The sequence below is a fragment of the Bubalus kerabau genome, chromosome 22 (genome assembly GCF_029407905.1).
Source record: "Bubalus kerabau isolate K-KA32 ecotype Philippines breed swamp buffalo chromosome 22, PCC_UOA_SB_1v2, whole genome shotgun sequence".
Classification (NCBI taxonomy): Eukaryota; Metazoa; Chordata; class Mammalia; order Artiodactyla; family Bovidae; genus Bubalus; species Bubalus kerabau.
Window position 1 is genome coordinate 13,660,793 of NC_073645.1, and position 60,948 is coordinate 13,721,740.

General features: G+C 43.4%; 2 protein-coding genes across 4 annotated transcripts; both read right to left on the reverse strand.

Annotated features, from left to right (window-relative positions):
• Positions 1 to 2,040: 2,040 nt before the first annotated feature.
• On the reverse strand, positions 2,041 to 4,249 carry CH25H (cholesterol 25-hydroxylase). 2 transcript variants are annotated; one of them, XM_055560021.1, is made up of 2 exons: positions 3,989 to 4,249; positions 2,041 to 3,516 (listed from the first exon to the last, which is right to left on the reverse strand). In XM_055560021.1, the coding sequence occupies exon 2, from the start codon at positions 3,402 to 3,404 to the stop codon at positions 2,592 to 2,594; it is 813 nt and encodes a 270-aa protein (XP_055415996.1). In that variant the 5' UTR covers positions 3,405 to 3,516; positions 3,989 to 4,249; the 3' UTR covers positions 2,041 to 2,591. The 2 variants fall into 2 exon arrangements, with proteins under 2 accessions (XP_055415996.1, XP_055415994.1); XM_055560019.1 differs by having other exon boundaries at positions 3,916 to 4,249.
• A 9,583-nt stretch (positions 4,250 to 13,832) lies between these two features.
• Positions 13,833 to 54,949, reverse strand: LIPA (lipase A, lysosomal acid type). 2 transcript variants are annotated; one of them, XM_055560260.1, is made up of 10 exons: positions 54,726 to 54,945; positions 50,983 to 51,094; positions 47,788 to 47,905; positions 31,728 to 31,926; positions 30,475 to 30,584; positions 27,940 to 28,076; positions 25,680 to 25,826; positions 24,749 to 24,820; positions 16,192 to 16,263; positions 13,833 to 15,318 (listed from the first exon to the last, which is right to left on the reverse strand). In XM_055560260.1, exons 2-10 carry the CDS (start codon positions 51,091 to 51,093, stop codon positions 15,085 to 15,087), a joined length of 1,200 nt encoding a protein of 399 aa, XP_055416235.1. In that variant the 5' UTR covers position 51,094; positions 54,726 to 54,945; the 3' UTR covers positions 13,833 to 15,084. The 2 variants fall into 2 exon arrangements, with proteins under 2 accessions (XP_055416235.1, XP_055416236.1); XM_055560261.1 differs by lacking the exons at positions 13,833 to 15,318; positions 16,192 to 16,263 and adding an exon at positions 24,016 to 24,498 and having other exon boundaries at positions 54,726 to 54,949.
• Positions 54,950 to 60,948: the final 5,999 nt, after the last annotated feature.

Consider the following 60,948-nt stretch of genomic DNA (forward strand, 5'->3'; position numbering starts at 1 on the left):
GCAGAAGGAGCCCATTTATTGGTGTTGCAGAGTTTGCAGCTCATTTGCCAGTTGTGAATATTATCATAAGCATCATCCAAAGACAGTTACAGTACACACTATGAGACCTAAGTTCAAGAACTGCCTCCAACTCCAAGTATTTATAATCTAGAGCAAGTCACTTAACTGGTGCAGGCACCAATTTTCCATTCATAACATGGAAAAATAATAATAAATTATTCTACATCCCTTAGAGTGCAGTTGTGAGGAGCAAGTGAAAAGATGTGAGAAAGTTCAAGCAAATGTGCACTATTTCATTATTATTATTATTCTCTCAAAACTGAGAAATTGCTCATTCTCTCCACTTCCCCATTCCACTTCCAGAGGTATTAAAAACTGGTAAGACATCCAACTCTGGGAAAGTGTTTCTAAACCTAAGTAATTTCCATGTGTACAATTTGTCCTAAGTGGGAAATTCCCTTACACAGTGAGACAGGATGACCCATTTCAAAATTTCTCTGGAAGCGAGCTTTAATTAACTGTCATTATCTAAGATTTGCAGGCTGTTTTTGGATGCTTAAAGCTGCTCAAAGCAACTAATATATATATTCTACACCAGTCTGTTCATCCTCCTTTTCTTTTTCCACTCACCATGTGGATCATGATATTAATACACTAACTCCAGTGCAGCATTTTCCCCTCACTACCTGCTTCTGTGAATTTCACTTTTATTCATCGATATAGTCTTTAAGTCCCAGCATGGTCCTGCTGCAGATGATCAAGGAGGTGACTTCAGCAGAAGCCAACAAGGTACAGGCATTGGAAGGGAACATTGGAAAATCAGCCAAGCAGCCAGGCAATCTGATTGTATTTTGCCAAATGTTTGGAGCACCGGTACAGAGTGTGGCTATCAAGTCTTCAGATGGATTTTTTCATTTTTAAACAAGACAGTTTGGTGCATATATAATGAGCCTAGAATTCCATGCAAAGCAGCTGTCCTTCAGATTTTTAAATTGTCTTGATTCTTTTTAAAAACTTTACCCTTTCTATCTAAACTATGTCCCAAAGATAAAATTAAAACAATTAGGCAGCAGTAGAATGGGGTATATGAACGGGTGACTGGTGTGTTGTTGGTTGTAGGCACATTACTGTAATCTGTGAAAATATCTGGGCCACAATCAATCTCCTTTGCAGGTGAGAAACTAGGGATCCAGGGCCAAATTTCACTTTGTCTTTCTTTGAGAAAGGAGTATGCAGTTTGCATGTATGGCTTCATAAAGAAAAGTGAACATACAAAAATCTCAAATTGCAGAGACAACCTGTGTGATGGTCACTTGTATTAGACAGCTTTATGAAAGGTTGTTGGGGTGAGGGGTGCTCATTCATAATCCCTTCCCTATCTGCATGCAAGCTCAGTTGTGTCTGACTCTTTGCTATCCCATGGACTGCAGCCCGCCAGTCTCCTCTGTCCATGAAATTTTCCAGGCAAGAATACTGGAGTGGCTTCTCATTTCCTACTTGAAGCCATCTTCCTTACCCAGGGATAGAACCTGCAAGTCCTGCCTTGGCAAGAGGATTTTTTTTTTACCACTGCGCCACCTGGAGCCCCTTTAAAGCAGACACTTAACAGTTTTGCAAAGCAAAGGACTTTACTAATTCTATTTATCCCCCAAGACAGCCCTTCTCCCCAAATAATGACATGGTGACCCAGTGTTAATCTCGCTGTAAAATTTTACAGACAGCAAAAACTTTTTAAATTTACTCTCTGTAAAATTTTATAGAGTAAGTCGCATTAGTTCCCTGTTATGCAGAAATCAGCTGAAACACACCCACAACAACGGTGTTTTCCCCTCTGTGAAATCTCTAGACCAAGACCAACACACAGATCCCTTCTCCTACGGCCATCTTTCCTTCAAGTTCCATCACCACCGGACTCCTCTCTTTCCACAGCTGGGCTGATGCAGACTCGTGAGCCTCTACCATCCCACTGCTCTCTTCCATTCCAGTTTTTATCAGCCAAACTACTAGTGAAAATGACAGAAGCCAGTACTTGTTGAAGTTAGGTGCTTTACTCTTTTTCAAGCACAAATAACATTTATTTCAATATAAATATACAAGTCTACAAAAATATTTTTTTTTAAGTACAATAATCTGAGTCACTGCCCAGCAGGACCACACTTCATTTTTACAGAGATCAGATGCTCCATAAAAATATATTCTTTTAGCCTAGTTCTAGGACACCTTCAAACATAGTAAAATTCCTCGTTCTACAAACAAATCTTTTTAGAGATTATTTACATATGCCAGTGATTTTGGGTACTTTATACCCAGAAATCAAGGCTATTGAAGTGAGTTAGAATTCCACATCAAGAATACAACCGTTGATATACAAACATTACAATAAATTACCTTATTAGATTGAGAAAAACACATCAGATTTTCTCTGTAAGTTTCTAGCAGATAATAAGTTACCCATGGGAAAAAGAAACAATAAAACCACCTCAAGTCCACCTCAAGTGTGTCTCTCCTGATTCAAGTGTGAAATGTCCCGGGTCTGAGGTGCACCCACACCTCACCGCAGCACACTCTATGCCGGGAGGGGTGCGTGCACATTACTTGGCGTGAGCAGACCTCAGAGTTCCCAATATTTTGTCCCAGTGTGTGAAGTAAGGCGCAAAGTTGCAGTTAAACTGGGAGTGATGCAGGTCGTGGTGCGCCACACCCCCAAACCACCCGAAAGGTACCAGTCTGTGCGTGGACCAGGGGAAGTCGTAGCCGGAGTGGTCCTCCACCGACAGCCAGATGTTGACCACGTGGAAGGTCAGGGCGGTGAGAGGGTGGCACTGGAGCAGCAAGACGTTCACCGTGTCAAAGAAACCCAAGGAAAAGAGCTCCCCGACGCTCATGTACTGCGTGGCCAGCGCGAACGGGGACGAATTCTGATGGTGCATCTTGTGGAAGGTCCGGTACAGCCAGGGCACCTTGTGATGCAGCAGATGCCACACGAAGAACTCGGTGTCAAAGAGCAGCAGGCAGAGCACCACGTGGCTCACCAGCTGGAACAGTTCGGGGGCTTCGGCGGGCAGGAGAGCTGGGCTGACAGCCCAGTGCAGCAGCGTCATGGGGAACACGAACACCACGTGCTGGTAGAGCGTCTGCCCCAGGCAGGGCAGCAGCTGCCGCGCAGTGGGCGAGAAGTCCGGGTGGATCTTGTAGCGCCGCAGCGTGGGCACCCAGGGGCACAGCACGTCCAGCACCACGAAGGGCAGGCAGAAGCTCACGTAGGTGGTGATGGAGAAGAAGACAGGAAAGAAGGGCGACTGAATGAGAGCGTCCCAGGTCCTCAGGCGGTCCCAGAGGGGTTGCAGGAACAGCTGGCCAGAGCTGCAGAGGACGTGGAGCTCGGAGCGGTTGTGGCTGTTCATGGTGAGGCTGTGGCGGCGCGGCTGCTCCGGTCCTAAGGCTTTTCTTAGGGCTTTCGACCCGCCCCCCGTGATGTCAGCCGCCGTTTTTCCTCCCTTTCCCGTCTTCGCGGAGCTTGCAAAGATAAAAAATCCAACAGAATTGCGCTTAGTTGCTAAAAATACTCAAGTACAGCTGCGTTCAACGGCATTCAGATATGCAATTACGCAATGACACGTAGTAATTTCTATGCCTACAGGATTACGTTCTGATGTTTTAAGGGACGTACAATTTATATACGATACAATGCACAGAGCTTCAGTGCAGAGTTTCTACGAGTTTTGACAACTCAGTTTATGGGTTATCACCATCCCCAAACAAGAGAGATTATTTCCATCATCACCAGAAACAGCTCCTTTGCAATCAAGTCAGAAGTACTTGTGTTTTTAATACATACATTAAATTGCGTCTGTGTGTTTTAATAAAGACACAAATGTGGCTGCATTTTAAAAAAATCTTTAAAAAGCGACATACCTTTCCTATTTCGGAACTTTTCTATCTGCTGGCGCGCTCTATTGATCTAACTAGCAGCGATCCGCAAACTAACCTTTCTTAAATGGAACCGCGCAGGTCGCTGGCCGCGAGCCGTGGCGATCTGAGCAGGAAATCAGCCGGGAAGGGTAACGGGTCGGGAACCTCCTCCAGTTCCCGTATCTTTCCCGGGTGGGCTCGCGGAAAGCTCCAGACCCTACCGCACGCAGACTCCCTCGGAGGAGCCCCCCAAAACCTGGCCGGAGGGTCTTCCCTTCGCGGTGCGCCCGAGTCGCCCAAAGCAGCGACGGGAACCGGGAGATACTGCGGCGAGAGAGGGGACAGCGACTTTTAGCCTTCGCGTTACCGAGAAAAAAAAAAAAGTCAAGGGCTGGATTTAATATCCAGAGCCTGCCCATCCAAATTTGGCTAAAAGCCGCTGCATCTCATTTGGGATGAAAGCAGTACAATCAGTAAACCACCCACTTTGAGGGGAAAAGGGAATATTTTTGCGTTCCCTGAAGCCTACGGGGAGGCTGTTGATTGAACAGATGATATCGCGCCCTCCTAGCCCTTCCCTTTGCTGGCTCCGCGACGCCAACTTGCCCCCACGTCCTTGACCCCGCCATCCCTCAAACCATCCCTGGTGCTGCGAGCCCAGCGGCGAGGCCACCCCCACCTCTGCGTTTCTCCGCCATCAGCAGTGGTCAACTGGCCGGGATTGAGCCTGAGAAAGTCGGTATTAGGAGAGCTCAGATGGGTCATGGCTGGGCCGGGAGCGGGGTGGGGTGTGTATGACCCCAGGCCTTGCAAGAAGAGCAACCTCCGCGTTTGACCCGGGGGCCTGACGAAAGAGACGTCTAGAGGGTAGAAGTTTGAGATGGAAACTGAAGCCAGGGGTCACTCCTAATCCTAGCTTTGTCCCTTCTTGTGTCTATGAGGTTGGGACCAGCGCCTCGCTCCAGGTAGTTCTGCTTTATCTTAACCCCCCTTTCCAAAGGGAAATAACAATCATACCCATCTCATGAGGCTACTGCAAGCATTAAGTGAGAAAATAGTAATAATGATGTTGTTAAAGTTACCCTGTAATGTCTGCTAGACATTAAATGAGAAAATAGTAATAATAATATTATTAAAATTACTGTGTAATGTCTGCTAGACATTAAATGAGAAAATAGTAATACTATTGTTAAAGTTACCGTGTACTGTATGCTAGACATTAGCTAAGTGTTTTACTTGAAGTGATTAAATGCAGTCCTTGGAAGAGCTGGGTTTGCCAGCTGCCAAGATTATTTTTGCCATAATCTTAACAGAAGTGAAAATATAGTGCCTGGAGCCCAGTTACAGAATGAAACACCTATTATTTTAAATGCGTACTCTACGTTTTACCTAAGGAGCAAGTGAGGAAGCTTGCAATTAAAATCAAAGTCATATAACAAGAAATAAAAGATATAAAGCCATATGTTATACTACAAGGAAATAATAAGTACAACAAAAATACAGACCAATATATGGGCCTAGAAATGAATGATATATAATAGTTCAAATCATAATATATAATAATATATCAATATGTAAGTCTCAGACTTACAAATGAGTTCTGCTCAGAAGCAAAATATCACTCACATTTGCCATCTACAATAATTAAGTCAACCTTCAACTTTCAGTTTAGCACATGCTGTTCTTTTGTGGTTTCAGCTTTATGCTAGAATGCTTTGGATTCTCTCACAGATTTTTTTAAGTGGGTGGCTTAATTTGGACTTCACTATTAGATTGCTATCAGGACTGCCTCCTTTGAGCCCCCAGCCTTGACCAACCTGTTCTTTTCCTTACTCGGTTTTTCTGTCCCTCTATCCCTAAACCTGTTAGAATATGCTTTGTAAAATGCTGAGCAGCAAGACCTGGAAGCCACAGCTTCAGCCTGCTTGGCCCAGGCTCTCCCCTCTAACTTGCAGCACTTTGAAGAACAGCTACCAGCTTCTCTGCCTTTCCAGCCCACAAAGCGGCCCAAGTCCTCCTGTAAACAAATGTAGTTGTCTCAGGGAAAGCGGTCAGTTAAATTCTCATCAGTTGTCCACTCTGTGTCATGGAGGATGCTGAAAAGGTATGCACAACATTTTGACTAGTATCATTCAACTGACGCAAATAAAATTGAGCCCTATTTACTCTTAAGTAGTGCCATTTCCTAAACTGGCATATACCTTTCCTAAACATGTACCTTTAAACACTTCTAATTTACACAAAATGTCTTTAATTACCTGCTAGATGAATAAGTCTTTTTAGGGCACAGAGTCCATCTCCTAGGATGTTTTTTCAGCGATGTCAAGCATTATACCTTGCACGTAATGAGGTTCAAAAGATATTTGTGGGCTCAATGCTCATTTTAGAATATATTGGCTTTAAGTGTTAAAAAGGAATCATTTTTTTCTGGGGCACTGGTTGGTGTCATTTAGGTCTATTTACTTACTGGGATGGTTTTCCATAGAAAGAGGTATTTCCTGAAGTCTGATAGTATTAATCATAAGGGATTTGATTTAGGTCATTCCTGAGTGGTCTAGTGGTTTTCCCTGCTTTCTTCAATTTAAGTCTGAATTTGGCAATAAGGAGCTCATGATCTGAGTCACAGTCAGCTCCCGGTCTTGTTTTTGCTGACTGTATAGAGCTTCTCCATCTTTGGCTGCAAAGAATATAATCAATCTGATTTCGGTGTTGACCATCTGGTGATGCCCATGTGTAGAGTCTTCTCTTGTGTTGTTGGAAGAGGGTATTTTCTATCACCAGAGCGTTCTCTTGGCAAAACTCTATTAGCCTTTGCCCTGCTTCATTCCGTGTTCCAAGGCCAAATTTGCCTGTTACTGCAGGTATTTCTTGACATCCTACTTTTGCATTCCAGTCCCCTATAATGAAAAGGACATCTTTTTTGGGTGTTAGTTCTAAAAGATCTTGTAGGTCTTCATAGAACCGTTCAACTTCAGCTTCTTCAGTGTTACTGGTCGGGGCATAGACTTGGATTACTGTGATATTGAATGGCTTGCCTTGGAAATGAACAGAGATCATTATGTCGTTTTTGATATTGCATCAAAGTACTGCATTTCGGACTCTTTTGTTGACCATGATGGTTACTCCATTTCTTCTGAGGGATTCCTGCCCACAGGGTGATATAATGGTCATCTGAGTTAAATTCACCCATTCCAGTCCATTTTAGTTTGCTAATTCCTATAATGTCAACGTTCACTCTTGCCATCTCCTTTTTGACCACTTCCAATTTGCCTTGATTCATGGACCTGACATTCCAAGTCCCTATGCAATATTGCTCTTTACAGCATCAGACCTTGCTTCTATCACCAGTCACATCCACAACTCGGTATTGATTTTGCTTTGGCTCCATCCCTTCATTCTTTCTGGAGTTATTTCTCCACTGATCTCCAGTAGCATATTGGGCACCTACTGACCTGGGGAGTTCCTCTTTCAGTATCCTATCATTTTGCCTTTTCATACTGTTCCTGGGGTTCTCAAGGCAAGAATACTGAAGTGGTTTGCCATTCCCTTCTCCAGTGGACCACATTCTGTCAGACCTCTCCACCATGACCTGCCCATCCTGGGTGGCCCCACATGGCATGGCTTAGTTTCATTGAGTTAGACAAGGCTGTGGTCCATGTGATCAGATTGACTAGTTTTCTGTGATTAGGGTTTCAGTGTGTCTGCCTTCTGATGGCCTCTTGCAACACCTACCATCTTACTTAGGTTGTTCTTACTTTGGACATGGGGTATCTCTTCACGGTTGCTCCAGCAAACCACAGCTGCTGCTCCTTACCTTGGATACAGTGCCTGAGGAACTATGGACTGAGGTTCGTGACATTGTACAGGAGACAGGGATCAAGACCATCCCCAGGGAAAAGAAATGCAAAAAAGCAAAATGGCTGTCTGGGGAGGCCTTACAAATAACTGTGAAAAGAAGGAAGCAAAAAGCAAAGGAGAAAAGGAAAGATATAAGCATCTGAATGTAGAGTTCCAAAGAATAGCAAGAAGAGATAAGAAAGCCTTCTTCAGTGATCAATGCAAAGAAATAGAGGAAAACAACAGAATGGGAAAGACTAGGGACCTCTTCAATAAAATTACAGATACCAAAGGAACATATCATGCAAAGATGGGCTCAATAAAGGACAGAAATGATATGGACCTAACAGAAGCAGAAGATATTAACAAGAGATGGCAAGAATACACAGAAGAACTGTACAAAAAAGATCTTCATGACCAAGATAATCACGATGGTGTGATCACTGACCTAGAGCCAGACATCCTGGAATGTGAAGTAAGTGGGCCTTAGAAAACATCACTATGAATAAAGCTAGTGGAGGTGATGGAATTCCATTGAGCTCTTTCAAATCCTGAAAGATGATGCTGTGAAAGTGCTGCACTCAATATGCCAGCAAATTTGGAAAACTTAGCAGTGGCCACAGGACTGGAAAAGGTCAGTTTTCATTCCAATCCCAAAGAAAGGCAATGCCAAAGAATGCTCAAACTACCACACAATTGCACTCATCTCACACGCTAGTAAAGGAATGCTCAAAATTCTCCAAGCCAGGCTTCAGCAATACATGAACCGTGAACTTCCAGATGTTCAAGCAGGATTTAGAAAAGGCAGAGGAACCAGAGATCAAATTGCCAACATCTGCTGGGTCATCGATAAAGCAAGAGAGTTGTAGAAAACATCTCTTTCTGCTTTATTGTCTATGCCAAAGCCTTTGACTGTGTGGATCACAATAAACTGTGGAAAATTCTGAGAGAGATGGGAATACCAGACCAGCTGACCTGCCTCTTGAGAAACCTATATGCAGGTCAGGAAGCAACAATTAGAACTGGACATGGAACAACAGACTGGTTCCAAATAGGAAAAGGAGTACGTCAAGGCTGTATATTGTCACCCTGCTTATTTAATTTATATGTAGAGTACATCATGAGAAATGCTGGGCTGGAAGAAGCACAAGCTGGAATCAAGATTGCCGGGAGAAATATCAATAACCTCAGATATGCAGATGACACCACCCTTATGGCAGAAAGTGAAGAGGAACTCAAAAGCCTCTTGATGAAAGTGAAAGAGGAGAGTGAAAAAGTTGGCTTAAAGCTCAACATTCAGAAAACGAATATCATGGCATCTGGTCCCATCATTTCATGGAAAATAGATGGGGAAACAGTGGAAACAGTGTCAGACTATTTTTTGGGGCTCCAAAATCACTGCAGATGGTGACTGCAGCCATGAAATTAAAAGACGCTTACTCCTTGGAAGGAAAGTTATAACCAACCTAGATAGCATATTCAAAAGCAGAGACATTACTTTGCCAACAAAGGTCTGTCTAGTCAAGGTTATGGTTTTTCCAGTGGTCATGTGGATGTGAGAGTTGGACTGTGAAGAAAGCTGAGCGCCGAAGAATTGCTGCTTTTGAACTGTGGTGTTGGAGAAGACTCTTAACAGTCCCTTGGACTGCAAGGAGATCCAACCAGTCCAGTCTAAAGGAGATCAGTCCTGGATGTTCTTTGGAAGGAGTGATGCTAAAGCTGAAACTCCAGTACTTTGGGCACCTCATGCGAAGAGTTGACTCATTGAAAAAGACTCTGATGCTGGAAGGGATTGCGGGCAGGAGGAGAAGGGGACGACAGAGGATGAGATGGCTGGATGGCATCACTGACTCGATGGACGTGAGTTTGAGTGAACTCCGGGAGTTGGTGATGGACAGGGAGGCCTGGCGTGCTGCAATTCATGGGGTCACAAAGAGTCGGACATGACTGAGCAACTGAACTGAACTGAACTGATGGTATTACGATTTTGGCCACATTATTTCTTCTGCTTCCCTACTTAGTTTTGATTTCCTGTGTATTTTTATCTTGGCATGGTCTTTGTGACAGGACTGGAGGATAGGAATTCTTTCTTCCCTAGCTATCCTAGAGATCATATCACTTTGCTGAGCATACACCCACTAGGTGTGTACATATTTAACACAATCTTAAAGCTGATTGGTACCAACTCACCACAAGACTGTATAAAGCACCATCTCACAGAAAATATAGAACATGTAATTGGAAAAACCTTTTACCAATGACACAGTTTCTTTTTATGAGTGACCTTTATGATTTTTTTTCTTTCCAAAATTAGGTAAGACTGTCTTGGCAACTATGAAACTGAAATGATTATTCTTAGATATCAGAAATGAGACATGTTGTAACATCTTACAGTGGTAATCCATAAAATTTATAGAAGGGGAAGATAAAGATCACAATCTAACCCCTCATTGTGGAGAAGGCAATGGCACCCCACTCTAGTACTCTTGCCTGGAAAATCCCATGGATGGAGGAGCCTGGTGGGCTGCAGTCCATGGGGCCGCGAAGAGTTGGACACGACTGAGCAACTTCACTTTCCCTTTTCACTTTCATGCATTGGAGAAGGAAATGGCAACCCACTCCAGTGTTCTTGCCTGGAGAATCCCAGGGACGGGGGAGCCTGGTGGGCTGCCGTCTGTGGGGTCGCACAGAGTCGGACACGACTGAAGTGACTTAGCAGCAGCAGCAGCATTGTAAAAATGAAGACTCAGTCTCAGAAAAGTGAAGACCAGCCAGGGTTCAATAGGAGGTTACAGCCAAACTGAGAGCAGAACCCTATCAGTGTCAGTTGCAAGATTGACACCTCTACAGGAGGAGTTTAGTTGTGGAGTGGGACATGGACGATGCATTTATAGGGCAGTTTACAAAAGACTCCAAAAACCAAACAGTTTAATTACCAGCACCCAAACAGTAGGGTATGCCAATGATGGACACGGCAGGGGGTGGGCAGTGTTAACTCCCCCAAGAGATTCCTTGACACCCTATTCGACATAGATGCTAATGTGTATTTAGTTTTAAACACTTTATATTTCAATCCATCTGTGTCATGTGTACATGAGTGCTTCTACTGAGATTGCTGGAATTCTCATCAACCTGCTTGAAATATAAAAGCATATAAAACCATCTCCTTTAAGAGGCATACCACTGTCCCTCCCCCATCAAATGGGTTGTTGTAAAGATCAAAGCCTTAGGCTGCTGCTGCTGCTGCTGCTAAGTCGCTTCAGTCGTGTCCAACTCTGTGCGACCCCATGGACTGCAGCCCACCAGGCCCTCTGTCCATGGGATTTTCCAGGCAAGAGTACTGGAGTGGGGTGCCATTGCCTTCTCCGAAAGCCTTATGAGAAGGCTTCAAAACCCAGGAAGGCACAGGGTAAAATACAAAGAATTTGTTGTAATACTATTAAAACAAGTTGACAGAGAAAAACTTTTACTTGCTTAGTTTGAAACAGGCCTTGAAACTTGCACAGTAGAATAAATACTCAATAAATACTCTTGAAAGAATTAGGAAGAAACTTCTTAAAAATCAGTATTATTATAACCTGATTTCTTTCAGGGGTCACATTTTGAAAATCTCTCCATATATTAAAAAAAAATGAGTTACAATTATAGGGTATTTTAAATGTTTACATTTAACAAGTTAACACCTTTCATACCCACAAACACAAAATAATCATTGCTTGAAGATAATGTCAACAGTCTTATTAAGTGTAGCGCCTCCATTCAAACCTTCCCCACTTCCTCCCTCCTATCTGAGTCTCTGACCACTCTTAACTATTAGGCAGATTTTCATTTTTATGTCCCATCTGGGACTCAGTTATTCTTTGAGAACATTTTTCATATATTATGCTTTAGGCAAGAATTAGTTGTAATCTTGGATAGAAATGACCACAGACATGGTTGGTTTAACCAGTCCTCAAATTAACAACTGGCTCCTAAATCCACAAAGTTCTCAGTCTAGTCCAGAAAAGGTGAGGAAGCAAAGCCAAGAGTGCCCCCTTATGGCGAATGAAAAAAAAAATGACTTGATTCTCAATTGTGACTTCACGCACATGCTCATGGGCTTTGCCCAAGCACACACAAGATCTTGGAGTTCCAAGCTGACAGAATACTAACTAGTCTTCTCCTTGCCCTAGAGGTCTCTGGAGATCTTTGTGTTCTGCTCAAAAAAACATGTATCAAACACAGTGGAAAACAACAGAGTCAGAACTCCTCCCAACCTATTACAGGACTTCTCAAGGCACAAGGTCCAACATTGTTCTGTACTGTCAGCCAACGGTGAAACAAGCTACATGAATACAGTAGGGCTGTAAGGATACAAGAGCCTACACGACCACATCAGGAGGAAGAGGCCGACAACAAAGGCAAATGCCCTGTGGCCCCCAACCTTTCTGGCACTGCGGACTGGTTTTCTGGAAGATCATTTTTTCCATAGACTGGGGGTGGGGGGGTGGTTTCAGGATGATTCAAACGCCTTTCATTTATTGTGCGTTTTATTTCTAGTATTATTACATTGTGATACATAATCAAAGATACAACTCACCATAACACAGAGTCAGTGGGAGCCCTGAACTTGTTTTCCTGCGACTAGACAGTCCAATCTGGGGGTGATGGGAGATAGTGGCAGCCGCCCCCTCCAGCATTAGCATCACCGCCCCGGCTCCACCTCAGATCAGCAGCAGGCATTAGATTCTCACAGGAGTGACGCAACCTAGATCGCTCGCATGCACGGTTCATAGTCCCATTGGAGCTTTGACAGGAGATTTGACAGGAGGTGGAGCTCAGCCGGTAATGCGAGTGGTGGGAAACAGCTATAATTACAGATGAGGTTTCGGCTCCCTCACCAATGCTCACCTCTGCTGTGTGGCCAGGTTCCTAACAGGCCACAGGTAGTACTGGTCTGTGGCCTGGGGGGTTAGCGACCCTGGTAAACTCAGCTGTAATAAGAACCACCGTGCAACATCTCCACCTCTGGCTTGGCCCATGTACTGATGAAAAATCCCCAAAGAAAACTTTGGCAAGGAGGTGAAGAGCAAAATGATAAAAGGTGGATTCTATAGAACTTAGGCCCTGTTCCTTCACTCCCATGTTCTGGGGAGTAGCAGAGTTACTCCCCACGAGTTCACCAGGGCATCTGAGGGAGACTCCATGATAGCAACCAAAGAAGGGAAACCAAGTCACCTAAAACCCGGAAGCCATTCTCTGGCCAGCTCTCTCTCACTACTGGTGGGAAACAACAAAAACAGTCATGCTATTTCTGGCCCTATACTTAAGGATCTTCTACCTGGTTGGCAAACCAGTTTGCCTTGGTCAAAGGAGAAAGAAGTGTTCTTTCTTTAGGGGAACATAAGACCAGCAGGAAGAGTGTCATCCTCCTGGGGTCATATATCCTTCCCATCTAGCACAATTTTACTCTTTTCTGTACAATTTTACTTTAGTTGCCATGAAAAATCAGATTCCACTTCAGACTCTCCCAGGAGTTACTTGTGCATCTAATTTCATTCAGCTCAATGACAAAGTCTGCCACTTTTCACACATTCTGTCAGTCCACATATATTTATTGACTCACAAATATTCCAGGCTTTGTGTTAGGTCCTAGGTATACAAAGGTGAGTAAGATAGATCTTAAAGCTCACAGAGTAGTGGGAGAGATCACATTAGACCCCCAAATCTATGTTTTGGGAGCCCTGTGACCTTGCCTCTACTAGCTTCGGTTGCTTCATTTGTTTAAGGAGAGCGGTTGATGGACAGAGCTTGAATCTAGGGTCCCGTCTGCAGCCACTACCTGCAGACGGGGTTAATCAGGGTTTAGTCTCCGCTCACAGCCTCGCTCAGCAGACCCTGAAGATTCCCAAACCATCCCCCCACTCCTTAGGTTTAAGACCACTCTCCTCCCTATGGGAAAGGACCAAAGGTCCACGGGCAGTATCAATGAGGTTTACAAGGAGTAAGGAGGAGCGGGGAGAAAGACAAGAAAGAAAACATAAATCCTGCTGAAAGAAGGAAGTCCAGAATGACTATCAAATAAAGGCGAACTCACACCTGCACACAATGCTTCAGGCCTGGGAGGCTGAGTTTTATTGACAAGTTTAAATAAGATCACTTGAATGTTATAAAGCAGTCTTACGTTGTCTGCACAGATTAACCAATACCAAGTATTGTTTATTATCGCAAAGCAACTCTATCAGAAAACCAGAGCAATTGCCACTGTTCATCTGAGAGCAGTGCAAGGAAACGGGGCTGCGAGAAAAGCAGGTGAATGCGGGTGTCCCGACTAGGGATGCGAATCAGGAGTATGCAAAATCTGGACACATACAAAAGAAAAAAACAACCCCTGAGCTTTACTGAAAACAACCAAGTTCACATTCACACTTCTTCTGTGTGAAAATGAAGTAGGGCACTCCACCTGAGTGGCATCAGGGCTTCTGCTCTACACATGCCATCGCCAGGCTCCAGCAGCTAGTGAAGTGAACACTGCAATTTCAGGAAAAATAGTGCTATCGTGTCTTCATAGGACTCTTCTTCTGAAACAAGTGGCTTTATGGCCTGCCACACAATGAAAAGTTCATGCATATCGGTGGTTAGCTCTACCAGTCAAGTTACTTAAAGTATAGTGGTTGTTGTTGTTGATGAATGTATTTTTTTTATGAATGTAATTTATTTTTGAAGACTCCAGGAAATTATTTCCCTCAGTCTGAGCAATTTAAATATTTGCTAAATAGCAGCTCTCACAATTAGGCTTGATAAAATTCATCATAGGATCATTATAACCAGCACTGCTGAGGTGTCACTGAAGTTGATTTCCTACCTACTACATGAGAACATGAGGAGGTGTCATTTAGGTCTCTAAATACAAGGCCATTCGACCGAGAGCCCTTTAAGGCAAGCAGGTAAGAACTGGGTACTTATTTACTGAGCTTCTTTCAAGTCTGTGTCAGATTATTTACTGATGAACAAGGCATCTTGAAAATTCCAACATGTGTCAATGTGTCCTGTGTTGAGAGTAAAAAGGCAATATAGTACATTCTAAATAGTAAGGATAAATGGAATGGTCATGATCATTTATGAATCAGTGTCATTTTTAGGACTGGTTGAGGCACCAGCTTTGTATTCGGCCATGATTAAATGAAAAAAGCAAATGCATTTCTGATCCTAACTGGAGAGAATCAGGCATCTTCAACAGCATAATTTCCTTGGTTATAAAAATATAAAAGGCCTGGGAAAGGAAAACGAGTATTTTAGAGAAATTAAGCAAACACACTTAACACGACTTGACAGTAAATGTCTCCAGTCTGACGCTCACTGGTACTTCCTCATTAGATTTATAATTTCATTATAGAGTTTCCAAGGGGCATCCAAGCCCCAGATGAAGTCAAGATGCTCCCACTCAGGGATGCGCTTGTGGTACACCAGGTTGGAGATCTGCATCTGTAAGAGGACGACGTCCTTGTCGTCTGCGAGCCAGTCCCGACCTCCGCTCCAGACAGCAGTCCGCACCAGCATGTCTTTCACATTGTAAAGGGGAGGGATACTCTGTAATGAAAACCCACAGGAGGCTCTGTCTCTGTTGTTTTCATTGACAAAAATGCAATCCCCTGAAAACACTGCCTAGAAAATCTGATCCAAGAATAAAAGACCAAATTTTGAAAACTGCTCTCAGGTTACTTTTTAACTACTGCCAGAACAAACAAGAAGACTAACCCAGAAAAAAAGAATACTATAATGACTGCTGGCTATCGAATTGTTACCCTGTGCTGGTAACATCCCTGAGAGGAAGGCATCGTTCTCCCAGGTGGTTGATGCCAAGCTGCAAAACCAAACCAAGTGGTTGGGAAGGGGTTTTGGAGTCATACCCCAAACCTCTCCTCCCTCTGGGGTGTGACACAGTCACAGAAATTCTCTAAGTCTCAGTTTCTTCCGCTTTAATAATAATAATGACATCTATGTCACACGGATATTCTGAGAATTAAATAAGGAAAACATGGGCATAGGGCCTCACACTTTAGACTCCTTAGCACTCAAAAAAAAAGGTCAATTTATTTGTATATGGAAGAAAAGGTTTAGGCAATGTAATGTGGCCAAATACCCACCCCCACCACCCCCACCCCCACCCCCACCAGCTACCAATCCTAGGTTTGTCTGACTCTAATATCTGTGCCTGATCACTACCCATGACATATGAGAAAGAGTTGCACATACAGAGCCAGAGAGAGGACAATGTCCAAAGAATGAACCAGGAAGCTTAGGCTGTTCCAGAATTGACCAGGGCAAAACAAAGGCTACCTAGTCAACCCTCCTGGACATTTCCCCAGCACCTGAGCCCAGCCAGAATTCTCATAACTCAGGCTGGCTTCTCTGATGAGTTTTCAGGGCCCATTTAAATTCTAAAAACTTTGAAGACTTTACCTGGTTGTAATGAAAATAATTTTTGGCACTGCTTCCCCAGTCAAAGGCTTGAAACTTGTGCAATTTAACAACCTAGATAGAAGACAATTGGGGGCAGGGGAGAGTTATCTAACACATAAATTTGATTTAACATCATAGGTTGCAAGAGTTAGCCACCTTCCCAGATACCAAATTTATTAGTTCAGTTCAGTCGCTCAGTCGTGTCCGACTCTGCGACCCCATGGACTACAGCATGCCAGGCTTCCCTGTCCATCACCAACTCCCAAGTTTATACTGAAACCCAGTTCACTCTTCATTTCCAAAGTGATTTAAAATAAAATGGCATTATTTTTTTCTCCATTCCTAAATGACTCAGTTTCGCACTGTATGATTGGAAAGTAGCTATTACATGACACAATAAAGCAGCTACTCCTATGTGCTGTAAACGATACTGGATCAACAGTGCATCCACTGGATAAACTTTATGATGATGTTCTTACTGAAATTTGAATCTTAAACTTTTCTAAAGTGTTAACTATCTTACTTGGGAAAGGAATACATATTACAAATAATATATAGATTAATATACATTTATACATGATTAATGTATATTTATATGGGTAATCGCAGAAGGCAATGGCACCCCACTCTAGTACTCTTGCCTGGAAAGTCCCATGGACGGGAGAGCCTGGTGGGCTGCAGTCCATGGGGTCGCTGAAGGTCAGACATGACTGAGTGACTTCATTTTCACTTTTCACTTTCCACTTTCATGCACTGGAGAAGGAAACGGCAAACCACTCCAGTGTTTTTGCCTGGAGAGTCCCAGGGAAGGCGGAGCCTGGTGGACTGCCGTCTATGGGGTTGCACAGAGTCGGACACGACTGAAGCAACTTAGCAATATATGGGTAAATATATTTATATTAGTATGTAAATATATTAATTGTATTAGCAAACATATATAGCCTAATATTAACACGATATACTTATATTAATATGTTAATATATTTATATATAATTACATACAATTTCCATCATATTTCCTATATCCATTCTATTTGATTAGTCATATTACTTAACATTTTAATAATTTTATTTAATATTTTTCTTGAGTACCAGTACCAGTATAATCACCAAACTGTACTGCACACCAGAACATTTCTAACCACTTGAGGATACTGGAGCCATGAAATGATGCTGTATATGAAATTTAAATGTATGCTTATTTTGAAGAGCATGATATAAAAATATTAATAAAAAGTCACTTATTCATAAATTTTGAAATAATGCAAATTCATACTTCCTCTAGATCCCCCAATTAAAAACATGTGGAGAAACAAATTCGAAATGGGTGAACTAAATGAATTGGAAACTGTTCACGTTTTGGCCAGAGGGTGGCGCCTGCTGCGGCTGCTGCTAAGTCGCTTCAGTCGTGTCTGACTCTGTGCGACCCCATAGACGGCAGCCCGCTGGGCTCCGCCGTCCCTGGGATTCTCCAGGCAAGAACACTGGAGTGGGTTGCCATTTCCTTCTCCAAATAGTAAATGGAAAAAATCTAGATATTTTTGCCAAACTGCTTTTGATTTATGAGAATACTGGAATGGGTAGCCATTCCCTTCTGCAAGGGATCTTCCTGACCCAGGAATTGAACCTGGGTCTCCTGCATTACACGCAGGTTCTTCACCATCTGAGCCACCAGGGAAACCCCAGGAGAAGTTTTCAGCTCTTATCAACTGCATAAAATTCTACTGTTTCACGCAACAGAAAACAATGTGAGATGAGGTACTACAGGGGAAACATTTAGCATCTGCTTTTGTCATCACAAATGACAGATATTAATATCTGAAGCACATTTAACAAGCAGAATAAGACATGAATTTACAGCACTCGTTAGTACATCTGTTCCCCAATCTAATTGTCAGTGAAAATATACGAATGCAAGTTGTTCTGCCCCTGGAGACAGACATCAGTCTGTCCCTTCCTCACATACGTCTTGAAAGGGCATTTCAGAAGATGGGAAATGTGAAGATTATTTATAGCAACAAAAATCTATTAATAAGCTAACATTCAATGACAGATACTTAGTTAAATATATCATATTGCAATATACACATAGTATGCCACTGTTGTGAATGGATATATAATAAAATAGAAAGAGAAAACTGTTTATAAACAATATTAAGTGGAGAAAGATCAGAAAATAAAACTGAACAGCACTATGGTTATACTCAGGGTCAACCTTTCTAAAGTACCATGCTGCTGCTAAGTCACTTCAGTCGTGTCCGACTCTGTGCGACCCCAGAGATGGCAGCCCACCAGGCTCCCCCGTCCCTGGGATTCTCCAGGCAAGAGTGGGTTGCCATTTCCTTCTCCAATGCATGAAAGTGAAAAGTGAAAGTGAAGTCACTCAGTCGTATCCGACTCCTAGCGACCCCATGGACTGCAGCCTACCAGGCTCCTCCGTCCATGGGATTTTCCAGGCAAGAGTACTGGAGTGGGGTGCCATTGTAATATCTACAAGTCTTAAAGATATACTTATCCTCTGATCATTAAGTCTGCCAAGACCATATCCTAAGAAACTCATCTCCCTAAGGTATAAGAACAGATCTCTAATTCAAGAATACTTATTCTAGGATGTTTTATTGCCCAAAAAACACTATCATTGTAATAATAAAAATAATAATAAATTCAAGCAATAAAAAGCTGTTCTCAGTTACAAATATTTCTAAGTGTAGTTACTGACCTGGAAAAGTATTTTTGACTATGGCACAGACTGTTGTTTGTGCCCCCAGGACCCAATCTTGCCTTCTTCCTTTCAGTAATAAAATTTCTAGGTTTTTTGCTAAGCACCTAGCTGCCAGAGTAGGAACGACATCCCTCCTGGGCTTCCTTCCTGTGGGCTGAAACTGCCATGAATGTGACCCAGTTTCAACCAGATGAAGAGGCCAGTGCCCTGGAGATGGTGAGCTACACTGCAGGGGGCACCGGGTCCCTGCAGGACTTCCTGGAGCAGTCATTCCTCCCACTCCACAATCATGGGCCACTGATGTCTGGACTGGATTCTGAGGAAGAAAACTATTTAGCTGCTATATTTTAGAGTCTCTGATACAGCAACTTAGCCTGTACCTAAAGAAATACAATGCTACTTAATTCAATAAAAATAAAATAATTAAAAAGTGCACATAGCATCATTCTTCTTTTGTAATGGAAACAACTATACCAAAAAATTATAAGATTACATTGAAAGAGTTCAGGACATGCCAACTCAAAACATGTCGCTTTGGCATAATGATCATTTGGAGTTAAAGGCACTTGAAAAACAGCAGATGCAAGGAGGACACTGACCTTCCTTTTTCTTTCTAAAAGGAGACAACAAAACCGGCATGTGAATGAAGCCCTCCCTACATCAGGGGGAAGAAGCGTGCACAACAGCAGAGCCTGAGAGAGGAGGCTGTGGGAATCGACACAAACAGACCTTGTAAAAATCACTCTCATATCCTGTAAGTCTCCTCAGATATTTTATTTTTCCACAACTGCTACTCTTTGTTCAACCTAGTATATTAGCACTTCAGCAGAGTTACTTCTTTGGGTCTTCATTTTTCTTGTGAGGGCTCCCATGAACACAGAAAAAAATCCATATGCTTTACTCCCGTTAATCTGTCCCACAGCAGTCCCAGTCAGAAACCCTAAGAGGGTAAAGGAAAAATTATACCTCCCCTATAATACCCAAATACTAGTAGTAGTTATCATTGGTGGTAGACATAAGGGGGATGTATTTTCTTCTGTGTACTCACGTATTTTTGAAAATTTCATAATGAACATATATATGTAATAAAGAATTACTAAATGTATCTTACAGTGTTTTGAAGAGCCTAACTAATGTATATTTCTTAAGCAGCAGGTTTCAAACAATAGAGAACATCAGATCTTACAAGGTACTTATTAAAAAGCAGATCCCAGGGCCATACCCTCAGGAATTCTGATTCCCAACAAGTCTTGGATAGACCCAAGTTATCTTAGAGTGCCCTAAGTAATTCTGAGGGCTTCCAGGGTGGCTCAGATGGTAAAGAATCTGCCTGCAATGCAGAAGACCTGGGTTCAATCCCTAGGTCAGAAAGATCCCTTGGAGAAGGGAAAGGCTACCCACTCCAGTATTCTGGCCTGGATAATGCCATGGACAGAGGAGCCTGGTGGGCTACAGCCCACTGGGTTGCGAAGAGTCGGACACGACTTAGCAACTAATACACACACTTCTGAATAGCACTGAAAAGATATGTTAGGACCTGCCTTTTTCAAACAGGAGCAAGGACCTGGGCTCTGGGCACAGCCACCAAGGAGATTAGAGATTCTGGAAGAAATCTGCAACACGTGAGGCTTATACTAGAGGATAAGATTTTAAGCTAAATAGTAAAATCCAGTAAAGAACTACGTTTAGAATTATTGAGCAGCAAATGCTAATTACTTAAACAAAAGATTCATTTCAAAAGGTACTATGAATACAATGGCCTTTAAGGGCCAAAAAAAGCAACTATCTTCTTGACAAAGGGATGACACAGGGAGCAGAAGAGCAAAAGGGTAGGGCCACCTTCTGCAGGGAATCTGGACTTCAGAAAGACTCTTGGGGCACATTCCAATGCACTTAGGACCTAAAACCACATGGTCACCCCCCAGGTGACCTGAGAGTGCTGCTCGTATCCACAGCCAGCAGCTTCTGACTCCCACCAGCTGTTTGAGAAAAGGGCTAGACAAAAGCAGGAGCCTGGCTTACAGCCCGTCCAAGAGCTCCAGGCAAACCCAGAGGACGGGGAGGCGTGCAGCAGGAAAGGCTGAAGGAATGCCAACCTGGGGGGGAAATGGGGGAATCTGACAGCCCTGGCCGCCCCACTCCCAGGGGCTCTGAGAAGCCAGGGCTGGGGGTCCCTGTGCTGTGCTGAGTAAGACACAAGGGTGCAGAGCCTGGACGGCTCAGCATATGCTCTGAGCTCAGCTCAGTCATCCTCTGCACAAGGAGCACTGACCTCTGCGATGACAGAAGCTGGGCCTTCCTGAAAAATGTCCATTAGGGTTGAGGGTAAAAATGCTCACGCAGACCAGCAGACGTTGATGGCAGGGCATACAAAGAAAACCACCGACTAAACAGAGATGTGGTTGAGGAGAAAAGCAGGGGCCTGAATGGATACTAGCAGTGAACATCTGAGGACTTTTGAAGGTTTTAGGACATTACTTCAGAGGTAAGTGTGTGCTCTTCTGCCTGTCCCGAGCTCCCTGCCTTGCAGATGCCTCTCTTCTAAGCCAGACTCTCACACTGAGTCACTGATGCTTAGCACTGGGCCTCATAGTCACCATGGCAATAAAAGCCTCACACAGCATCCTGCCTGGTTTGTAGGGACAAGCCTAGGGGGAGGTGACCCACGGCACTCCCAACAGCCAGGGTTCCCGGGACATGAACGTGCCAGTAATGTCCTGAAGCAACGCGTCCCAAATCCTGTTGAATAGTAGAATCTAATGGGCAGAATTTTTAAACAATATTTAAATTCTCACCACCCGGCACCAAAAGCAGTCCATCCTAAAGGAAATCAACCCTGAATATTCATTGGAAGGACTGATGCTCAAGCTGAAACTCCAATACTTTGACCACCTCATGCGAAAAGACCCTGATGCTGGGCAAGATTGAAGGCAGGAGAAGGGGATGACAGAGGACGAGATGGTTGGATGGCATCACCAACTCAATGGATGTGGGTTTGAGTAGGCTCCAGGAGTGGGTGTTAACAGGGGCCTCTGAGGGGGAGAGAGATGTTGATTGTCTTGACTGTGGTGATACATTTGCAGGTGTATATGGCAAAACAGACTACACTATACACTTTAAATACTGTATGTCACTTATACCTCAATAAAGTTGTTTTTAAAAAACAAAAGTTTAGGCTCTCCAGTCCGAATGAATTGGAATCTCTAGGGATGGAACACAGGAGTCTTTGTGTTTTAAAGCATTGTTGTTATTGTTCAGTCATTAAGTCAGGTCCAACTCTTTGCAACCGCATGGAAAGCAGCATGTCAGGGTTCCCTGTCCTTCACTATCTCCCAGACTTTGTTCAAGCTCAAGTCCACTGAATTGGTGATGCCATCCAACCATTTTATCCTCTGTCGGCCACTTCTCCTCCTGCCCTCAATCTTTCCCAGCATCAGGGTCTTTTTCAATGAACTGGCTCTTCACATCAGATGGCCAGAGTATTGGAGCTTCAGCATTAGTCCTTCCAATGAATATTCAGGGTTGATTTTCTTTACGATTGACTGGCTTGATCTTCTCATTGTCCAAGGGACTTATAGAGTCTTCTCCAGCACCACAGTTCAAAGCATCAATTCTTCAGCAGTCAGCCTGAAGTTGGACCATGTAACTCACATCTGTACATGATTACTGGAAAAATCATAATTTTGACTAGATGGACCATTGTTAGCAAAGTGATGTCTCTGCTTTTTAATATGCTGTCTAGGTTAGTCATAACTTTTTTTCTAAGGAGCAAGCATCTCTTAATTTCGCAGCTGTGGTCACCATCCACAGTGATTCTGGAGCCCAAGAAAATAAAATCTGCCACTGCTTCCACTTTTTCCCTATCTGTTTGCCACGAAGTGATGGGACTGGATGCCAGGATCTTAATTTTTTGAAAGCTGAGTTTTAAGCCGGCTTTTTCACTCTCTTCTTTCACCTTCATCAAGTGGCTCTTTAGTTCCTCTTCACCTTCTGCCATTAGAGTGGTATCATCTGCATGTCTGAGGTTGTTGATATTTCTCCCAGTAATCTTGATTTCAGCTTGTGATTCATCCAATCTGGCATTCGCATGATATACTCTGCATATAAGTTAAATAAGCAGGGTGACAATATACAGCCTTATCATACTCCTTTCCCAATTTGGAACCAGTCTGTTGTTCCATGTCCGATTCTAACTGTTGCCTCTTGACCTGCGTACAGGTTTCTCAGGAGGCAGTTAAGGTGGTCTGGTATTCCATCTCGTGAAGAATTTTCCACAGTTTGTTGTGATTCACACAGTCACACAGTGTACAGTCACTTTAGTGCAGTCAATGAAGTAGAAGTAGATGTTTTTCTGGAACTCCCTTCCTTTTTCTATGATCCAGTGGATGCTAGCAATTTGATCTCTGGTTCTTCTGCCTTTTCTAAATCCAGCTTGTACATCTGGAAGTTCTTGGTTCATGTACTAATGAAGCCTAGCTTGAAGAATTTTGAGCATTACCTTGCTAGGATGTGAAATGAGTGCAGGTTCAAAAGCCTGGACTGTAGTTAATCCAACGTGCAAGTGTGGTCAGTCGTGTCTGACTCTTTGCTACGCCATGCACTGTGGCCTATCAGGCTCCTCTGTCCATGGGATTCTCTGGGCAAGAATACTGCAGTGGGTTGCCATTCATTTCTCCAGGGGATCTTCCCAACCCAGGGATCGAACCTGCATCTCCCACACTGCCAGGTGGATTCTTTACCACTGAGTGGATTAGCTGGTAAACCCAGCTAATCCACTAGCGCTACAACAAACCTGCTCCCCCTTTCTTTTTAAAAACAGTATTTTATTAAAAAGTGTATTTTTAAAGGCAACTCACATGATTCTGATGCAGGCAGTGACTGCCAGATGTTTGGAAACTGCTATCCAAGACACCCCCTGCATCTTGGTTTGGTATTTAAATGGTGAGTTATTTTATATTTAAAAAGAATCTGGGGGAAAAAAATGTACAATTGTACAAGGGGGAAAAAACAGGCCCCAAGGTAGAAATAAGTCCTTGACATATTGTCAGGTGGGAAAAAAAATCAAGCTATAAGAGTAAGAAGAAAATAAATCAATCTATTTCTATAATTATGATTTCTATCTATATCTTTACTACTTTTTGAAATGACATGCAGCCAGAAACAGTACAATGCAGAGACATTTCATATCCCAGGGTACACATTTTCTCCGTGTGGGATTACAGAATGATACAAGAGAAACATTATTATTAGAGCCATATGTAATTTATACATTTTCTAGAATAAAATGCATATTTTTGTGATATGTGATCATTCAATCAAAAGTCTATATTAAAACTCAGTGACTCTCATTTATATCCATGATTGATTTAGCTGTTCATCCACTGATGTTCCACTGTGTTCATGGGTTAATGCTGAAATGCTCCGTGTGCTTAGCTGCATAGTCGTGTCTGACTCTTTGTGACCCTGTGGACTGTAGCCCACCAGGCTTGTCTGTCCATGGGGATCCTCCAGGCAAGAATACTGAAGTGGGTTGCCATGCCCTCCTCCAGGGGATCTTCCCAACTCAGGGATCGAACCTGTGTCTCCTGCAACAGCAGGCGGATTCTTTACCACTGAGCCACCAGGGGAGCCCTCAGTAGCTATTTGGTGAATTTGCATGTAATGCAGTCTCCCCAAGGAAGGATAACACGGACAACGCTGCCACAGTGAGAAGAGCCCAGGGCACTGGAAGGCAGGCAGCCCAGATGTGTGAGCAGACTTTCTGTTTCTTAAAATGCACAGAACTTTCCAATGCTGATTTTCTACAACCTCCCACCACGCTCCTGAAATGCCTACCTGGAGCCAGTGTATCATGTTTTGCACAGAAGTTCCGGCAGGATTGTGTGTTGCATACACAGCCACTCTAGACTGCAAAATAAATATGTGGATATAAAGAATGAAAATAGCATGAAGGAGGCATTGATATTAAACACAGTTTATACTGGGAAGCATTAAAAACTACAGAGCCATAACCTCAAATACATGAGATTGAGAGCCGGAAAAAATTCTTTGACCACAAGTATTAATACATCCTATAAAAATATGCATAATCACACACACACAAAGGAAATGCAGCAACATTGCAGCCGTGGTGCTTACCAGCTGAGATTACTGGTCATTTCTATTTTCTTCTGCATGTTTTTCTGAATTTCCAAAGTTTTCCATGACAATCACACCCTGCTTTTTATTCATCACAAAAATCAACATCCCTTAAAAATTTCCTTGAGCCTTCACTTCAGAATTTTAAAATTTATTTTCAAACTATAACTCAATAAATTACAAATGTAATTTGTAATTACCATACATCAGCACATTGCTGGCCAAGGGTTTACATTTTATAAAATAAATAAGTAAATGTATATAAATGGGTGTTTGTGTATCAGTGGACATTCCAAAATTTAAACACAGCTAAATGTGTCTATTATTTTAAAGAAAAAATTCCTTAAAAAATATAAATATCAGAATTTAGATGATGAGCAATCTCCTCATTGCATAGTTTTCACACAGGTGCAATGCAGGAAACCAACAAGCACTGGCCAGAGGCTAGCCGCAGATGGTGCTTCAGGCACCTGCCAAGGTGGCTTCTCTTGCCTCTGAAATGAGATTCTTGAGAGCTCGACTGAGGTCACTCCTGCCTCTCCCACATCCTCCAACACAAAGACACATATTCACAGATAAAATAAAACCTCTGAAAGTTTAAAGCAAGTGTTATTGTAAACATACATACCATATTCAAATTTCTCTCATTAAATCCACACAGAACAAAAAAGACATTTCCGCAAAGCTCCTTCAGAATGACATGAGTGCACATATGGGTACTCAGCCACTTCAAAAACGTACTCTGTGGAAAAAATTCTTTGATCCCAAATAAATCCTATAAAATAAAAGAGACTCTCTCAGCATTTCATTATGATGTCCTGGCCTCCATGTCCCGCCTCACAAGCAGACACACGCCACCTATCTCCTAGAGGGACTCAGACAAGAGCAACCAGTAGTCATTCAAACCAGGATTCCTGGGTGATACGCTTACTAAGGCAACAGCAGATGTTAACACGTGTGAAAGTCTCAAATGCAAAAATGAAGGCAGCGAATCAAATAGGTCCACAGAAGGCTTTTACAGAGGGAAAGGGCCTGAATGATCCCTCATCCCAGGGCCATCCCCAGAAGGTTTCATCTGACGTTGATAGATGGCTAGTGACTTCTGAGAAAGAGATGAAACTGTAACTGGTCAGCAATGTGTTCCCTTAGAACACATATGTCTAATCCAATTCTACTGGCCAGTGTGCCAAATCCTGCCCACTCCTTTTGGAGGCTTTTTAATACTTGATATAAAATTTACCATTTGAACCATTTTTCAGTGTTCAGTTCTGCATCAGTACATTCACAGTGTTGTGTGACCATCACCACTATCTATCGGTCTTCAGAATTCTTTCAGCGTCTCGGACTGAAACTCTGTACCCATTAAGCAATAAAGCCCCCTGCCTCCTCTGTCAGCATGCCGTTTTTATAAAGCTTTACGAGAACACAGCTGAGCTTATCTCTTTACACGCTGTCTTACATGATAATGGCAGAGTTCGGTGGTTGCAATGGCAATGATGTGACCCATAAAGCCAAAAATATTTACAGAAAATGTTTGCTGACTCTTTTGTGTACAGCAGGCCTGATCAATGGCCCCTGGGCCTGAGCTCAAGTATTTCTGGGGTAATCACCATGCCTTCCAGGGCAGATCTTCACAGATGTACGTACCATGAAACAGGAAAAAGATCTTCCTTATAGTGAACTCAAATTATCTCCTTATAATTTACACTTTTGCTAATGTCTATCCAGAAGGATAAGCAAATCGGCTACCCACTCCAGTATTCTGGCCTGGAGAATTCCATGGACTCTATAGTCCATGGAAAAATTCAAATGCTTATAAAGGCAGTTTTATGGGTTGAATTGTGTCCCTTCCCCAAAAGACATTCCTTTTATCTCACTATGTGACATATTTGGAAATAGGGTCTTTATCAAGGTACTCAAGTTACACAGTTGGATACTGTCTACGTTAAAAAAATATGTTTCTCTCTGGACCTATACAGGTATGTAAATTCACCCACAAGGTCCATAGGAAAAGTCCCCAAACTGAGCACCATGAGGAAAGTACTAGGAGAAGCCTTGGTAGTTGAAGGTACTTTGTAATCTCTAATTGTTTATAATGAAAACTGAAGCTTCTATTATTCAAGGTATTTAAAATAAATCTGGTTAGAGGGGCCCATGTCTTATCTGCCTGTCTGACCACTGGTACAGAGAATCTGGATTCTGAGGTCAGAGGAGGGTCTGTATGTCCTGTGAACATACTTCTTAAATGGCCAAGAGATATGTATACATTAAGGGTATATTCCTGTATGGGGTTTCAAATGTGTGTGTATAAATGTATCATGTCCAGAATATAGATAGTGCATCTGGCCTCAGCTGGTTCTCAACTTCTCATAAAAATTACTGCCTCCCTGAGTACAGCTTGGGGGCTTCACACATTGATCTCTGATGACGTTATCAGCCCGTGCATAGGGGCCATATAATAAAATATAATAGGAACTGTGTCTTTAGATCACCAGCAGTGCGGCCAAGGTCAGGCACGTGGAAACTCCCATCTCCCATTTCCTGCCTATTCCTCTACGCACAAGGGCCATCCAATGGATTAGAGGGCAACTTCAAGGAGGTTTAAGCTGCCTTTCTCCTGGTCTTCCTCGTGCTCTCTTTCTTGGCAGGTAGGGTGCTGCACTGATATGTTAACCATGAGAACAGGAGGCTCCAGTGTAGAGTTAAGGATATGTTCCCTGACTCCCTAGGATCTGGAAGTAGGGGTGAAGCAGGGAAGAAAAATCATGGAAGGAAGGAAACCCGCTACTCCACTGGTGGGGGAGGACGACACATTCTTCCACTAAGATTCTTCAGCACCAAAGGAAATCTGTGAAGGAAGGGAGTGGGGGTGGGGTGGGTCCAAATACCTTGAGAAAAAGTTCTGGAATTTGTGCTAATTTAACTACAGGACCAGTCATGAACTCGGTTGAAGCCACAGGAGCCAGGGCAAAAAACATTTTAATCTTTTTGGCCAGCTCGGGGATCCGTGAAAACGCTATAAAACCTGTGAGAACAAAAGGAAAATAACAGAATTCCATCTTCCAGGACTTCCCTCTGCAAATGCAAGGGTGGGTGTGCATGTTGCCCTCTAGTGGCAACTTGAGAACCATGCAAATAATAGTGAAAGTCGTTCAGGTTCAGTTGTGCCCGACTCTTTGCGTCCGCATGGACTATAGAGTCCATGATATTCTCCAGGCCAGAATACTTGAGTGGGTAGCCGATCCCTTCTCCAGGAATCTTCCCAACTCAGGGACCAAACCCAGGTCTCCCACATTGGGCTTCCCTGGTAGCTCAGCTGGTAAAGAATCCACCTGAAATGCAGGAGACCCCGGTTCAATTCCTGGGTAGGGAAGATCTGCTGGAGAAGGGATAGGCTGCCCACTCCAGTACTCTTGGGCTTCCCTGGTGGCTCAACTGGTAAAGAATCTGCCTGCAATGCGGGACACCTGGGTTTGATCCCTGGGCTGGGAAGATACCCCGGAGATGGGAATGGCTACCAACTCCAGTATTCTGGCCTGGAGAATTCCTTGGACTGTATGGTCCATGGGGTCGCAAAGAGTTGGACATGACTGAGTGACTTTCACTTTAACTAGATACTGAGTATAGTTCCCTGTGCTATACAGTAGGTCCTTGTTGATTATCTATGCAAGCGATGCCAGGGAGCAAAACTCTAGAAATGAGGGCCTCTGAAAGCCTATGTAGCTTCCCAGGTGGCACAGTGGTAAAGAATCTGCCTGCCAACGCAAGAGACTCCAGAGACACGGGTTCAATCCCTGGGTTGGGAAGATCCCCTGGAGAACGGAATGGCTACCTACCAACTCCAGTATTCTAGCCTGGAAAATTCCATGGTTAGAGGAGCCTGGAGGGCTTACAGTCCCATGGGGTTGCTAAGATTTGGACACGACTGAGCACACATGCACACACAGACGCCTACGTGTGCACACACTGAGTTTGGTTAAATCAGTAAATCAAGTATTTGTTAAGTGCTTGTTTTGATTTTCAACCTAGATATACACTGGAAGAAATGCAAGTTGCTAGAACCGGGAGATGTTTCCCATTCCTTTATGATGTAAGCCAGAGATTGAAGACTGTTCCTAATAGCTCCACCCCTGGTCCCCATCCCTTCATCACTAAGAATGATATACAAAGGTATTCAAACAATCGCCATGGACTCAAAAGGAACTTACACATTTAGAATCCTCTAGCTCTAAAATATCTTTTAGCTTCCTCTTGGGTCACTTCTTGCCTTAAACTTGGCCCCAGAATGTCAACTTTGAAGGCAGTGGAGCAAAGGACACAAACAAACAAGTCAAGGAAGAAGGAATATAGATGAAAAAGTGGTTAAGTCCATTAATAAGAAGGGCAGTTATGTCCGTGTCACTTTTTGCTTGAAGGCTCTCAAGCTGGCTAAGAGTGGAGGGGTGGTAATGAGAGCAAGGCTACTTGACCACATATCTGGAGACACTTTAAAGTATTTTTACCTTTCATATCATAGTTTTCTTCTAGAAAAGTATTCTAAGGAGACTGTGTAATAGGAACACAAAGATATTAGTCATAACTTACCCTTAAAGAGGGAATTAAACCAATTATGATACAGGTCTCTAGTCCCTACTCAGGGGAACTCATTTGCTCAAATTATGGGCAATTCTTTTTTTCTTGAAACTTTGCTAAATTTTGTTTCTGTTACAATGAACACATATTACTTTTATCATCAGCATAAATTAAAAATGCTTGTCACTTTTAAAACCTGTAAATAAAGCATATTATGGCATCCTTATAATCAGCTTTAGTCTACTTCATTTAAAAATCAGCATATTTCCTTGTTTTCTTTATAAAAGCTCCTACATTTATACCACTTCTTGTTGTCTATCTACCCTCTCACATCCCCATAGCATGTAACTGGGAAGATATGTAATATGCGTGTGTGTGCGTGCTCAGTCGTGTCCTACTCAGTGGCCTCCTGGACTGTAGCCCGCCAGGCTCCTCTGTCATGGAATTTTCCAGGCAAGAATACTGGAGCGGGTTGCCATTTCCTCCTCCAGGGGACCTTCCTGACTCGAAGGCACATCTCCTGTGCCTCCTGTTTCTCCTGCACTGGCGGGTGGATTCCCCACCATTAGCGCTACCTGGGAAGCCCCGTAGGAGGCTGTGGCTTACATGAATTCCTTCAGTCAAGGCAGCCATATACAGCACGTTTACCTACTTATGTTTAAGTCTGAAGTTCCAGAGAAGACTCGGTTTTACAAAAATTCTTTGCCCTTTTCACTATTTCTGCTTGGCATTAAAAAACAAACATAAAACTCCATCTGCACTAATCATTTTTTAATATTTCACTTTTAAGGGCAAACACAAATTCTGTAACAAGACATTTTATCCACCTTCCGTGTTTACTATATACATACCTATTGTGGTACCTTGAGAATGGCCCACATAATACAGTTGTTCTTGGCCCGTTTTATTCAGAATGAAGTTAATTGAAGCTGGTAGGTCATAATTCGCCATCTCATCAAAACTGTAATCCAAAAAAAAGGAAACCTTTCATGGAGACATTGCACACAAACACAACAGCATGCAAATAACAAGCGTGTGGGTCTGATGAGTCATTACAAGCTGAACACAGCTGGGTACACCAGCCCTGAGTGCAGACAACTGAACATCACCGGATTGCAGAAGCCTCTCTGGGCTTCTTGATAACCATGCCTCCTGAAAATAACCGCTTTCCCCACTTTTCAGAGTGTGATCCATTTTTGAAATTTTCTATGAATGGGGTCAAACAGTGTGCATCTTTCTGCATCAGACTTCATCTCTGCCATCGCATACAGCTGTCGGTTGGCGACTGTGTCCATACATCACACTGTATTTGTCCATTCACAGCTGATGGGCATTTGGGAGTTTGCAACTTTTTGCTATTACAAATAATGTAACAACAAATATATTCCTGGACAGGCCTTTGGTAAAAAGCTCTCATTCTTGTGTTTTACGGCCTTGGGGAGGTTCTGGTATTACAAATGGGAAGCGAGCCCGAAGGAGTCCCTGGTGCTGACTTTCTCCAACACCTGGTTTGGGGACATAGCCCTGAGCCTGTGTGCACGCACGCTGTTACCACCACTCCCAACGTGTCAGGCTCTCTGCCAGTCTCTCCAGCTTGCATCTTCTCTGTTAAGCCCCCAGTGACCTTACAAGATAGGTATTTATTATCCCCATTTTACAGACACAGAGCATGCCACATGCATGCCTAATGTCATGCAGTGATTAACTGGTCCAGCTGGAATTAAAGAGAGAAGAGAACTTCTGGAAATAAGAAAAGTGAACACTTGGAGGACATGTTTATGAAGGAAAGGAGAAGGTTATGGAACACAACTTACTCAGCAGAACCCACACCGCCAGGAATGCCAAAATAACTAAAAACTCCTTACTGAATCTAATCCTTCAATGTAACCATTTATTTATAATTTACCTTACTGCTATTTATTAAATTCCTCATATTTGGAGTACACGTTTATGAAGGAAGGGAGAAGGTTAAGGGTAGAACCTTCCATAAACCATCAGTTTCTTGTCATATGGTTTTGAATTCCCCTTCTAGCCTAGCCTCCCCAGTGTTTACACTGAGGGTACCAAGGAAACAGACCCCTGCCATAATCGACTCGAAAGATACCTGAAGGCCCAGAATTCATCCTGAGAAACTGAAAGAGTCTTGTGTTTCCGAGACCAGGTGTTTCCCCTGCTGTTCCCCATCCACACGTCAAAACCAGCATCTGCCAGGATGAAGCCCAGGCTGCTGTTGGGCAGGTTTGTGACCCAGTCACTAGCGTCTGCCAGCAAGCCATGCTGCAGGAACACCACTGGTTTGGGACCTGGAAGGCAATCATGTGTAGGAGTTAGCAGCACAAAGCTTCAAAACTGACATGATATCATGCTAACCAGATAAGTCGCAAAAGATCACAAAGCAAATAATGAAACAGAAACAAAAGACCAAGGTGGTGTTACCATTCAGGGGTAACTGTACTGTACATAATGTGTGACGAGAGCATGGGAGCTGTTTTTCTTGGGCACATGAAGACACTTTTCACCCATCAAAGGTGTTTTGGGACTGGGACATGGGAAAGGTGAAAGTGAAAGTTGCTCAGTTGTGTCCGACTCTTTGCGACCCCTTGGACTATAGAGTCCATAGAATTCTCCAGGCCAGACTACTAGAGTGGGTAGCCTTTTCCTTCTCCAAGGGATCTTCCCAACCCAGGGATCGAATCCAGGTCTCCCACACTGCAGGAAGATTCTATACCAGCTGAGCCACAAGGGAAGCCCAAGAATGGGTAGCCTATCCCTTCTACAGTGGATCTTCCCGATCCAGGATTCAAACCAGGGTCTCCTGCATTGCAGGCGGATTCTTTACCAGCTGAGCCACAAGGGAAGCCCAAGAATGGGTAGCCTATCCCTTCTACAGTGGATCTTCCCAACCCAGGGATCGAATCCAGGTCTCCCACACTGCAGGAAGATTCTATACCAGCTGAGCCACAAGGGAAGCCCAAGAATGGGTAGCCTATCCCTTCTACAGTGGATCTTCCCGATCCAGGATTCAAACCAGGGTCTCCTGCATTGCAGGCGGATTCTTTACCAGCTGAGCCACAAGGGAAGCCCAAGAATGGGTAGCCTATCCCTTCTACAGTGGATCTTCCCAACCCAGGAATCGAACTGGGCTCTCCTGCATTGCAGGTGGATTCTTTACCAACTGAGCTATCATGGAAGCTCATGGGAAAGATGATTGGACATTAAAAGACCAGGAAGTCAGGCTGACCAAGGAAAGACTTTAGGGACCAGTGGGGCAGGACTGCCTTGTTCAAAGAGGCTCTGGTGCTGGTCCTTACTAACAGAAGGAGCGTCTGTGCTCGGTGGTGTCTGCTGGGGAGGGTTAAGGGAAGGCAGGAGCTTAGCACACAGGGAGCGAAACTCCTAGCTGCTGGTTCTAACCTATGCCTCTTCAGACACTTAATGGAAAACCTGAGGCTGCGTAGTAGTCAACTTCGCAGGGCAGAGTCTTGAGAAAGGAGGATGGGCTCCAGTGGGTGTGGGAGAACCAAGGAGGGCTGAGCAGCATAAAGGGTGGGGCAGCTAGGACTGAGCAGGAAGGGGAGGCAGGCGCCAGTTTGTGGGGACCAGGAGTCAGCTCCCTAACTTTTCTTGAGGGAATATTTCAAATGCCTCTGAAATTTCTCTACACTTCCCTCCCTAATCCCCCAGAAGGTTCAAAGGAGAAACGTGGTAGTTAGCAAGTTGAAGATATACCAGGAAACTCTCTAAACACCACCAGTAAATAACTTCTGGATTCCCACAAGCAACTAGGAGCCACGGATGCTTTTGCAAGAGGTGAGCGTGAAGCCCAGGAAAGTGCAGGCGGCCAACTCAAGCGTGTGCCCACCACACACGGTGGGCAGAGGGGCCAATTATGGCAGCTAAGGGGCTTTCAACAACATCTGCAAATACCTCTACTGAACCCTGAACCTGCCATTTACCCCTGTATGAGGCTTAAAACATTCCCAGACCCCTTGCTCTATAATGCATGGAAGGGTTTCCCAAACCTTAATTTGGTTTGTATTTACCTGTATTTACGCTCCTGTATTTACCCCATATTGTGAATTTCCATGGACCTGGCTTTGCCTAAAACAACCTCTATTGAAATTCATGGTTAAAAAGAGTCTGTGTGTAACAGAAAAAGAAACAAAGAAAATTGTTTCAAAATGAAACAATCCAGGTACCTGGATTGCAGTTCAGTTCAGTTTAGTCACTCAGTCATGTTCGACTCTTTGCGACCCCATGAATTACAGCACGCCAGGCCTCCCTGTCCATCACCAACTCCTGGAGTTCACCCAAACTCATGTGCATCGAGTCGGTGATGCCATTCAGCCATCTCATCCTCTGTCGTCCCCTTCTCCTCCTGCCCCCAATCCCTCCCAGCATCAGAGTCTTTTCCAATGAGTCAACTCTTCACATTAGGTGGCCAAAGTATTGGAGTTTCAGCCTCAGCATCAGTCCTTACAATGAACACCCAGGACTGGTCTCCTTTAGGATGGACTGGTTGGATCTCCTTGTAGTCCAAGGGACTCACAAGAGTCTTCTCCAACATCACAGTTCAAAAGCATCAATTCTTCAGCACTCAGCTTTCTTCACAGTCCAACTCTCACATCCATACATGACCACTGGAAAAACCATAGCCTTGACTAGATGGACCTTTATTGGCAAAGTAATATCTCTGCTTTTTAATATGCTGTGTAGGTTGGTCATAACTTTCCTTCCAAGGAGTAAGCGTCTTTTAATTTCATGGCTGCAGTCACCATCTGCAGTGATTTTGGAGCCCCCAAAAATAAAGTCTGACACTGTTTCCACTGTTTACCCATCTATCTGCCATGAAGTGATGGGACCAGATGCCATGATCTTCGTTTTCTGAATGTTGAGCTTTAAGCCAACTTTTTCACTCTCCTCTTTCACTTTCATCAAGAGGCTTTTTAGTTCCTCTTTACTTTCTGCCATAAGGGTAGTGTCATCTGCATATCTGAGGTTATTGATATTTCTCCCAGCAATCTTGATTTTAGCTTGTGTGTCTTCCAGCCCAGCGTTTCTCATGATGTACTCTGCATAGAAGTTAAATAAGCAGGGTGACAATATACAGCCTTGACGTACTCCTTTTCCTATTTGGAACCAGTCTATTGTTCCATGTCCAGTTCTAATTGCTGCTTCCTGACCTGCATAGAGGTTTCTCAAGAGGCAGATCAGCTGGTCTGGTATTCCCATCTCTTTCAGAATTTTCCACAGTTTATTGTGATCCACACAGTCAAAGGCTTTGGCATAGTCAATAAAGCAGAAATAGATATTTTACTGGAACTCTCTTGCTTTTTCCATGATCCAGCAGATGTTGGCAATTTGATCCCTGGTTCCTCTGCCTTTTCTAAAACCAGCTTGAACATCTGGAAGTTCATGGTTCACGTATTGCTGAAGCCTGGCTTGGAGAATTTTGAGCATTACTTTACTAGCGTGTGAGATAAGTATAATTGTGTGGTAGTTTGAGCATTCTTTGGCATTGCCTTTCTTTGGGATTGGAATGAAAATTAACCTTTTCCAGTCCTGTGGCCACTGCTGAGTGTTCCAAATTTGCTGGCATATTGAGTATAGCACATTCACAGCATCATTTTTCAGGATTTGAAATAGCTCAACTGGAATCCCATCACTTTCACTAGCTTTGTTCGTAATGATGCTTCCTAAGGCTCACTTGACTTCACATTCTAGGATGTCTGGCTCTAGGTCAGTGATCACACCATCATGATTATCTGGGTCGTGAAGATCTTTTTTGTACAGTTCTTCTGTGTATTCTTGCCACCTCTTAATATCCTCTGCTTATGTTAGGTCCCTACCATTTCTGTCCTTTATCGAGCCCATCTTTGCATGAAATGTTCCCTTGGTATCTCTAATTTTCTTGAAGAGATCTGTAGTTTTTCCTATTCTGTTGTTTTCCTCTATTTCTTTGCATTGATCACTGAGGAAGCCTTTCTTATGTCTCCTTGCTATTCTTTGGAACTCTGCATTCAAATGGGACTATCTTGTTTTAAGCAGGGGAGGGTGTGGTAGAGAAAACTCAGTGACTTGTTAAGACACCTGTCATAGGGGATGGGAGTGGATCAAAGTCAGGTTTTTTTCTAATTCTTTTTTTGTTTTTTAGGGTTCCCCCACCCTCACTTCAAGCTAGATCCAAAAGCTCCATGAACCACAGATATAAAAGGTGAAACCAGACAGGAAGAAAGGAGTGAATCTGATCTTTCAAAGTCAGGTGTTTTCAAATCTGGAGGATCTGGGCCAAGAACTGCAAAAGGGAGGGCAGACCTCACGGCTTTCTCCTGGGAAATGCCAGCAGGGGAGGGAAGGGGCTGGCACGGAGAGGCACATGGTTGAGAAACCGCTCCGCCTGACAGCAACCTCAAGCCTCTCAGCTATGTCCTATTCAATCATTTGAGCAACGTTCACTGAGAGTTTCACTGGATAATAAGCAAAGCACTGGAAGTAAAAAAATAAAAAAAATCAAGTGATTCAAAACACACATTACATTTTCTGTAAACCTGTCCTGGTACGTACTCTGTGGCAGTCACTGAGCTAGCTTCAGGGATAAGAAAGTGGGTGAGCAATGCTCCCTTCTCCATGGAGCTTCATTCTAGTCAAGGAGACAGACACAATTACCCTCCAGCCCAGTGTGGAAAGGGCTAGTCTACCACACAGTAAAACTCAGAGGAAAGACAAATTTCACTCTGCCAGGAGAGGAAGAGTTGAGACAAACCTCAGGTGACAGACAGACTCCCCACAAAGGGCTCAGCCGCCTGGATCTGCAGAGACCTGACATTGTATCCGGGACCTCAGCCAGACAGGACCCCAGAGGGCACTGTAAAAGCGCTGATCCACAGGGGTTTGGGGAACCACTGGCAGGGCGTGGTGCCTTATCTGATCTGGGCACAGAGGCGATATGAAGGACTTCCTTCAGGGGCGCATATCCTCGCAAGTGGGGCCAGCTCCCCTTCCTCCCAGAACGAAAGGGGCCTCCGAGGAAGAAGCCACAGAGAATATAACCCACTGGGCTTCCCATGCCCGTGACTCCAGGAGACATGATGGGCCACCAACAAACAGAAAATACTAACAAATCCAGGCCTGGAGTGGAAAATAGGTGCTAAACTGCTTGTCCCTTCCCTCTGACATTTAGTGAATACAAAACGGCAGCAGAACAGACAAGGGCACTGTGACAGGCCTACCCACCTGTCTGCCAGCTTCTCCTACCTGCTCCTACCTGGCTCCCATGAGATGGGGCAGGCGGAGGAAGGAAGGCACGATGTCATCTCTCCCAACCTGCCACCAGTCAAGGATTTGCTGGAAAAAGCAGTTTCTCTCTAGGAGGATTAAGCCTACTGTCATTCACATCTTCCAGTGAATTACTTTAATCAGATTGCTCTTCATCCTGCTGAGAGAAGCTAACTGAAGTAACGGCTAGCTATTACTGTGTACACAGGCGATTCTCCCAAGGTCCACGCATGCCAGCACCTGCAGCCTGGACTGTCTGAGCAACAGACCAACACAGCGGGACAAGGGCTGTCTTTCCTGAAGAGCCCTACTGTGAGTTTGTCCAAACTGGCCGTACGTGGGCTGCAGGCTGAGGAAAAGGCCTCCAGGCACCTTTAGCCCAGAGAGGGTGAGTGACTTTATCAGTTACCTACGTAGTCAGCACAGAGCCAGCAAAGAGATGCAGTCCCGTGATGGCCCTGATAAGGCCATACGTGGGTGGGAGCACAGAAGGGATTACTCAGGCTTCAAAAATGAATCTGCTGAGCCCACAGCCTCACAAGACAAAGATGACTGGGTGCCTGCGGAAGTTCCTCCCACCTCCCAAGGCACTGGCCTTCTCTACCAGGGCAGTGTCTGGACGGGCCTCCACCACACTGGAAACCGCTGTGAGAATTCAGCTGAGGTCCAATGAAGAACCGAAAGGAGGAGGTGGAGGAACAGATCACAAAGATCAGGACATTGGCATGAAACAGACTTTGGTTCTTACTGGGTATGAAGCCCTATAGGATTTACTCAATCTCTCTGGAATATAGATGTTCTTATCTAAAGTGGGGGATGACACAGTGGTTGATAAATAATAGTGACTCATAATAATAATAATAATAAATGTACTACTGTAATTAATTATTATTAGAACAGCTCTGTGAAGAAAGACAACATGAACGGGCATTCTTTGGCCACGGTAACATCATCTCAGTCACAGTAGGAGCACACTAAGAGTTGACTGGGTCAGGCACCATGCTAAACACGCTACATGCACCGTCTCAGACAAGAAACCACGCATCTTGCTGAGTTGGGGCAGCAGGCTACATGGTGGCCCATCAAAGATGTGTTGTTTAGTCGCCAAGTAGTGTCTGACTCTTTTGAGATCCCATGGACCATAGTCGGCCAGGCTCCTCTGTCCATGGGATTTTCTAGGCAAAAATATTGGAGTGGGTTGCCATTTCCTTCTCCAGGGGATCGTCCCAACCCAGGGATCAAACCCACATCTCCTGATTTGGCAGGTGGATTCTTTACCACTGAGCCACTGGGGAAACCCATTCCTAATTCCTGGAACCTGTGAACATGTTACCTCATGTGGCAAAAGGAACTTTGCAGATGTGATTAAGCATCTTAAGATGGGCTATCATCCTAGGTTATCCAGTAGCCCCAGTGCAACCACTAGGGTCCCTCTAAGAGGGTCAGAATGAGAGAGAAACTGGAAAATGCTATTGGCTTTGAGGATAGAGAATGGGGCAGGTAAGGTGGGTAGCTTCCCGATGCTGGAAAAGGCAAGAAAGGGATCTTTCCCAAGTGCCTCCAGCAGGCAGCCCTACCTTGATCTTAGGACTTGTGACCTGCAGAACAGTAAGATAAAAAAATCTGTGCTGTTTTAAGCCACTAAGTTTGTGGTGGTTTGTTACAGCAGCAATAGGAATTTAAGGAAATAGTTGGGTAATAGCTTTTACCCTCATTTTTCAGATAAGGACTCTGAGGTACAGTGTAGCTAAGTTATCTGTGCAGAATTACCCAGCTGGCAATCCCAGATCAGGACTCTCTGCAATCCCATGGACTGTGGCCTGCCAGGCTCCTCTGTCCATGGGGTTTTCCAGGCAAGAATACTGGAGTGGGTTCCCATTCCCTTCTCCAGGGGATCTTCCCAACCCAGAGACTGAACCCAGGTCTTCTGCATTACAGGCAGATTCTTTAAAGTCTGAGCCACTAGGGAAGTCGAGATCACTGCACTCACATTTCACAGTCGCCCTACTAGAAAGGTCATGACCCTCAGCAGGAAGGAATACAACAGTGCTAGGATCACAGAGAAAATACCCCGTCCTCAGGGCACCTCTCTCCCCAACAGTAGCCATGGTCACGATGATTGCTAAGCAACAGAAGGCAGAAACCATTCTGTCTCATTCACGGCAGCATCTGCGGCACCTGAGGCTGAGTCTGCCAAGCGGTGCTCACGGCAGGTAAATTTGATAAATAAATGCAATAGTGAAGGAATGAAGAAAGGAAAGGAAAGAAAAAAAAACAGTGCATACTCAAAGCTACGGATTTTCCAGTAGTCACATATGGATGTGACAGCTGGAACATAAAGAAGGCTGAGCTCTGAAGAAATGATGCTTTTGAATTGTGGTGCTGGAGAAGACTCTTGGTATTCTTTTGGACTGCAAGGAGATCAAGCTGGTCAATCCTAAATGAAATCAACCCTGAATATTAACTGGAAGGACAGTACCTGCAGCTCCAATACTTTGGCCACCTGAAGCGAAGAGCAAACTCATTGGAAAAGACCCTGATGGTGGGCATGACTGAAGGCAGGAGGGGAAAAGGGTGACAGAGGATGAGATGGTTAGACAGCATCACCAACTCAATGAACATGAATTTGAGCAAACTCCAGAAGATAGTGGAGGACAGGGAAGCCTGGCATGCTACAGTCCATGAGGTGGCAAAGAGTCAGACACAATTTTGCAACAGAACAACAACAACAAATTCACACACACACACAGATACATCATGTGCACTTTCCAGGGCACAGCCTTAATTAGAGCTTACTATGTACCCACGATGGCGCTAGACCATTTATGTTACACTTCCCGCGTTATAGATGGGGTCTCTGAGGCATAGAAAAAAAGAAATAATTTGCCCCAGGATGCAGATACAATTAGTATATGGTGGAGCTGGGAACCGTGTGATCACGTGACATTACAAGTGCCCATTATCTCCATGCCAAACTGCCTTTCTGCTTTCCATGCCCTTCTCTGTTACCACAGCCTGCCTTTAAACAGAGGTGCCATGCCTCTGAGCTCAGGAGGATCCTACCTCCCTGTGGTCATCATAAAGTGTAGATGCTTCGGTCAAGCCAGGCCCCAGGAGGACCAGGACTGTACTAACAGGCAGACTAAAGCCCTGGACTGGAGAGATTATCAAGTAATCAGAAAAGGTCTGGGCCCTCTGACAGCTCACAGTTCAGTGGGGAAGCCAGAGATTACAAGCACCATCACCCACATAAGTTATGCTAAGCTAAGTCGCTTCAGTCGTGTCCGACTCTGTGCGACCCCAGGGACGGCAGCCCACGAGGCTCCCCCGTCCCTGGGATTCTCCAGGCAAGAACACTGGAGTGGGTTGCCATTTCCTTCTCCAATGCATGAAAGTGAAAAGTGAGAGTGAAGTCGCTCAGTTGTGTCCGACTCTTAGTGACCCCATGGACTGCAGCCCACCAGGCTCCTCCGCTCATGGGACTTTCCAGGCAAGAGTACTGGAGTGGGGTGCCATTGCCTTCTCCGCACCCACGTAATACACTATTATTTATTGTCTTAACTGCTGTGAGGGAAACACACAGAGAGCTATGAGAATGTGTAGCCAGAGGCCTGACTGGGTGTGAGTGGCTGGGAAATTCCTCCCTGATACAACACTGAGGTTAACAGGAGGAAGACAGGGAGTACAGGGGAAGGAGGGGTGCTGAGCCAAGCATCTCCTCTTTCACTCTGACTCTCTGCTCCTGGCCACAATCTGCAAATACAAAAGAAACTGCTGTGCAGCTGACAGTGCCCTGCGGCACTCAGTTAGGCAGAGGGTCTGAACACAGCCCCACACCCACTGTGTCATCAAGGTCCAAGGGCACGGGCTCAGAGAGCTGGAGTCAACAAGTCCAGGCACTGAGTAATGGCCCTACGTCTTTCCAGTGCCACCCCGGGGGGAGGAGCTGCATCCTAGTTGATCAAGGCCTCTGTTTAGCTTGGCAGGGCACTGCATTTTGGAAATGGTTTCCTTAGGAATCACATATAAGAACAGAAAATTCAGAAATTGGATGGAAGCCTAAAACATATAACCAAAATTAATTAAACACACACACACACACACACACACACAGAGGCTGATGGCCTTTTCCTGCAAAACCTAACTCACAAGTCAGGCTGTGAATTTCCAATTATAACTCAAAAAGTACAATGGGCAACCCCTGAGGAGTTTTACCAAGGCAAAGTTCAGAGAGCCTGTTTCTTCAGGAAGACAATTACACTCCAGAATGCACTTCACTCATCAGGCCAGTAGAACCACCGCTTTTCAGATATGAATGTTTTCACTGCTGGCGCTTTATCTGATGACTGCTTTAGTTTACAGTTTATTATAAACGCAGTTAAGCAAGAAGTCTGCCTCACTGATATTGTTGCTATGTTACCTATTTGGGACAAGGCCTTTATTTCTGTGTTTTAGCCAAATAAAATAAATATTTTGACTCCCATAGATCCAACTTGCTCAGTACTTATTAAATACATAAGGTCACACACTCTGGCTCAAAGAATACTGAATTGGAATCAGACTGGCTGGGCCACTAGCCTTTGATGTAAAGCAAATTCCTTTCTCTCATTGAACCAAACTGTCCTGCCCAGTAAAATGAGGGTGCGCTGCTCTAGAACCCGGGTTCCCAAACCCTAGGATTTTACCTTGGAATCCACTAGGGAGTTATGTTAAAAATGCAAGCTCTCCAAATCCTCGGTTCGGGCAGGACTCTGAGATCCTTCCAGTGCCAGCATCCCATGACTTTCTGAAATAAGGCTCAGGAGATAAAAATATGACCACTTCCCTATGAAGGATGAATTTCTGAATTTCAATTCCCTTACAGAATTAGTGTAAAAGAGGGGGAGCTCAACACTTGAGAGAGAAGGTTATGTAACACAGAGAAACAGCCCACACATGCTCTACTGGTCACCAAGAGCTTTCTAAATACACATTTCAAGCCGCCTTACTCCTTGGAAGAAAAGTTATGACCAACCTAGATAGCATATTGAAAAGCAGAGACATTACTTTGCCAACAAAGGTCCATCTACTCAATGTTATGGTTTTTCCAGTGGTCATGTATGGATGCGAGAGTTGGACTGTGAAGAAGGCTGAGGGCCAAAGAATTGATGCTTTTGAACTTTGGTGTTCGAGAAGACTCCTGAGAGTCCCTTGGACTGCAAGGAGATCCAACCAGTCCATTCTAGAGGAGATCAGCCCTGGGATTTCTTTGGAAGGACAGATGCTGAAGCTGAAACTCTAGTACTCTGGCCACCTCATGTGAAGAGTTGACTCATTGGAAAAGACTCTGATGCTGGGAGGGATTGGGGGCAAGAGGAGAAGGGGACGACAGAGGATGAGATGGCATCACTGACTCAATGGACGTGAGTTTGAGTGAATTCCAGGAGATGGTGATGGACAGGGAGGCCTGGAGTGCTGCGATTCATGGGGTTGCAAAGAGTCGGACATGACTGAGCAACTGAACTGAACTGAATTAGTAGAGGTCTGACTAGACAGGTAAATGACTGTCTAAATCAGGGGATTCTCCACTGGGCTCATAAACTCTCTGCATGTGAATATAAAACCTGTGTGTGCACAAGCGTCTATTCTATTTGAGAGATCTACTTGAGAGAAGATCTGCTGCCTTCACCTCCCTCAGAATCCCAGTTCTGATGACTGCCAGATACACCTCTGAATGAGGCCAGCCACGCAGACAGTACGGCCATGCTGGTTGCTGTGAAGAATACAAAGGTGACAAAGACGCAGCTCCTCCTTCAAAAAGCGGCTGCGGAAGGGCCTGGGGGTCGGGGTAGAGAGAAGTACACACCTGAGTCAACCCCACAACAGAGTAAGGAAAGGACCTCAGGAGGTTTATCAGCAAGACGTTTGGGACTTCAGAGGAAGTGGTCTTCCTGCTCAAGCAACCAGGCAGAGTGGCCAATTAAGCCGGGTGGGGCTGCGAGGGTGGGGAAAAAAGTGTTTTTACGGATGTGTAGAAATGAAGATGGTAGGCACAGTGATCACCATTCCAACGGGTTGAGTCACCAGCTGAGGCCCAGAGAGAAATGAGCAAAAGGGGAATAACTCGTTTGGATTTGAGAGTGTGAAAGAGTGACTCTTTAATTCTTATAAACTGGTACAACTTAAACGATACCATTTGCAATTTGGCTATGGTGCCAATTTAAATCTGTGCCAATGAGAAATGTTTCTTAGACAATGGGTAAAGATCAAGCACTCCTCATAAACCAGATGAAAGAGATAGTCTATCCCATTCTACAGAAGAAGACACCATAGACATCCTATCCTATGACTGTAATCACTAACTTGGGGATTCATGAAGCTCTCTGCACATACCCAAGGTGAACTTCAAACCTCCACTGCTATACAAAATGAGGGTGAATAGTACAGACATCAGCCAGGACACAACATTAAGGAATAGTGTTATCTTTATTTATTAGAGTCATGAAGATTGTTGAATGGCAGTATCATATAATTATACTTGGGCTCTAAGAAGCTTAATCCTGCAGAACTACATGAAATGGATGAGAACAAGGAGGTTGGTAGAAAGGAAAGCAGTTGACATGGTAGAGGAATCATGCAGCCAAGGCCTGTGATAAAAATCTTTTGATGATCCCCAAGTGAGGCTCTACATAAAATCGGAGGGGGCCACTGAGACAGGATTGAAAGATGCTCACCACGCAGCTTTAACTAAGGTTCCACAAGGAATGTGGTATCTATAAAGTAATGGAGGTGACATTGGCAAGATGAAGAAGGGACAGGCTACCCACTGCAGTATTCTTGGGCTTCCCTGGGGGCTCAGACAGTAAACAATTTGCTTGCAATGCTGGAGACCTGGGTTAAATCCCTGAGTTGGGAAAATCCCCTGGAGGAGGGCATGGCAACCCACTCCAGAATTCTTGCCTGGAGAATCCCCATGGACAGAGGAGCCTGGCAGGCCACAGTCCATGAGGTTGCAAAGAGTCAGACACGACTGAGGGACTAAGCGCAGCACAGCACAACCCTAGTCCCCTCACAGAAACTCCCAACTTTGCAACCACCTATAGAAGGGTGTTAGCATCCCTGAACCCAGGGGTAAGGTGGTAGCATCACAACAGAACACAAAAACTGAGAAAAAAATGAACTACACTAAGAAGGGCAGGGGCTTCCCTGGTGGCTCAGTGGTAGAGAATCTGCATGTCAATGCAACAGGTTCAATCCCTGATCGGGGAATATCCCACATTCGGCAGGCAGGGCAACCAAGCCCGTGTGACACCATTACTGAGCCTCTGCTCTAGAGGCCTCGAGCCCCAACCACTGAGCCCACTCACCACAGACACCGAAGCCTGCCCCCCTGAGCCTGTGCTCAGAAAAAAGTGAAAGTGAAGGCCACTCAACTGTGTCTGACTCTTTGTGACACCATGGACTACACAGTCCATGGAATTCTCCAGGCCAGAATACTGGAGTGGGTAGCCTTTCCTTTCTCCAAGGGCTCTTCCCCACCCAGGGATCGAACCCACGTCTCCCACATTACAGGCAGATTCTTTACCAGCTGAGCCACAAGGGAAGCCCAAGAATACTGGAGTAGGTAGTCTATCCCTTCTCCAGGGTCTCCTGCATGGCAGGCGGACTCTTAACCAACTGAGCTATGAGGGAAGCCCACAAGCCACTGCAATGAGAAGCCTGTGAACCACAATTAGAGAGTAGCCCCTGCTCATCACAACTAGAGAAAAGCCCACACAGCAACAAAGAGCCTGGATGGTCAAAAATAAATTAAAAAAAAAATTATTTTTTAAAAAAAGAAGAGTAGGAAGAACAGCCTCACTTCATTCTTGATAAATGAATTATGTTTTAAAGGATCATGTAATGACTTATAAATAGTACAGATATATGGCATTATTTTCTTATGCATTAAGAGCATTAATCTCTTAAAAGATAAGCAGAATGAATAGCCCTATTCTTGTTTTGAAATTCTTTCTCTCTCTCAGATTCTGAGTTTATTTCAGCTGGCCAGGTAAGCAGTCACAAGAGCGTAAGGTAGGGTGGTGGCCTGGCAGAGAGGAAAAGGCTAAATGGAAGCCATGTAACATGGGAGCCTAGAGAGGACTTGTCAGCTCCTGGAGGATGGGAGTCAGGAGTGACTGTGCAGTTTCTAGTCCTGGTCATTAGGACAACGAGGGTGTTATTAACAGAAGAGGAAGTCAGGAGAGGAAGCGGCATGGATGAGCCAGCTTCCAAGTTGGGTGTGAAGGATTTTATGTATTCTTTCTGTCTATCTGGCTTAAATAAGCCAAACTAGCACCACTGACAACAATACTCCAGGATGGGAGTGAAGGACAGGGCAGAACCTCAGCTCCATGCTCAGCCGTGGACCAAGGAAACGCAAACCATCAGAGAAGGACCTATGCAGTTCTGAGGACAATTACAAACTCCTTTAGATAACAGACCACCTTCATAGATTGCTTCCAGACTTGTCTCTGAGCTTAGCTTATAGAAGGTGTTACATACTCATCACTGATTCTCTACAGGGAGGCCTCTGCAGAGCAGAGGAAAAGGGTGGGGACTTGATGCTATGACCAGACTTAGAGTGCCTTCAATCTGTTCCCTGTTCTGAAGACCAAAGATAGCCACTGCCCCAATCCACATACCCCCACCAAAAAAAAGAAAAGAAGAGATCTAACCCATATAACTAGGGAGCAATAAAGACTAACGGGGAACTTTGAGATCATCTCAGGCAATGGACTGTTTTTAAAAATGAAGAACCCAAGACCTACAGAGGTGAAAGCACAGAAGTACTTATGGGCAGACAGAATTCCCCCGTCTCTTCTTCCTATCACCTGAGAGCAAGTCAAGAAGGATGCTCACTTCCTAGGGTACAGCAATTTCATCTGCAGTGGTTAAGATAAATACCACAGGAAGGCACCTGGCACTATTTGCCTTGATTGCTACAGGACAGAAAAGCCTGGAGGAAGGAGGCACATTCTCTAAGCTTGTTTTCACTGAGGTTTCCTATATCTTTTAACAATGGCTCACATTAGTAATTATATTAGTCAACTAGCCACTTTTAAGGGAAACAGTATCAATAGATATCTTTCTTTATATTGAATCTGCAATCTGTATACAAAGTTCACTTTAAAAGTAAAACAGAGGAAGGAAATCAAGATCATATGTTCACTCTGAAATGTTTTGCATGTCTTGAGCAGAAGAAAAACAGAAGCCCTTGTTGTAACTCATTTTCGATTTTGTAACATACATTTAGCAGGATCTATAAATCATAAAACTCTCAAGAGTCAGAAATTAAATTTCAAAAAGAGCACTGGCTGTCTTCACCAGGTAACATCATCAAAAGACTCATTATGGCTAGAATTTATGGGAGAAAAACATCAGATTTTATTAAGAGAAAAATAGACAATGATATAAAGCTCAATTAACACAGAGGGCTTTTAAATTTACTTTGAATAAATATTTTCTACTCACATAAAATTTTGAAGAAGACACAGTTATCCATTTACCTTAATCTCACCTTAGTAGCCTAAGGAAAGTTTCTAAAAACAAAAAGTGTTAAAAAAAAAATCTGTATCTAGAGAGACAATTGACTAAGGATCAGATCCTTATTCTGATGTCTGTTCAGTGATTTCAAGAAGTCTATCTAGAAATTCTTCAATCTGCACTGGAAACCACAGTTTTGCTTGCGTTATGAGACAGAGAAAAAATATGCATATATTTTAAGCCAAAGCTATAAGAACTTTCAAGTATTCCTAATACGTGTAGTTACCAGAACAAGACCACATGGAAAGTAATTTAACAATATCTGGGTCTTCCCTGGTGGTTCTGATGGTAAAGTCTGCCTGCCAATGCAAGGAGACTTGGATTTGATCCCTGGGTTGGGAAGATCCCCTGGAGAAGGGAATGGCAACCCACTCCAGTATTCTTGCCTGGAGAATTCCATGGACAGAGGAGCCCTGAGGGCTATAGTCCATGGGGTCGCAAAGAGTCGGACATGACTGAGTGACTAAAATACACACATCAAAATCACAAATCCACATATCCTCTGACCCAAAAATTCTATTTCTGAAAGTGTATCTTATAAATAAACTTGCACACAAACAAGGTTATTTACAGCAGCAGTACTTGTTAATAGAAGAGTAGAAATAGTCCAAATGCCACTAAAAGAACACTTGCTAAATAAATCATGACAGTTATACAGTGGAATACTATGTATTGGTAGAGATGAATGATCAAGTACTCTTTGTACTATATGAAAAATACTCAAAACATTAAAAAAAAATTCAAGAAACAAAAATGTGCATTATATGCCACATTCTAAATTAAAAGGCAAGCAGGGAAAATAATGTTTGTTTCTAAAGAGACTTTTTTAGAGATAAATTTAAAATAAAGAAATTTTGGAAGGATACATAAAAAAACTGGGGAGGTAGAGAATGAAATAGGAGGGAGGTATTTTACTGTGTAGCTTTTCATTCTCTTCAATTTTTGAACTATGTGACATTACCTACTCAAAAAATTAAGTAATCTTCAAATAGCAAGAGCTATCTACTTAATGTTCAAATCACTTTATTAAATAAAATGCTTCCTTATAACAATGAGATATTTTAGCATATTCTCAAACAAACCTGACCTTTGAATCTTTAAGTGAAAATGAAATTAGATGATTCTTGTCCTTGCTTCTTTAAAAGAAGTGTTTTCATATATCTTGCATAAATGTAATATGTTGAGTACTTTGATCTAAAAGACAATCCCATTTCAATGTTTTCATGTTAAATCTGAACTTGTGACTGATATAAAAACCAGCCAAATTCCAGCAATGCAATTAGATTTTCAGAACTTTCCTATCTCAACACTGAAGATACCCATACCTTTGTCAGAACGGTTTTTCCTCCCATGGGGAATTCGGTTAAGGCAGAGAATATACCCATCCGCTGTCACAACCAGGTGTTCCTCACTAGGGAATCCCCAGTGAGAGATAATTTCACTCTGTGGAGCAAAGGAGAAGACAAAATGTCAATTACCAAGTTTTATTTAAGAAATTATTACTGAAATTTTAGTCTGCTCTATCTAGTAGCCAATCTCCATCACAAGAGTAAATCCTCCCCTTGTTTCACCCCTGCATTCTACTCACAGATGCTTACTTAAACCTTGGATTCACCATTCTAACACGTTCTGCACCAACTGTGCCTTATTTTACCGTAGCTTTGGGCTTCTTTGGTTCCATCCTGGCTCCCAGGCACAAATAACCACTTCTTTCTTTCTTTTCTAAATATGCCAGTTAATTCTGTAATCTACAGTTTTCCTTGTTTCAAGAGACCCTATCCTGGGAAATGAAGGATAAAAATATTAATCTGTTTTTAATCAGTGGACCAATAAATCTACACTAGAATGTCAAGGTAAAGTTGAACAAGATAAAATGATACAGACCCAAAGCAAATCACTATCTTGTACATCTTAAACTAATTCAATGCTATATGTCCATTACATTTCAATAAAACCAGGGGAAAGATGAAAAGGAATAATGATCAAATTCACATAAGGAAAGATCCATGGGGCAATTAGGTTTTCTTTCCTTTTTTTTTTTATTGAGGGAATGCTCGAACTACTGCACAATTGCACTCATCTCACACACTAGCAAAGTAATGCTCAAAATTCTCCAAGCCAGGCTTCAACAGTATATGAACCATGAAGTTCCAGATGTTCAAGCTGAGTTTAGAAAAGGCAAAGGAACCAGAGATCAAATTGCCAATATCCACTGGATCATCAAAAAAGCAAAAGAGGTCCAGAAAAGCATCTACTTCTGCTTTATTGACTATGCCAAAGCCTTTGACTGTGTGGATCACAATAAACTGTGGAAAATTCTGACCACTTGACCTGCCTCCTGAGAAATCTGTATGCAGGTCAAGAAGCAACAGTTAGAACTGGACATGGAACAATAGACTGGTTCCAAGTAGGGAAAGGAGTACATCAAGGTTGTATATTGTCACCTTGCTTATTTAACTTACATGCAGAGTACATCACGAGAAACACCAGACTGGATGAAGCACAAGCTGGGATCAAGATTGCCAGGAGAAATATCAATAACCTCAGATATGCAGATGACACCACCCTTTTGGCAGAAAGCGAAGAAGAACTAAAGAGACTCTTGATGAAAGTGAAAGAGGAGAGTGAAAAAGTTGGCTTAAAGCTCAACATTCAGAAAACGAAGATCATGGCATCTGGTCTGATCACTTCATGGCAAATAGATGGGGAAACAGTGGAAACAGTGGCTGATCTCATTTTTCTGGGCTCCAGAATCGCTGCAGATGGTGACTGCAGCCATGAAATTAAAAGACACTCTTTGGAAGAAAAGTTACGAGCAACTTAGACAGCATTTTAAAAAGCAGAGGCATTACTTTGCCGACAAAGGTCTGGCTAGTTAAAGCTACGGTTTTTCCAGTAGTCATGTATGGATGTGAGGGTTGAACTATAAAGAAAGCTGAGTGCCAAAGAATTGATGCTTTTGAACTATGGTGTTGGAGAAGACTCTTGAGAGTCCATTGGACTGCAAGGAGATCCAACCAGTCCATCCTAAAGGAAATCAGTCCTGAATATTCATTGTAAGGACTGATGCTGAGGCTGAAACTCCAATACTTTGGCCACCTGATGGGAAGAACTGACTCATTTGAAAAGCCCCTGATGCTGGGAAAGATTGAAGGTGGGAGGAGAAGGGGACAACAGAGGATGAGATAGTTGGATGGCATCACTGACTCAATGGACATGAGTTTGAGTAAACTCAGGGCGTTGGTGGTGAACAGGGAGGCCTGGCATGCTGTGGTTCATGGGGTTGCAAAGAGTCAGACACGACTGAGCGACTGAACTGAACTGATAGTTGATGTTTAGTATAAGTTTCAGATATACAACACACTGATTCATAATTTTTAAAGGTTAAATTCCATGTATAGTTATTATAAAATATTGTCTATATTCCCTGTGCTGTACAATATATCCTTGAAGCTTCTTTATTTTACATATAGCAGTTTGTACCACTTAATCCATTAAGCAGTTGTTAATCAGGAGCTCAGCGGCATACAGCTAACTCAGTTATCCAGAAGACAATGTAAATAAGTGCTTGTGATTCTCTCTACCACAAACACTTGAAAGGATTTAAGTTTATCATTCTTACAGAAAAAATTAAAAAAGAAAAATGCTTTTAATTTTAAAAAACCTTAAAAAGAAAAAATCAGGAACAAGGGATAAAATGCAACCTTAAGACCCTGATAACAGGTTGCACTCTCTTGACTGACTATAAATTTATCAAAATCTCCAAAGCTGCCTGGTTCTTCAGTTGTGTCACTGTTTTAAACCTGATGTTTTCTGTAGCAATCTATACTTTCCTGATATTTTATGCCTAAATCAAGTGTCTCCAGATTTAACTGTGTACTTAAGATTAATAACTTTGAAATGTTTTCATTACTTGAGGGATTATATTTTTATTTGTTCTAACAAAATTGTTTTCAGATACTTTGATTTTTGTACTGAACAAGAGGAGAAGGGGACGACAGAGGATGAGATGGCTGGATGGCATCACTGACTCGATGGATATAAGTCTGAGTGAACTCCGGGAATTGGTGATGGACAGGGAGGCCTGGCGTGCTGCGATTCATGGGGTCGCCAAGAGTCGGACATGACTGAGTGACTGATTGATCTGATCTGATCTGATGAACACTGGTAATCTGTCCTTGTTCAACACCTTCAGTATTAACATTCTTTGGAAGTTTTAACACTTTTTTATTGTTGTTTAAACAAAATCAGTGAGATTTAAAAATGAAATGAATGTCTAAAAATATCACTTATCTTATTAAGAAGTATATCATTTCATCAGTAAAAAGAGGTTTGTAAAATACACATTACCTAGTGGGTAAAGTCCAGCTAACTGAACTGGAGATTCAGAGAACATGAAAAACATAACGAGATATAAAGAGAATGGAGTTTGTAGCTTCATGTAGCTATGTAACTGGATTTCAGAAAATAACATTGATCACAGATGCGTTTTAAGAAGCAGATGCCTTTAAGAAACTTACCACATTCATATTTGTTTCAGGATCCACAGGTGTCTGCTTCCATCCAGATGCCTGGGAAGGCAGGGTCCCAAGGACCAAAGAGACCAGCAAACCCCAGAGCCACATTTTCATTCTGTATAAAACAGTCTGTTGTTATTTGCCCACACCAATTTTACTACACAAAATTACACTGGTAAATAATGCTCCCATACAAGGTTCTGAACCAGTTTACGTCAGGTAAAAGTTAGGCAAAGGACAAATAGGGAACAAATGACTCAAGCCACACCTCAAAGAAAAAATTCAGGAATTCTTTTTAACTAGGAAACCTCCCACCCACCACCCTCAGTTAATTTGTGACACATGGAGCCCAGAACACCCATCCACCTGCTCACCACAAAGTTAAACATAATGTTTCTGGAGCAAGAGCGAAAGAGAGAACTATACGTTAAGAAAAGGGAAGATCCCCAAAATTCCAGAGCCTGTTAACCTCCCACCTTTTCCTCTCTAACTGTGATTCAAATGTTCTGAAGTTCAGCTGATACGAGCTCCTATTCTCGCTAGTTATTCACTTCCCTTCTTGCACAAAGTTACACCTTAGGATTTGAATTTGTCACCCAAGGGGAAAAAAGTGAAATGAAAAAAATAAGAGAGCATGCAGAAGAAATAGAAGGAAAGAAGATTGCCCCTCTCTGCTTCTGAGACCCTCTCCAGGGATCAGTTCTAACAGCGATGGCACAAAATCCCAGCACAGCAAAGACCTTGGGGATGGATATTAAAGGCAAAATGAAGTGACTCTTGCAAGGACACGCTGATGATTAGAGGCAAAAGTGGGACTACAGCCCCAGCCTCCCATATATTTTAAAATAAATATAGTCCCTTAAAGATATGAATGACGGCAGATGAATGGACAAGGAAGTTGTGACACATATACACAATGGAATGTTACTCAGCTATAAAAAGGAACACATTTGAGTCAGTTCTAATGAGGTGGGTGAAACTGGAGCCTATTATACAGACTCAGAAAGAGAAACACCAATACTGTATATTAGCATAAATATGGAATTTAGAAAGACGCTAACAGTGACCCTATATGCAAGACAGAAAGACACACAGATGTAAAGAACAGACTTTTGGACTATGTGGGAGAAGGAGAGGGTGGGATGATTTGAGAGAATAACACAGAAACATGTATATTACCATATGTAAGACCAGTGCAAGTTTCGTGCATGAAGCAGGGCACTCAAAGCCAGTGCTCTGGGACAACCCAGAAGGATGGGTAGGGAGGAAGGTGGGAGGGGGATTCATGATGGGGAGACACACGTGTACCTGTGGCTGATTCATGTCTATGTATGGCAAAAATCATCACAATACTGTAAAGCAATTATTCTCCAACTAAAATAAATAAATTAATATTTTTAAAAGATATGGACGAGTGTATCCCAATACAAAGACTTGTATAAAGATGTTCATAACAGCTCTATGGGCAATAGCCAAACATGAGAAAAACCCAAATGCCCTGAATGGGTGAATGGATCAATATATTATGATATATACATACTATTCAGCAATAAAAAGGAATGCACATAAATAACATGGATGAACTGCAAAATAATCCTGGTGATTGAAAGTCCATAGTCCCAAGCACATGATGGGTGCCGTTGCTCAGTCGTGTCCAACTCTTTTCGGCCCCATGGACTATAGCCCGTCAGGCTTCTCTGCCCATGGAATTTTCCAGGCAAGAATACTGGAGTGGTTTGCCATTTCCTACTTCAGGGGATCTTTCTGACCCAGGGATTGAACCTGCATCTCTTGTGTCTCCTGCATTGGCAGGTGGATTCTTTACAAAGCCAGATCAAATAAATAGATATGATTTCATTTCCATAAAACTCTAGAAAATGCAACCTAATCTCTATTGACAGAAAGTAGATAAATGGCTGCCTGGGGAAATGAGGGGCAGGAAGCATTGCAAAGGGGTACCCAATGCACAAGGAATCTTTTGGGGGTAACGGACAGGTTAATGACATTGAACAATCATAGTTTCACATGTATAAACATATCAAAATGCATAAAATGTACATTCTAAACATGTCCGGCTAGTATTGTATGTCAGTAATTCAACAGAGCTGTTTTTAAGATGGGCTTAAACCCAGTATTCCACAAGTCTTAAGAAATTGGTTCTCAGATGATTGCAAAAGTCAACTAGCTCCCGTCTGCTGATGCATCTCCTGCTGGTGATGGAGTGATTTCTCCCAGAAGTGGTGAACCTGCAATTTCTAGACAGGAACAGATATTATCTTGAATCTGTACAGGCAAAGTCACAAGTTTGCATTTCTTTATGGTGGTTAGGAAGGGCTGTACAGTTCAGGTCTACCTTTATCATAAATACAACCTTCCGAAAGCCCATTATTACTAGGGAATACCAAGTAGATTGAAAAAGAAAAGTAAAAGTTTGTAACCACAGTTTCAAATAGTTAACACCTCCGGTGGCAGCTGCTTTTCCACTCAGTGCCAATGCTCCCGGATCTGGGGCTGCTGCTGCTGCTAAGTCGCTTCAGTCGTATCCGACTCTGTGCGACCCCATAGACGGCAGCCCACCAGGCCCCGCGGTCCCTGGGATTCTCCAGGCAAGAACACTGGAGTGGGTTGCCATTTCCTTCTCTAATGCAGGAAGGTGAAAAGGGAAAGTGAAGTCGCTCAGTCGTGTCCGACCTCCAGGGACCCCATGGACTGCAGCCTACCAGGCTCCTCTGTACATGGGATTATCCAGGCAAGAGTACTGGAGTAGGTTGCCATTGCCTTGGCAGCTGTCTACAAAGAAAGCTCCAGAAGGATAATACCTGAAGCTACTCAACTAGAAAAATCATCCAACTGATTTTTCCCTCCAACAAAACACTGGACAGTTTCTCAACCTATCAGTCAAGTAACTGTCATAGGATGATGACCAAGAAGTTCAAGGAGAAAAAGCCTCCTCCAAGATGGATTCCGTGGGCTCTGCAACTTTATCTCAATTCTTTTGGTATTGTTAACAGCCCAACTAAATACTTGTCTGTCTTCATTTTACACCAGCCTGAGGGCAGAGCCAGTCTCTGGGTCAACTCTGAACCCCCACGACCCAGCAAAGGGTGGACACAGAACAGATTCTGAAAAACAGGATTGGGGCAGTCCAGAGTTCAGTAGCTGAAGAAAAGATAAGCTCCAAAGCAGCTTGTTATTCAGCTAACAATAAGAACAACACTAGTAATTTTGACTCCCATTTAAGCTCTTGCTATGCTCCAGATTTCGCAGGCAGCGCTTCGGTCCTACGACGTTCATTACGCCTCTAACAACTCTCTGCAGTACCGTTAAATCCTTTTTCCAGGAAACTGAGGCTCACCCAGGTTTATTACTGGAAGCAAAATGTCCAGTGGTTAAATAGTATCGCCGGGATATTCACCAGGACAGGTATCAAGCCGTTCCTTGACCATGCCTTTGGCTAAAAAGTAAGCGAGGTCTGGGGGCTGCCTGGCGGAGCTAATGCGAGTAAAGGACGAGGAGGAAGTAGGGGAACTGGGAATCAGAAATCCCGGGTGTCGCTGCAGCGCAGGGAAGGACGGGCAACTTTAGAAGTTGCCCGTCCTCGGGTGCTCCGCGAACCAGCGCAGAGGGGTCCTGCAGAGGTTCACAGGCGGTGAGACTGAGCACCCGGCAGAGTGCGGGGCCCTCGGAGCCCGAGGAGGAAGGCCGATGCTGCGGAACCCTAACAGTGCCGCAGGGCCGGCACTCACCTGCAGCCGTCCTCCCGGGCCGCTGTCGAGAGCCGCAGTGCCTGCTCGAGAGGCTGGGGCGGCCGCAGGGAACCTGGAGGAGGCGGAGCCTTGCTGGACCCGGGGCCCGCGCCCGCACCAGGCTCAGGCTCTAGCGCTCCCAATCAGATCAGCCGCCGCCGGGAAGTGCAGCGGAGACTCGGCTTCCGAGCGGGCTCTCGGCTCCCGCAGAGCATGCGCCATGGGCGCGCTCGAGCGCTGCGGCGTCCCGCAGCCGGCTCCCGGGCGGAGCGGATCACCAGCTCCACCCACTGGCCGCGCCGGCCGGGTCTGGTAGGCTGCGTGGGCTCCACCGCAGGAGCTCCTGCAGAGCCACTAAGCTCCGCGCCTGGCACAGAGAACGTGGGCTCTGTAGATGTAATTACATGCTACTTATGAATCCCTCAGCGGCGTGCCTGAGGCAGGGCAATCTTGCTGTACATTTTATTTTTATTACTAAAATGCCTAGCGGATAAAGAGTTTACCTACAATGCGGGAGAACAGTGTTCGATCCCTGGCTTGGGAAGATCCCCTGGAGAAGGAAATGGCAACCCACTCCAGTATTCTTGCCTGGAGAATTCCACGGACAGAGGAGCCTGGTGGGCTACAGTCCACGGGGTCACAAAGAGTCGGACACGACTGAGTGACTAACGCTTTAACTTTTGAAGATACTAGGGGTATAGCAGCCAAACAAGAGCCGTCTTCTCCTGCTTACATTCTAATGGGAAGAGACATCATGAATAAATATAAAAATGAAGTAGTGAAAATGCCATGATGAACAATAAAGAGATAATGAAGGTGGGTGCTATGTTACGTTTAAAGTAATCAGGAAAGGACCCTCTGATGACACTTCGAGCACAAACAAAAAGAAGGTGATTTCGAACCATGTGGATACTGGGAAGGAGCATTCTGAGATGAGAGGATAGCAAGTGCAAAGGTCCAGAGGCAGGAATATTCTTAGTGGTGTCTAATAAGCGGAATTTGGTCAGTGTCGCTGGAACAGAAAGTGGGAGGTGGAGAGCAGTAGATCATGATGTCCTAGAGGTAATTGGGGGCCTTGGGGACCAATTGGAATGACTCTATTACTTCTTACCAAGAAGGGAAGCCATTGGAAGGTGTTCAGGAAAAAGCAACATAACTTTGTCGGCCATATCGTTTGTAACTATTGCCACCTGTTCCATAGATTGTCCTTTTATTTTGTCAGTGATATCCTTTGCTGTGCAAAAGCTTTTAAGTTTAATTAGGTCCCGTTTTTAAGTTTTGTTTCCTTTGCTTCAGGAGAAAGATCACATATATAAAATATAATTATAATGTTATATATATTGCTGTGATTTTATGTCCAAGAATCTTCTGCCTATGTTCTCTTCTAGGGGTTTATGGTTTCAGGTCTTACATTTAGGTCTTTAAACCACTTTGGGTTTATTTTTGTATATGATATGAAGGAAATGTCCTAATCTCATTGTTTTGCCTGTAACTGTTCAGTTTTCTCAGCACCACATGTTGAAGAAACTGTCTTTTCTCCATTGTATGTTCCTGCTTTCTTTGTCATAAATAAATTGGCCATAGGTGTCTGGGTTTATTTCTGGTCTCCCTATTCCATTTCCTCTTAATAGTTTAACTCTTAAGCAGACCATTTTTCACTTTATCACAAAGAAGGGGATGGTTGAGTCAAGCTGAAGGAAATAGGGAGCTTGCCCTGTCAATATCAGAGCAGCAGAGCATACCAGCTAGAGATTCAGAGGATGGCAGGGATGGGGGTAAGGATGGGGGAGCCCATCATTTATGTATGTGAAGTGAAGTGAAAGTCACTCAGTCGTGTCTGACTCTTTGTGACCACATGGACTATACAGTCCATGGAATTCTCCAGGCCAGATTACTGGAGTGGGTAGCCTTTCCCTTCTCCAGGGGATCTTCCCCATCCAGGGATCGAACCCAGGTCTCCCACATTGCAGGCAGATTCTTTACCAGCTGAGCCACAAGGGAAGCCCAAGAATACTGGAGTGAGTAGCCTATCCCTTCTCCAGGGTCTCCTGCATTGCAGGCAGATTCTTTACCAACTGAGCTATGAGGGAAGATTGTATTCCCATCTTCAAGAGATGGAAATATACAGCTTTGATGTACTCCTTTCCCAATTCGTAAACAGTCTGTTGTTCCATGTCTGGTTCTAACTGTTGCTTCTTGACGTGCATAAAGATTACTCAGGAGGCAGCTAAGGTGGTCTGGTGGTCCCATCTCTTAAAGATTGATTCCCATCTCTGTGAAGAACTGATTCATTGGAAAAGACCCTGATGCTGGGAAAGATTGAAGGCAGGAGGAGACGGGGATGACAGAGGATGGCATCGCTGACTTGATGGACACGAATTGAGCAAGCTCTGGGAGTTGGTGATGAACAGGGAAGCCTTATGTATATATGGTCACATAAATCCTTCTGAGAACTTTGGCTTTTATGAATTTGAAAACGTTCTTGTTCTAATATTGGTTATTATTGAGTTTGCAGTTGTTCTATAAAACACATGATATTTTTAAGCAATGAAATTGTGCTGATGTCTTTAACAATTTGTCTGCAGCTTCTTCAATACCCCCTGTCACAGTATAATCCACAAATTTCTGTTGGAGTTCTGTAACATATTATCATTTTTTAAATGATTCATGGTTCAAAGCAAAAACCAGACAAATGAAAAAAGGCAATATTAAAGTGGACAGTAGGCAATTACATTTTTTGTCTGTACCATTCATTTCATTATAGAGAAAGAATCTTCCAAACCAGAGAAGAACTAGGCTAAATCCCTGGGATCTTCAGGAGAAAAGGAGTGAAATGGAGCAGACTGAGACCTGAATAAAGGCTACAGTGGTCAGCAGTCCTGAATTCTTCCACAAGATCCTGGTTAACTGTAAACCCTGGGAATATGGAAATCAGTGTCAATTCTAAGTGCCAATCAGTTCCAGACAAGCCAATCTCACAATTACACTCATGAAATTTGTCTTTTCAAGTATTGCAGAATTTATTTGCACTTTATAGAAAGCACAGATCTGAATATAGTTAAGGAAGCAACTATAGACAGAACTAGCAGATGCAGCGTTAGCTTTAAGAGATGATCTGATGGCTTTTTCCTTATTTGTGCAAGTGACTTTCTAGAATCTCTTACTCTCCACCTCCTCCTCCAACCCTTCCCTATGTGAGTCAGAACTCAGCTGTTAGAGCAGAGAATTAAAGGCTGTGTCCTTGCCTCAAATTTCGAAGAAAAAAAAAAAAATATATATATATATATAGAGAGAGAGAGAGAGAGGGAGAGAGAGAAAAAACTTTTGTATATTATCACCATCAATCATGTTGGGTACAACAGAAGAAGGCAGATGCCTCAAGGGAGTGGAAGAGTGACCAGGTCATGACTTGTGGTGTTTGGCTACTGATGTCTCATAAGTTGCAAGTCCTCAAACATCTGTTCTGCTCAGACTTGTAAGAGTTCAGTAGTTAATGAGAAAGGTCTCAACATTAGCGGACTGAGAAAGCAGGGAAGGAACTGTGTTATTATAGCTTTATGTTACCTTGAGCAGAAGATAAGTCCATAAAACATTCTGACTCAAGTCTGTCTCAGCTTCAATTTTCTGTTTCTGTTTCTAGAGAGGTCCTATCGAATGACCTCGTGAATCTGTTCCAGATAAAGAGTTGTCTATAAAATGCTCTATGATTCAATGTCCATGCGTGTCACAAGCTCTGTAAATTGCTCTGAAAACCAGTGTGAGAATTACTTTGCTATAATTACTTCTGACACCGAGATTGCTGAACTTCAGAGCGCATCTTGATCGCCATGCAGCATGCTTTACAGACATCTCTACAGCTAAAGAGGAAAATAAGAATGGAGAATAAGATGCAGGTGGCCAGGAATATGCAACTTAAAACACCTTAGTTTGTAACCATCAACCTTACTCCTACAGATGATCTCTTTTTATACAGTCTTCAGCTTTCCTGTTCCTGAGGTATATGCCCCAAGTGCTCTATGTCAGCTTTTTAAAAACAGAGATCACACCTTGCATCAGTTTGGATTCTAACTAGGACACTTAAAATGGGATGTTTGAGAGAGCTGATTTACAAAGGGGCAATTTAACTGTGGTTGGATAGGGGAATCACAAGATGGCACAGTTGTTAGCCATCCCTAGGCCCAAAGAGATGAGATGGTTACTGGAAAATGGAAGGAAAGAGTCTCATAGAAGCCTCCGTGAAAGGAACAGAATCCTTCTTCAGAATGACACAGCCCTTAGCCTCTCAGCAGGGAGAGAAATAAACCCTGTACCATCACCATCTCCCTCCCTTCAGTCTTCTGCAAAGCATTCCCCGTTGACAAACCCAGCCAGTAGCTGGAGGATCAAGGATCCTGTTAATATAGTCCATTCCATAATCTTCCCACTTTACAAGGCTGGATGGAAAAGGATGAACAGTGGAGCCAGAGAGGGAAATTCAACATAATGTTCACATGATCTTTCTATATTCTATATTGGCAAAGTAGGAGGAAGTCCAGAATTGTGGTCAGGAGTGCAGACTAAGGGGTCAGACCACTCAAGTTCAAGCCAATATCAGCAATTTGTTAGCTGTACAAATTTGGGCAAGATTTTTAACTTCTTTTTCTCAGTTTTTTCACCTGTAAAATAAAATTAGAAGGGTCTAAGACCATTTCAAAGTTAAGACAGGATAATATGTGTAAAGCACTTATAATTGGTCTGGCATATAGCACTCAATAAATGCTAGTTCATTGTTTTTTTTTTTAATGTTTTCTTACAGTAAATGCCTTTCTATAAATTCAATTTATCTAATTATTAATGGCTTTTAGTTATCATATAGGTTCAATGTATTTCCACTTGTGTGTATAGCATCTAACCCTATTCTCTGCATACATAATTTTATGAAACTGGGCTCAGACCACATATATTATTTGTCTGCTTTATTTCCACTTAATATTGAAAATCTTTCTATGTCATTCAACATTTTAAAAATCATTTTTAGTGGCTACATGTATGATACTGTTATTTGGAGTCACAATAATTTACTAACAAATCTCCTTTGTTGTATGTTGAAGTTATTTTTAAAAACCAATATCACCTACTTATCCATGGTAATTCCATTAGCATAAAGTCTCTGAAATAAAACTTGTAGATCTAACATAGGCTCTCCTTTAAGAATTTTTTCATTCTAATAAATATTTTATAATTCTTTTAACATTGTTCAAAGGTGCTGACATATTAGATAAAGAAATCTTTGGTAACATAAGTGTTACCTTCTCTGGAGACAGCCATACAATCCTTTAAGATGACATGAAAGTGTGTATAAGTGAGACTGACGTTTCTGTAGCCTAGATGTTTCCCCCTCTTGGGGAAAATTTAAAATGACATATTGGCAATATGACAGTTCAACTGTAGCTTTTGAAAATATTTTCTTGCCAAATGTTAACATCCAATAAATGAATATATTCCTTGTTAGATCAAAGAACTCAACACAGGAAAAATACAAGCTTGGGTATTCCCTTCACCTCCATTCATCATCTAAGACTTTTCCGATACCCTTGGCTGCTTCAGGAAAATATGATCACCTAGAATGATCCTTCACCTCTTCACCTCTACCTCCTACTGGAAGTACTCCTTATTCCCAATGAGATGCAAGATAACAGTCTTCCTAAGGGAAGGCAGAACGAGGAAACATATTTGTTAAGCATGTCTTATGAGTGTCTTCCTAAGTACCTCACATCCAGTATTTCAATAACCCCTTGCAAATATGCATACAATTATCTAGACTGCTCACTTCTTTATGCAGAAAAGAAGGATGCTATCTACGTCTTTCTAATTCATCTTAGGTGACACCCGGCATAACTAAGTATTTTACTGAGAGATAAGTAGTAAGTATTGGACTTAACTTGCTTTCATTTGGCTTACAGTAAAAAAGAAAATACTCTATTAAAAGCAGTACTCAGAACTTCCTTGGGTGGCTCAGTGGTAAAGAATCCGCCTCTTAATGCAGGAGACACAGGTTCAATCCTTGATCAGGGAAGATTCCACGTGCCACGGAACAACTAAGCCTGTGCGCTACAACTATTGAGCCTGTGCTCTGGAGCCCAGGAGCTGCAACTACTGAGCCTTTGCTCTGAAACTGCTGAAGCCTGTGCACCCTAGAGCCTGTACTCAGCAGCAAGAGAAGCCACACATCAAAATTACAGAG

Bases quoted from the DNA above. Each gene is read 5' to 3' on its own strand.
- LIPA (XM_055560260.1), bottom strand. From the start codon at position 51,093: ATGAAAATGTGGCTCTGGGGTTTGCTGGTCTCTTTGGTCCTTGGGACC. The intron at 47,906-50,982 runs GTAAGTTTCTTA...TTTGCTCCACAG, and splicing joins CTGAAACAAATATGAATGTG to AGTGAAATTATCTCTCACTG. The intron at 24,821-25,679 runs GTATGTATGTTT...TTTATTTTGCAG, and splicing joins ATGAGAGAAATTTGAATATG to TCTAGAGTGGCTGTGTATGC.
- CH25H (XM_055560021.1), bottom strand. From the start codon at position 3,404: ATGAACAGCCACAACCGCTCCGAGCTCCACGTCCTCTGCAGCTCTGGC.